The sequence below is a fragment of the Notothenia rossii genome (assembly GCF_949606895.1).
Source record: "Notothenia rossii genome assembly, chromosome: 11".
NCBI lineage: Eukaryota > Metazoa > Chordata > Actinopteri > Perciformes > Nototheniidae > Notothenia > Notothenia rossii.
Window position 1 is genome coordinate 29,586,057 of NC_136910.1, and position 71,889 is coordinate 29,657,945.

Sequence of the window (71,889 nt, forward strand, 5' to 3'; positions counted from 1 at the left end):
GTCCCTCCCCTTCCGGGGGACCTCCATGGGACCTTATTTCGGAAAAAGTATGTATTGAAGTCAATGGAGAGAGAAAGATTATCTTTCGACCCCGTTTGAATTGTGCAACGAATTACAAATATGATGTTTGTCCATTTAAAAGATAATTTTGCAAGTCAAAAAAATAAAAAATGTGCCGTAAAACTGTGAAGTAACACATTTTTTTGTGTGAAGCGCTCAATGAACTACAACTCTGGTCTTGCATACGTCACCAACACCAAGATGGCCGTCACGTTCTCACATTTCACCTCTTTCTTTCAGAATGAAGCGAAAATTATTAAAAGAGGTGAAAATCACTACAAGTCTGGCCATGTTGAGAACTGTACATACACAAAAGGGGAGTTAGTTGGTTCCAGCATGCGGGACCGGCTTTACAAGGTTTCGGTGAGTAACACAAGTGTAATGTGTAACGTTAATGTCAGCTAGCTAAATTTACTTACGCAACTCTGGGATTTGTAGTCTTTCTAGTCGCGTATTTTTCATAGTCTTATATTTCAACAGTTTTAAGACAAACTGTGACTTTTTTGACATGGAAATGATTTTTTAAGATCGACAAACATCCTATGTGTAATTCGTGGCACAATTCAAACGGGATCGAAAGATAATCTTTCTCTCCTCATTCACTTCAATACATCATTTTTCAGAAATAAGGTCCCACGGGGCGGAAGTAGATGGGCGTGACTTCGCCACTATATATGTGCATATTTTTAGCACACCACGCGACGCATCTGAACGAATCACGTTGTCAGAAATTGATACCAACCAATGAGATTTCGTTTTTTGGTTTAAGACCCCTTTGTACTTTCACGATTGGTTGCTGATACAAAGGAAATGACCATATTTGGATCTGATGAGATTGTGCAGGAGAGACAGAGCTTTCGAACGATACATGGTGCAAACAGCGGTCTCGGTACTTTATGTTACGTTAGAATGCTAACTTTTGGTGAATTTACGAGAAATCTACAGACGCAAATAGACAAACTATAGTAAAATAAAACCTAAATGTGTATTTTGTACATTTTCCTTCCAAAAGCCTGAAATAAAACATGTTATGGAATCAAAATAGCACAAAATCTCGAAATTGACCAGTGCATGAAAAACTATGTTTTTGCCTGCCGTGTCTCGCCTTAATGAGTGAGACACACTGGAGTTGAGGATCTGTGGGGTTTGTATGTCGATGTATGGGAAACACTGTTATTTGTATTACTATTATTAATAATAACGTGTGCGTAGACATTGTTCAGGGGCAGACTGGCCATCTGTAGAATGTCTTCCCACCGTTGACAATTCACTAACAACCGCCCCCCCCCCGTTGACAATTCACGTGGCGGGGGTTGCCAGTGTCTGGCACAGTTATTTTGGGGGTCGCGGGCTGAAAAGGCAACAATATCCCCTCAGGGATAGCATTCTTATTTGGTAAAGAGCTCCTTTAAGTTAGATATCAGATCTGTCCACATTAAAATTGTATCAGGTTTTGCATTGTACCCAGCAACACATTCTGACTGAAATATGATTGGATAAAAGCTCCAACATAAACAACCATTACTGGACGCTGCACAACCGAGCACAACGCAGATAATACAATGAAGAGAATAGATTTTTATTTATTTTTTTATTTAGTACAGGCCGGAGACACAACATGGACATAACAATAACATATAACATTCCCGTCTCAATACAATAAGTGTGATAGACAAAAATAGAAGAACAAAAAAGAAAGAACCGTCAACAGGATTGCTCATAAACTAAGTTGACAGCCCAATACAACCAAAAACACACACATAACATGTCTAGCATAGTTATTGTTCCTTATAATCCCACTCTTCGTTTGAGCTGATCTTCTATAGTGTTTGAAAAATGTGATCCATGGAAACATGACACAAGCACACACACATGCACGCACACACACTAACAGTTTTTTTTCTGTCTGCCCAATTAACCAATACTGCTACAGAATGAGTTTAGGACCTCTAACCTAATCGACACAGATAAACAGAATACATCAATAAACATAGTTGTACAAAAAAAAGAAATTAATCACATTTAAATAAAGATGTTTTTTTACAAATACAAATTATGATCTATGCATTTTGTTTCAATCGGATGAAGGACCCAAAAGCAGCACTCGAAAAACCAAGGAGTATTGGTAATAGACTTTATTTGCAATACTAGAGCAGAGGGAGATACCCAGCAGAGCAGTAACAGCCGGATGATGGTCCAGTCAAACGAACAAGAGGACAGCAGGCAGAAGGTGAGTCGGCGCCGGGCAGAGGGTCAGGGAGCAGGCGAAGCAGGCAACGCAGGTACAGGCAAGGCAGAATAGTCCAAGGACAGGCATGATCAGGGAGCAGGCAGGGAAAGACTTGCATGAAGGCAAAGTACGATCTGGCAACGGGTGTGTGTCTGGTGAGGGTTTAAATACTGGCAGTGAGTGAGCAAATAAGTGTGTGTGATTAACAAGTGAGTCAGGGGAATCAATCAATGTTTATTTATATAGCCCAATATCACAAATGTTACATTTGTCTCAGTGGACTTCACAGTTTGTACAGAATATCAGTATGACAATACGACACCCTCTGTCCTTAGACCCTCACATCGTAAGGAAAAACTTCCAGAGAAAACTACTGGTGAATGACAGGTGTGTAAAGGAGCAGACTGTGACATATTTGAGTGTTTTCAAGTGCATATTGGTATGCAGGGTTGGGTTGTAACGGAATACATGTAACGGCGTTACGTAATCAGAATACAAAAATCAAGCAACTGTATTCAGCTCGTGTTACATTTGAAAAACGAGTAATCTGATTATAGTTACTTTCGAAAACCTGAAGTGTACATACATTTTGGATTACTTATTGGAATTATTGGTGGAAAGATTTCCTCACAACATTTAATATTCATTACTAAAGGTACAGCCGAATCATCACAGCGCACAAAAGCTATTACCGCCGCAGATGGACCAAAAAAGGGAGCGTTTGAAAAAAATGTGAGGGTCGCTCAGTGAAACAATAACAACGAAACATGGAGGAACAAAAGTCTGCGTTTAAATCGTGTGTATGTGTGTGTAGAGGTGTGTGTGGTTAAAATACATCAGCCACACCACCCTTTAGCCTTTCTAATGATTCTGAAGGTAAACACCGTGAAGGCTGAAAGGCGGTGCATGAAAGGCACTGCGCGCTCCTATTCTCAGAGGCTGAGTTTACCCTCCCGCTGCCTCCTGGTGCTGCAGAGATTTCATGAAGTGAAGGAGGTTTTCCTTCTATTAAACAGCTGTGGGCTGCAGATACTGTGAGAGTCACAGACAGGAATTCATAGATTATGGCAGACTGGTGCACACACTCTCCTGTTTTGCCAATCCGGTGCTTAAACAAATATAGCTCTACACCCCTGGCCGAAATGTCCTTAAAATGAAGTCCGAGTTCGACATTTTAATTCATGTCCTGCCAACACTGGCAGGACAGAAGGCGACACTGTCGTTCTAAGCCGTGTCCCTCGCTCCTCACATCCCAAGCTGCATCCCCAACAAGTTTATTATGTTGTTACATCGTTTCAGATGTTATGTTTCAGTTGTGCTCTTGATAAGCCATTAAAACAGTAAAAACACGTTCAATCTCCTTTTGCTTTTTGTGTCTCCTGTACACCAAAACATACCCATCTGTGATGGAAAAAGAAAGTAATACAAAAGTAATCTAAAAGTAATCTGAATACGTTACTTTTTTAAGACACGTAACTGTAACTGTATTTGGATTACTTTCAGAGCATGTATTCAGTAATCAGTAACTGATTACATTTACAAAGTAACCCTCCCAACAATTAAGGAGGTAGGGAGGAGTGAGGCTCAACATACCAATGTTGAGCCTCACTCCTCCCTACCTCCTGAATATCTGCACCAGCCTGTCTGAAGTGCTCCAGATGTCACAGAACTCCCCTAAAAATATTAACAAACACAACCATGTATTACTTGTTTATTATAGTGACTATAACATATAAATATAGGGTTCATGTTGAAATTGTGCAGCCATTTATCATTATGAACAATAAAAAATGATCAAAATAAACACACATAGACATTTCCCTCTGCCTCAGCACCACAGGACACACTTCAGACAGAAGTGTGTCTGTAACTCCAAACTGACTCATCTGAAGTACCTAAGTACATTTGTGTTCTGTATTATTCTCCATATACGTTATTGCTGTTAAGACAGCCGCTGGTTAATTTCTAAGGCTGAATACGAGTTTGGTTCATCCACCTTTCCCCAACACTTTTTTGTTTTGTTAGGTTAGGTCCCAGACAAAGTTAATGAATCCGTCTTCTCATCTCAATCTGAGTAGATGACAAGGAAGGATTTCAAAAAATGTGTCATTGTTCCTTTACAGTAACTGTGCAGACTGGGGTTGTATCTGATCGAGACTAATGATTCCACTTGCTGACTGTGGTGTGTGTGTGTGTGTGTGTGTGTGTGTGTGTGTGTGTGTGTGTGTGTGTGTGTGTGTGTGTGTGTGTGTGTGTGTGTGTGTGTGTGTGTGTGTGTGTGTGTGTGTGTGTGTGTGTGTGAGAGAGATTATTAGCTGTTTATCTTGTAATTTGCAGAGGAGCTGATTCAGACTCCTGCAGCATTTGCTGGTAAGTAGTGGATGTTGAGACACAGAATTATCTGCTTCAAAGTCATTCGTAAGGCTGATAAGGTGGTGTGTGTGTGTGTGTGTGTGTGTGTGTGTGTGTGTGTGTGTGTGTGTCAGTCAGCTCGATTGCCACGATTAAGCTGCCGATTATCAGGGTTTTCTCATTATTACGAAGTAATTAAGACTACTGAGGATTAATCAGACTGAAACATAAAATACTGAAACGCTGAAATAATTATTCAGAAACATTCATATAAACAGTGAAACAATGAAATATCAGACACAAAGCTAATCATATTAAATCGTGTGTAATGAAGTCTGTCTGGTTGTTTTAACAACAGCTGAATTCTCCTTGTTGAAGACGGAGGAGTTAACAACACAATGATGGGTGAAGAATGTAATGGTTTGATGATATCAAAGTGTAAATATCAGCCTGTCCTCCTACAAAAAACGACCAAATAGGTCGATTGTTTAAGCAGTGTTGATCACGATATTACGACCCATAGCCACGTAGCTTTCCCATTATTCATTTCTAGCAGCAGTTTATTACAACCTTTTGTCACGTTTTGTCACGATCGTAATCCCGTGAACTTTAACCTTGCGCATCAATAAAAGTGGGACGAGCCAAGAAGATGAAGATGAAGAAGAAGATGAAGAAGAAGAAGAATTGTTAAAGAGCGTCAGAGCTTTACAAGTGGTAAATCTGATTTCTGTATTTCATTTGATTTGTTTACGCTTTTAATTAATCCTGTCGTTTTTCTACTAATCATGTTTAACCACGATATTTCAGTTTTACGTTTTAGTGCTGGCCCGTGGCATAGGCAGTATAGGCGAATGCATGTTGTTAGCAATAGCATGGCTGTAAAGGTTAGCGCTTAGCGCTTAGCTTATATGCGCTAACGGATATGTATTGCAATATAAGAAGGTTCGTCTACAACAAGTTGGAGGGAGAGTTTTCTCCTTCGCACAAAAGGAGCTAAAATCTTGCCTAAAAACAAAACCCTTGGTAGCACGTGACATAACACATAACAATGGCAAAAGTATGTATATTCAGCTAACCAGACCAGGACATGATATGAACGTAAACAATGCGAAAGGAAATGGCACTTTAATAATAATAATAATAATAGTTGACATTTACATGGCGCTTTTTATAATGCACACACTTTTTCTTTCTTCGAAATGTCACCTAACATGTTGCATTAATGATAGTTAGGGTAAGTTCAACACTTGAATATCATCAGTTCATAGTTGTTTTACTACTTTAAACATTCGCTAATTCAACTTAAGTTTTGTGAAAGCATCACATCTAGTTAAAAAGAGAAATATATTTCCCTGTAATTACTGATTTACCTGGGACTTGATTGATTTTGGTGCCTGTAGTTTTATTTTGGCAAATGCTTATTTATGAAGCAACAATTAAATTACATGGTAGCACAGCTAATCTGAGTTCATCTGTTTGGTTTTTTTCAGGTCATCTATCAATTCAATTATATGAAGTAGCCTATTATCATAAAAAAATCAACGGTTCTTTTCAGAGCCATATTCCTCTTCCTACTCTCTTTCACCCCTCTCGTTTTCTTGTCTTTTGTTTTGTTTTTCTCCCTCCCTGTATGTCAGTTCATCTTTTGTTTGTTGTTGCCCTTTTTATCCTCACTTAAAAATGGCATCCAAGCAACTGAATGAATGGCTAGAGATAGGGAATGCCCTCGCAGATGAGTTGGCAAATAAGGCAAGTACAACATTATCCAAAAATGTATTATAACATTTACTCAAATGATAACAGACACACACATTACAAAGATGTGTGTGCAACAATTAAGGGAAATATATAATCTCTTTTATATATTTATATATTAAGATACCAAAGAAACCAAAGAAACCGAAGATACAGAAGATACCAAAGAAAATAACGCAAGGATCAAATGTTTCCTGGAGGAAGAGGGACCTGGATGGGAACATTATAGCCCAACATTGGAATAAGAATCAATCTGGTCTCTAAAATATAATCTAGTTCTAGTGTTTCATTAAGTTTTAATGTCGTTGGTCGGTCCTCAATAATGTTTCCCATATCATCGTACTTTGTTTTATGCAGTTAAACCTTCCAGCTCTCAGAAGTCCCCAGAGGTCGAGGAGACACATGAGATTCCTCTACAGGTCCCAAGTCTTGGTATGCACAATGAATTCTTAAATTATCCTTCAACTTGAAATGTAGGTAATTGTTTGTAGTATGTAATAGCTTTGTTCATGATACATTGTAAAGTGAAAAGCCATGTATGGAATATCTTTTTTTAATTAAACTAAATTCCATGATTTGTTTTATATTTTGTTATTTTAGATCAACATCTTCAGACACTGAGAAACCTGTTGGGTTCTCTCACTGTCCCTGCATCATCAGAAGAAACACCCACTGCATCAACATGGACCCAAAGACAGTTGAAACGTGAACAAAAATTCAGAGCTGCAATGCCAGAGCTCCTTAATTTGAAATTGGCTGCAGAGATTGTCACTACACGTTCCTGTCTCCAATGCAAAACTGCTGATGCTGTGGTCCGGTGCTTGGACTGTGTTCCACCAGGAACTCCCTTTCTTTGTCCGGCATGTGACCCTATTATCCATGGTAAACATGTCTTCCATGACAGGGAAGCCATGTTTGATGGGTTTTACAGACCTATTCCTCCCACATCCTTAGTGGTTGTGGATGAAAGTGGCCAATATGGACTCTGTGAACAAGGTGGGTTCAAATAATGTATTACATATTCCCTTAGCATGGTTTCCTAATGTGCACTACATATACAGCGGCATCATTTTCACCATGTCGGAAGTTTGACAGTTAAACAGTTAAAATGTCTCAATTTGTATTGACTACATGTCCTAATATGTCCTAACATGCATATGAATCTCTGAAATTGTCTTTGCTGCAGTGTGTCTGCTTCCAATTCCTCCGCCATCCCAAATCTGCTTCTGTGGTCCAAGCCAAGATTTCACCATCATCCCAGGAAAGCAGACCGTGTTGGTGACTATCAATGGTTTGTTGCCACCAGAAGACGATCAAGCAGAAATACAGGATTACTATTATACTTTTGTCCTACATTGCATAGATAGCTGTCAAATTGCACATTTATATTTTTTCTCAGGTCCATACAACGTTCGTCTGCCTTCTGTGTGCTGTCCAATTTGTTCCGCCAAATGGTCCCCGAGCATAGGTGACTTGCTGGGATACAAATACTGGCCAGCAACCGACAGCTGCAAAATTATTTTTAAGTTTGATGTGTTCACATCATTCGAGCAAATGAAATTGGCCAGCCCAGCATTATCCCAGCAAGTATTTATAAAAATGCTTGAACATCGATCGTTTTCCACAGGAAGGGTAAGAATAAAATGTGGTTTTCAAGATTTTTGTATACCAAACTTTTAATTAACCAAATGAATACCATTCTTGTTTCCAGACAGCCAGAATCTGTAGCGATATCTTCCACAGAGTCTTTCGGGAGTTTGCCTTCTGTAATTACAGACAAGAAGATCTATGCCTGGTGGAGCCCTTTAAATGCCCAGCATGCACACCTGACATGCTGGCTATTGCTGTAGATGGCAATAGAAAGCATTATCGCTTCAAGAAGTCCAGAGGGTCAGTGAAATCATATTCTCATTTTAGTTGTTGTTTTATTGACTAAGCTGAATGTCTTTGCTGAAATGTCTAACTTTCCCCAACTCTGCAATTTCTTTTTCCAAAGTTTGTAGACCATCAGAAAACAATAGTTGGTTTGAAATTAAACATAATTATATAAATCCAATTCATAAACATTATTGTATATGACGCCTGTAAAGTTAACTCAACTTTAAAATGTTAAATGGTTGACGTTAGTTGGATATGTTGGAGCTAAGAACCAGTTTTGGATATAATCGCTTCATGAAAAATGTATTAAATTGCCCAGGAACCTTTTTCTATGCCTTCCTCTGCCCTATTCCATGCCCATCAATATAAAGGATGTACTTTTATTTTTACCTTTTTACAAGAAGTCAGTAAACTTTTCACTAATGTTAAATAATGGTGGCAAAAGACTTTACACAGAATTACAGATCAAATTCACAAAGACCTTTTCCACATTTATGAAAATGTTATGGCAAAAGCAAATTGGCCACATTAAATAGAGGACACAATCAAACTTATGTATGTATGATAAGGTTGCTTACAATGTCTTTCTCGAAATTCGCAGGACAGATGAACCGTCTCTATTTGATGGACTGTTCATTGCCCAGGACAGTAAAGTGTCTGCCTTTGTCGACAAAATCAGGAGCCAGATGACGATTGTAAGAATCTATTCAATCCCCTAACCCTTTATTTATTTTTCTTAGCACAGGGTTAAATGTAACAGATTGTGTCTATTTCAGAAAAGTGGTCGTGATGTTTGTGGACCGGCAACATTCACAGCTTGCAGAGAAACCTCACACAAGTCCAGGGCCAAGGTGGATGAGGAAGGACTGCAAATAGCTGTGTGCAGACATGGCATCTTACTACAAGGCCTAAATCACTACCGTGGTGAAATATATGCCTACCCAATGTTCCTGCAGAAGGAGCTGGCTGAAGTTGCGAATGCAACATTCTTTTGTATGGATGTTGCCTGCAGGTAGTTATAACTATTGCAAAATTGGAAGTGTTTGTGGGAAACGTGTTATCTATTTAATTCTTGCACATCCAGTAGATGTAAAGCAAAAAAAGCATTCATTTGGATAAATGCTGATGTTGGTTACAAGGATTGTACTGGTAATTTTAAGGACCTGGTTTATCTTTTTACTATTATGCCATCATGCAACTGGAAAAGCTAATTGATTTTGTCATTACAGGTACTGGCCTTATTTGGAGAAGATGGCAGCAAAGTTGCCTGAGCTCCAACCACTTACAGAGATGAAACCTTTTCTCTCTGTAATGCACGCCAAGGCCCACACAGGCAAATGCGAGGTACAGTATGCAAGTTAAACATTTGTGTCACTAGATTCAAAGGTTTTAGAAATTGTAGTGCACATAAGAATATCATGTAGTATATTCTATTCAAGCCTGTGGAATAATTGTAATAGTTACAAATGTTGACAAAATTGTTACAAAACAGACTGTCACAAGGATAGGCTTCCAAAACCCATTATGTTTATTTTAGTAAATATATCCGCACTGTAGAAATAATGAATGAATAGAGCTTCAAATAACTGCAGTTGTGACATTGTAGTTCAAAGCATAATTCAATATCAGAACATTTTAACTTTCTGAAATTGCTCCTGACACTGATGATAACTAAAGATGTACAGTACAAGAAATTATAATATTGAACTAAATAGCTAGATCTCATTGTTTATGATTCTGAGCAGGTGAAGTGGGGTGGCAGAAGCCAGGAAGGTGCTGGAAATACTGTCGGCGAGGAAGTGGAACAGGTTAACAGCTTCCTCTCAAGGGCAGCTCTGACAACAAAATACATGACCAAATCAGGTTGGTAGAGGAAAACAAATAGTTTTAAGTAGTGCCACATTGTAAAGCTCATATGAATTTTCATGTTTTTGTGTTTACAGCTAGAGCAGATATGATAACCGTGCTGGCTATGCAATGGAACCACAGGAAGGTGGAGAATCTCCACAAGACACTCTCAAAGAGATTTGTCAAAGTAAGACGTCCATGCTGCATTTCAAAATGTATATTAAGACTATCTGAGTTTGTTGTTGTAGTAATTTAACACCATCCTTAGCTACATGTTGTTGAATTGAATGTATTCTGCAATCATTTCATTATGATGGTGCTGCCATGGCACACTGTTCTGCCAAGAGAGTCTCTGTTCTGTTTGTTTTTAATAAAGCACTATAGGTTGATTCATCTGAATTTCTGGATAATAATAATAATAATAATAATAATAATGTTAATCCTGCTTGATCTTGAAAAAAAAGGGACACTAAGGTGATACTTGCCAACCTTGAAGAGAAGGTGTTTAGCATTTCATGTTGTTGTCTGGTCAGTTAATGTGCATAAAGGAATTCAGTAAAAAGCAACCTTCTCAACCAACTGGAACGCATATTCACTTTTTCCTTTTAAACATTCTAACCAGACTACACAGAGAGCACAAACTGAAGTGGACAATCTTGAGAGTCTCAAGCAAGAGCTGAACATCTCCCTGGAGGACACGGAGCAGTGGGTGTTGGAGGTCAAGCAATGGGCAGCCACTGGTATGTTATATGATCACTGTGGTATAGATTTGGTTCCATATTTCCAAACATTTGGCTTCATGTTTTATGATTACACCTTGTTGTTTCTGTTTTCAAGAGAAACATGGAGCCCAGAGTAGCCAAGAGGAGCTCCAGAGAGAAATAGATGAAATTATTTATTCCCTCCGAAGAAAGAAACACGACCTCTATCGACAAAATGGTATTTATTATTACGTTATCTAGAAACAATATTTGTTTCTTGTTGTTGTTGTTTGTATTATTAATATTAGTTTATTTGTATTTTGTTTTACTTTACAGACAGCAACCAAACAAGGCAACGCAAACGGAGAAGACTGACAGAGCTCAAGAAGAAACTCAGAGAGAGGATACTGCAGTACAACACCATTGATGCCTGTTCAGAGAAAATTGACACAGAAGCAGCATGCGGTCTGTCTGAGGATGTCATTCTGCCCTGGGAGGCGCAAGGAGATGGTAAGAAACAACTTGTTTTTGTTTGCCCTAGATATTCCATAAATTCAGTTGAAGTACTAGAATACAATCACCAATGTAACACAGAGCTATCAACATAGGTGTCACAAATCATCATGATCACAACAAATCATTTTAAAATAATTATATTGAAAGGTCTGTATGATGTTGCCCTATCAAGTCTTAATAGTCTAGTCTCACTGGAACAGGCATATCTATGGAAACAGTAAAACCCTTCCTGACCACCCTGAACTGCATACTAATGTTGAATCTCAAGACATACTGAATGTAATTCTGCCAACATAGACAGAATTGAAAAAATTCAGCAAGCGGCGAGGTTGAATTTTTTTTTACCAGATTTTAAGGTTTTGGTCAATTTAATTAAAAAAGATTGAATACAAACTGATATTATTTGTTTTATTAGCCTTACCATTGTGGTTGTTATATTTTGTGTTTTTTCCATTATAGTGGTGAACCTGCGCACAAAGAGGCGACTTTTTGACCAGGTTACGCTGGTCAGGCGTATGGAAGAGGAGAAAGTCATCATTGTGAAGGAGATGACCCAGCATTGTCAAAATCTGAGGCAGGCACTGGACAAACTGGACCACCTCCTTCATCAGACAAAAGACGACATCAGGAACCAAAGTATGTTCCACAAATACCGATTTATAACATTTGCCACTGTCCCCCTCCCAGTGTCAAATGTCTATCACTGAATAGCATCTGTAATGATTGCATTTTTTCTGAATCACAAATCTTTTTAGCTAATATACAGCCTCGGAGTTAAACATTCAAATTGCTTATATGGAACCAACATCAATGCTAACTAAAAGTTGCCTTACATAGACCGTCATTTTGTCTTTTTATTTTAGTTTCTCCAAGCGATATAACAGAAGAGGGATACAGGGGACTGCACTGCTGTATTTTACACCATCAATATCTTCTGGAGCAGAAACTGAGCAGAGTCACCAGCACCTACAGCTGTATTGGCTCGGACTCGTCTTTTCTCATGATGGAGGAAGACATTGAAGACGGTAATGAGGACGACGAACAGGACGGTGATGAGGACGGTGATGAGGACAACGAACAAGACGGTGATGAGGACGGTGATGAGGACAACGAACAAGACGGTGATGAGGACGGTGATGAAGAAAACTAACAGGACGGTGATGAGGACAACAAACAGGACAACGAACAGGACTTAACAAGTCTATTGTGTTGTATGCATGTCAACGTATTAAAACGAGTATTACGATTGAATGGCTTGTTTATTACCTTTTTTTTTTATATGATCCTGCTTTGCATTTACTATGTCTGGTATTCAACTAAATGCCATTAGCAGTTATCAGTCACCTTCAGATCCGAGTTACCTCGAGGGCCAGAGGTTCCCCACCCCTGGTATAAGGTTTTGGTGATCACCCTTATTATCATCATGTCATTTAATCATGACCTGTTTAATTAGCCAATGCTTACATCCAAAGAATGTGTCTAGACTTTACTCCTACAGACACACACTAACAATACAAATTGAGCTAAGTAATACACTCACGAGCCACTTAATTAGGTACACCTTGCTAGGATGGGTTGGACCCCCATCTGCTTTCAGAACTGCATTAATTCTTCATGGCATAGATTAAACAAGGTACTGGAAGCATTCCTCAGAGATTTTGCTCAATATTGACCTGATCGCATCACGCAGTTGCTGCAGATTTGTCGGCTGCACATCCATGACGCAAATCTCTGGTTCACCACATCCCAATGGTGCACTGTAGGATTTGGATCTGATGACTGTGGACTGTGACATTTGAGTAAAATTCATTGTCATGTTCAAGAAACCAGTTGGAGAATATTTGAGCTTTGTGACACGGTGAGTTATCCTGCTGGAAGTAGCCATCAGAAGATTGGTACACTGTTGTCATAAAGGCATGACATGGTCAGCACAACCCGGTATCACGGCAAGACGTGAACATGTGACGATTTACCATGATGGGAGACGTGAAGCTGTCACGATTTCGTCCCTTCAAACGTGACAATTACACAGTATTGTTAACGTGGCCCAACCAGTGGAGATATAACCGGAAATGCCAAGCAAATGCTACCCCGACGGTCGGTTGTTATTATTATCAATATTAATATAATAATGATTTCATTTGTAATAGTCACACTCAATTTCGCCAATTTTCTGTTGCCCCAGCTGGTCGGCACCTCTTTTAGCAGATACAAAGGCTACATTCATTTATTAAATCGATGTGTGTGGATGTGGAATTAACGGACGTGACGTTGCACGATTGCGTTACCAGGCAACAGCTTCGGTTCATGTTAATTTATAAACTCTTCAACTCGAACCGTAGTTATATTTTAAAACATTTTAGAAAGCCTCACGAAATATTTTAATGTACATTTTAATTTAAATGTGAAGGAATGTGTGTATAACAAAATACATCCGTCAAAAACAATACCGGAAACAGACGTAGGCAAGATCCTCGGTTAAGGCTAGAAAGGATCCTTCTATTGTAAATATGACGTCACGTTCTCGTTGTAACTCTCGTTGTAATCGGAGCGGCTCGGAAACACATCTACAGCAGTAACATGATGCAACATACACATTAATGCAGCAGCAATATTAATAGAGAAACATCAGACATAATAGTAAAACACTGCAAGGGAACATTTTATTGCACCAGGAGCTATCTTGGGACTTTTACTGCGACAACGTTGACTTGCCTGTGAATAAAAAATAAACCATAGTGTTGGTGATCTACAGTGTTGTCATTCTTCTTTGAACACCAGCAAGACCGCTTTTCAACAATCACACTCCCTGTCATTGACATAATTAATAGATAGTTTAGCTTCTCACCATCATTTGCTGTGGCCAACTGATGTTAACGATCCTAACTGAAAGGCTGCCTGCCAAACGTAAACATTCAGCCACGTGACATTCAGCCGAACTCTCGCGAGAGTTTTACACAAGACGGATCCTTTCTAGCCATAACCAAGATCCTCAGCTCGGTGATTCATGGTTTAGCCGCAATGCACGTTGGGAAATGGTGTTTATGCGATGTGAAATCCGAAAACATTTTAAAAAAATAAAATAATACTTTATTCCGAGTTTGCTTGCTTTTCTCTTTGGAGCTAATCACATAACGGCATTGTAATACATGGTTCGGCTGCATTACATATTACATATCTGCCGTAGTTATCTATTTATAGAGCCCTGATGAGAAGACTTCTATACAAACAAGAAGAACTGCCGCCAAAACTGAAAATGTGACGTGGATCACAAATATATCAGCCATTTAACAACATCTTAGATTTATTTTCACACAATATGTCTCCTTGCAATATCAACAGTAATTCGGCTGACTTTTATATTTGATCCAATTGGTAGATAGGCAGTATTTACACCATAACGGTGCACAGCTGATAGACGGGCACCTAGTGGTTAAAGCACGTTATTGAATTTTATTATTATTATTAACTAACAGAATAAGAGACCTGACAGGTGATGGTCAGACGTTGACCTGGCTGCACAGTCACAGAGGCTGGCTGTGTCAACTGTTCACACTTCACACCTGTATAAATACAAAAAAAAGTTATATGACAGATTATCCTGTTAAACAGCAGTATAATAAGTGTTGACTCACTTCCAGCTGCCAGCAGCAGCAGCAGCAGCAGCAGCAGCAGCAGAGAGAACATGATGATGATGACTCTCATTTAATTTAATTTCAAATCTTTATTTATACAGGTGTATCCCATTGAGATCATTGATCTCTTTTTCAAGGGAGACCTGCTCAAGTAGGTTCCACATGAAACATAAAAACATAAACAGAACAACAAAAGGACATCATACAGCACCATTTACATAACTATCCACATAAACAGGTACCAATAGCTTCCGATTGAGTAGCATCCAACCGAGCTTTAAAAACATTTAGTGGCACCAGATTGCTCAGTTTCCATTTAATTTGCAGACTATTCCAAGACAGAGGAGCTGCGCATCTAAAAGCTGTCTTCCCTAAGACAGTCCTAGCAGTTGGCACATTTAATAAAACCACAGCATTCGATCTCAGGCAGTAGCCACTTACAATTTTCCGTGAGATCAGGGAGCAGATATAAGATGGAAGTTTCCCTAACATGGCTTTGTATATAAAAATGTACCAGTGACTGAGCCTCCGTACAGTTAGTGAAAGCAAACCAGCCCTTGCATACAGGGTACAGTGATGGGTTAATGCTTTACAGTTTGTCACAAATCTCAGTGCACTGTGATACGCAGCATCTAACTTGACCAGGCAATTGGCAGGTGCATTCATATAGATCAAATCACCATAGTCCAGCACAGGTCAAAAGGTCACAGTGACTAGCCTTTTCCTGGCCTCAAGCAGAGAAACAGGACTTGTTCCTGTAGAAGAAACCTAGCCTAACCCTCAGCTTTTTAAGCAGGTTATTGACATGAAGTTTAGAAATGTGAGACAATCATCAAGCCAGATACCAAGGACTCTGAGAAGACGTGAGCTCCTGATCCCCTTTAATCTCCACTGACAGTCTCTTGTGAAGGCCTTATAACTGTATCACAATGGATATTACTGAGTTTGCATAGAACCAAACGTGTTCACGTGTGAATGTGAACATTAATAGAATATCACCTCCCATCTTCAGAGCAATCCGACTATTATAACATTAGCGTTAAGAAAGCTTAATTAAATATCTGCCACAACATAAGTAACTGGATCAAAGTAGCAGTACAGTCCGCGGCATCACATCATAATGTATCATATATCTCCTTATCTGAGTCAGCTGAGCCGTATCTGGCCGTGCAACACTTACAGTGTCACATACTGTATGCAAAAGTATTATTTTAAGCAACACATTACGAAACACTCGAGTCAAATGTAATTAAAGTCAGATCGTGTCTTAGACGGGGCATATCATAAACCTGTTAATGTACGCATTCAAACACTTTTTCTTTTACCAGCTGTGTTCACCTTGCAGGTGCAGCTATGTGGCTTTTATCCTGGATAAAGTGTTTGAGTCATGGATGTTTAAAGTCTTCATATTTGTCTAATTATATAGTTGACTTTTCATTCAGGAAGTATACGCGCTGCGCTGTCAGTACGCTTCTCCATGTTTGTGATTGGTCGAATGCTCCAAATACTACCCCTTTTATGTGAACGCGTACCTAACTAGATAGGACACGGCTGGCTTGAGCGATCCACTTGATAACCCGTGTCGTAGTGCCGTTTAGCGAGAGGGCGTATGTTTTGGATTAGGCCAACCGGCTAACTCAAACATATCCAGGTTAGGTTGAACCAGTTTCGTGGTATACCCCCCAGGTCTTGTCCTGACTGAGCACAGGCACCTGTAGCCTTGGCTACTGTGCTCTCAGTGTTTTGTCTCCCTTTTCCTGCCTATTGGCGTCAGCTGATAGAGGTGTTGGTTTTATCTTGTTATGCACAATGTTGATTCTTCTCTCAGAACTAGCTAAATATGGGTCTGGGGTAGAGATCTTCAGAATTGGTTTGGCATCTTTTGTGTCAATTCGTGGCACACAACATGTCTTGTGAATAAACCATCAGTTTGCCATCAAAGTTCCTGCTCTCCTCGTGTCTCTCTGACTCCTGTTTCCATTGCTTCAGAAGTTTCCATCGCATATGAAAGATTTTTACATGTTTGTAAATTATTTTGGTTTCAGTGTGTGTGTTTCACATGGGTGAACAGTATATTTATATGTTATGGCATGAAATACAATGTCAGATTAGGGGAAAGTTAGGGGAGTGCATGTTAATGTGTCTGGAGGTGGCGTGTTCCAAAAGTGTTTGGGTTTGTCTGCCGTGTGTGGGCTGCGTTCCATTTCAAATTGCCGCCTGTACAATGTATGCACCAGTCTGTGATATGCCGATGTGCAGGCCCGCCCCTCCATACACGCCGATCACACAGACTGCGTCTGCCTCTCGCCCTCATCTTGTGGAGGGAGCCTCATCTGATGCGCAAATGCGGCGCAATTGAGCGCGCCACAGTTTCTGCTGCGAGGCTCCACTAGCTGTAATCGGCTTGGTGTGTCCAGGGTTTACACACCACCCCCCCGTCGATGCTCGCGAGGGCCTCATCACATCACAGCCCTGCCGATGTGATATAATGTATAAGACCTTTTTCCTCATGGGTGTCATTCACAACAGACCAATCATGACAGTTTTAGAGAATGAGTTTGTATGGATACACTTAAAACATATTTGTATTTGTCTTGGCTTCAGCTCACTGATAACATAAGAACACAAATAGGCACAACACTTACATAGATGTTTTTTTTATATGTATTTTATTACTCCAAAGTAGAAAAAAAAAAGTCAGCCATATTTAACTGGAAAAGTTTTCCTTTGGCTCCCAGGAATTTTTCCACTTCGCCCCACTGTAAAACAGAAACAGTCAATCAATCAATCAATCAATGTTTATTTATATAGCCCAATATCACAAATGTTACATTTGTCTCAGTGGACTTCACAGTTTGTACAGAATATCAGTATGACAATACTGACACAGCAAAAAGTATAACTTTTTGGAATATGTAGTTCTACAGTATGTTGACAATGCTATTTCAAATGAGAAGATATACTAAGTCACTCAAAAATATCATGATGAAAGTGCAGTATAATGTATATATTTATATATAACACGTACATCATATATAATACAAGGTACATTTTTTATTTCAAAGTCAATGTTTCATTTGACCAATTCTTTGAATTTGCTGTCTTATCAATGCCCAAACATACAGCACTAAACTTAGACAACTGCCTGCAAGACTGCACACAGAAATAATACTACTTATTACTACTAACTATACTTATAGTATAATTGTTAAGAACAAATGTAACAAGTCAGTAATTACAAAAGAGATCAAATACCATCCAGCCTCACATATCAATCATTTAACCTTTAGTGATATTGATCAATGATAAACTCTATTGTATATTTTAATTTCTATTTCAATGTAGGCTACTTCCCTGCTTATGTGTTACAATCAGACAGTGTTTCTAGGGCGCGATGTCTGAATGACGAAGGGCAGAGAACTTGGATGTCTTACTTTATGGCGCAAACGTCTGATAGAGCCATTGATGACATGGCTCCCCACCCCCATGTGATCAACTAAATTCAATTTACTGCTGAGGAACCCAAAATGTTTAAGTTAGTGATCTCAGGGTTGATGAAGTTGGTTGGTAAGACTACTTTGTGGCCCCTGTTCTGCCAGACCCATCAGCTACACTGAAGGAAACTTCAGATTAGATACATACCATCCAGAGCAAGACTGCCACTGCACCAACACCTCGGTATGGCCCTGAGTAAAGAAACACAGATTTTAGGTAAACTTCATTTTTTTCAAATGTCATACATGTAAATACAAAAGTCCAGTGAAATCAAATGATAATTTGAAATAATAGTAGGTACGATTAACTCAAACATATGAAGGACTGTAACATAGTCAATAGCATTTTCCCCATCAGTTTAATATTTTGGAATACTATTATTATTTTAAAAAATATTTGTACTGCCAAGAATAGGAATTCACCTACAAAGGATTACAAGAAAAAATGTAATATACAAATAAATGGCTGGACATGATGCATTAATGCGACATGAAGCATTACACAAGTACCTCAACCTTAAATTAATAATAAATTATTGTTACTGTAATTTCAATATTTACATTAGCAGTCATGCTTAAGACTGAAACAGTCCTTTTAAACAAAGTATACGAAAATCCAATAAGATAAGACTTGGTTCCACGGAAACATTATTGTCATTGTTTATTTATTTAAAAATATTTTCTAAACAAACCTCCCTGATTCGTTCCCTCAGTAGTTTTTTGTAGGGGAAAGTGTCTGACCCTTGATGAATGGGACATTCTGCAAGGAATTAAAAGATGGTAATAAGTTGAAGTTCAGCAATAACCTCCTAAACATTGCCTAAGATCACATTGTGCTCAATTAAACTGTTCAAAATGGCACTGAGACTTTTGATACTGCAAAGTCTTAAACAAAACAAAAGGTGGTGTATTCTAATTGTACCGATGATTGTTTTCTCTCTCTTTAACTAATTCAATGTGCAAAATCAAACACAGTTTCAGTCGATGTAAATAAGATAATTACTAATTAACACGCACATACCATTAATTGCCACTTTATTCCTCGTTGGTCTTCTTTTCTGTGAGGAAGACACTGAGGAGAGAGCAGGAGTCAGCCCGGAGGAGAGAGCAGGAGTCAGCCCGGAGGAGAGAGCAGGAGTCAGCCCGGAGGAGAGAGCAGGAGTCAGCCCGGAGGAGAGAGCAGGAGTCAGGCCGGAGGAGAGAGCAGGAGTCAGCCCGGAGGAGAGAGCAGGAGTCAGCCCGGAGGAGAGAGCAGGAGTCAGCCCGGAGGAGAGAGCAGGAGTCAGGCCGGAGGACACAGGAGTGAGGAAGAGAGTGAACTCAGTGTCAGTCTCGGTGGTAAGAGGTACAGACAAGTCTGATCCTGGGTCTGCGGCCATTTCTGCCTGTGTGGTACAAGGGCCCTCAGGTTCAACTGCCAAAGTCACTATTGAGAAGAAAAAAAAGTAGACGCATGGTGAATAAATGACCAAGTATAATCCGCCATATACATTTATAATCTGAGTAATTACAGCTAAAAATGAAACAGCGGAACATCAGTGATTCTGTGTTACAATGGCGTTTGTTAGCAACCAGGAAATGACACCAGTAAGGACAAACAGATGAGAATGCTGCGTGGGGTCTGGGTGCCGTGTTGGCGGGACGTTGGGGGGCTCGCTGCTCCGCCCTTTGAGGCTCGAGGAGCAGACAGTGTGAGCTGGATTACTGGTGTTGTTTCCTGGTTGCTGCGTGGGGTCTGCGAGACAGCGAGGAACTCAGCCTGAGCGCACACACACACACACACTCACATCCAGGCTGTGAGTGTGAGTGCGTGTGTGCGTGAGGAGATCCACGGAGCCTCGGCTGAGAAAAGATAAGGCTGAGTGAGTGTGTGTGAGCCGGTACGTCACTATGCCCGTTACGTCACTATACTCAGGAAGATTTTTTTTTGAAAAAGAGCAGCATAGACAGGTATTTTCTGTGTTAGAGTTTTACTCGCTACAGGGTGTACTTTGAGGGTTTGTGACTCTGCAGACCGTTTACATGCAGGAAAAGCTTCATAACACACAAGGGGACGGGTAATAACCAGAAAAGCATGACATGGGCCCTTTAACTGACAAAACAAGACATAACGACATATTTTTACTACTTGGTAAATAGTGATTCACATTTTTTTACATTTAAAACCAGATAACTGAGCAACTAATTTACAAAAAATGTTAACAGATACATTGCTGAAATATAGCATGCAGATTTGTATACTTTACCATTAATAAGGCTTTCGTAAATCCTCTTTATGGTAACAAGTGCATTGTTACCATCTTCTGTCTCGATTTGCCATGGACAGATGCAATCGGCCGCAAAACCATTTGTGCCTCTCTTGGCAAGAAGGAGGATGGGACGCCGATCTAACATTTTCCATTTGTGGAGCTGGAACACAATGGACACAAAAAAACAAGAAATATTATGTACACAACAGCTCTAAACATCATCACACACCTAAAGCCATTATAACTCCATTTATTTTGCATAAGTGAAAAATGCACTGATGTGATACGTGTGCACATTGAGGAAGGCACCCCACAATTAACCAGGTGTGATTTTAGACCCCTTTTAGGTGAGCCCCTAAAAAAGAACTGTAAAAAAAAAAGAAGTTTATCGAGCTCGGGTTCACTTTGAGTTTTTTTTACATGGGCATAGTTCTTTTTATATGGGTTAGGGATGCCAGCGATTATTCTATTTTTCGAATATTCTTTATAGTCTCCATAATCGAAAATTATTTTTAAAATTCGATTTTATTTATATATATTTGTATTATTATTTATGTTTTTATTTTTTTTCCTGGCTTAGTTTCAATTCGGCGGCGAATAATCGATTAATATTCGCCAGGGCTGTCCGATTTTGATCATGGTCAGTTTCTGGCATCCCTAATATGGGTCCATTTAACTCTCACATTCAGATATCTGAATAAGCTACATTTAGCTTTGAAACATGTCAGCAAGCTATAACCTATATCATTTCAGGTTCAAAGTTCTGCATTAACAGCACTTCAGATGTAAAGCTGGTGTTACAGGGGAATTTTGAAATGACTGTTCGAACACGGCTCAAAGTCAGAGACTCTGGTAAGCTTAATGAAAGTGCTTTTAAGGGCCTCTTTATTAATACTAACTCTTTCCAGGTCTTGATTGTCTTTCAAGCACTATATTAATATGGGCTGGTTTTGATTCTGTGACATTCTTGGTTTTACCATTTATTCAAAAATGTATATGATATTTCATTTATTTTACTTTTGGAAACCATAGTCATATAATTATGTGTTTTCCATACTATGAAGTTCCAAAATAAAATATAAAACACCAAAATGCAGGTTTTTTTGTAAGATATAATTAGAAAAACATGTACATTGAAGCTCTGATTCTAGGAATTACCACTGGCCTGAACTATGTTACTTCTGGTTAAGAAATAATGTTTTACTAAAACTGGGTGCTTGCAAGTACAAACACTATCTAACATCAGTTCGAAAAAATGTGTTATGCCTTTACAGTTTTAAATACAACGGTGACAACAATTTTGCTTAACACATTACATGAAGTGCATTAAGCATGGGCGGTATAATTTTTTTCATACCGTCATACCTTGCTGAGATCATACCGTGGTATACGGTATATGACGGTATCAGTCCCAATTTAAGGGGTAATTTCTCCCCAAAACATTTTTTTACTCACTATATCAACAACCAGCCCCACCAAAAATATTTTCCACCAGCCGCCACTGACGGTATGACTTGGGTCGACTTGAGTGAGGTGGCGTTCGGCGGCAAATAGATGTTTCGAACGGTATATTATATGTTCGGTGTAAAATGCAGCCCGAGCCGGTAGACGCTCGCAAAGTGCCGCGACGTGCGCGCAAGTGCAAAACAAGGGCTGCATACATGACACATTGTGCAAATGGCACATTTTGAGATCGAATACAGGACGCGTTTGTAGATGTCCGACGTTGTTTCCATAGTGAGCTAAGTTAACAATATATCATCATACATAAACATTTTCCGGGAGTAAATACTTGACTTATTGAATAAAGTTTGCTATATTCACTAACTAGTTTGGCAATATTATTCCGTGCATGTGTTAAAAACCTTATTTCCATTTGATTCATTGGATTACTCGCGTGAATGTTTAGCACGTAAATGCTTTCGTTTTTAAAACCGTCCGACCTCGACTACAAAACCATCAACCAGTTGCATAGGATTAAAAAATGTCAACACTCACTCACCCCGTCTTAAACATTCCCAAAGAAGTGCCTCTGTCTCTCGTTGTGCTGGATGAAGTCACTGGCGACGAGTAAACCCAAAATAGTCCCAAACAGGCGCAGAGGCAGTTTTCTTTTTTACTAGTTGTCCGAGTTCGGGGCCGGCAAATGCTGCCGCCATCTTGCTCAGCTCAGCTCTGTGCTGAGCTCTGAGAGCGGGAAAGACAGACTGCCCTCCCCTGCCCTCTGCTGGCGCGTGCTGTGCATTACAATCAATGTCGTCCCTGTCAAAACTCTGTGTCAGTGTAATAGAATGAAACGCATCTGTGATTTGGCGCACAGTCTGTGAAGTCACGGTATTGAAAATCATACCGACGGTATTTCGAAATATCCTGGTATACCGTAATACCGCCCAAGCCTAAAGTGCAGTAATCGTGCACTAGTCTGTACTTCTCACATAAACTTAATTAAGAAATTAGGATTATTTTTAAAAAGTAAATGAGGGCGACTGTTGGAAAGTATAAATCAATTAAGTAATTTAACTATTTGTATAAAAAGATTAAGATCAGGGATTATTTACACACTTTTTTATGATAACTGACATCTGCAAGAGAAAAAAGCTTACCAGTAAATGTGTCGAGTCATACACTTTGTTGACACTGTGGTTTTTCTTTTGCGTGGCCTTCCACTCCTGTGCAACCTTTTCTTTTTGCTTGGAGAGTTTCTCTTTGTAGGGTTGGATGGCACCACATTGTTTGCATTTTTTACTTGCTACTCCTATGCTTTCCCTGCATGTCTGGCACACTTTTTGAGTAGGCATCTGTAACAGAAACACATATAATGTCAGGGAATACCAAAAATAAGAATACTATACTACAAATGTTTACAGGATTCATGTATTTTATTATATCGTGAAAAATCTTGTTAAAACAATGAACTCATGTTTTTTTTATCTTTTAGATAGGATGAACAAAAATCACAAGAGTAAGGAAAACAATGTTATACAGAGTCAGTCACATGTTTAAAGTGACTGTTATGGACAACCCTAATCTGTCAATATCTGGTTGATCCAAACGTTGATGCTCCATCATCACAGAAAATAATACTAAAATCATCATTACCAGGGGTGTATTGCTAATTCTATAAGTTCTGCATGTGTGCAGGCGCAGTTGTGGCTCGTTTTGAAGCTTATGTAACTACTGTCAATTAACACTCCAGCCAGAATCAGCAAAGAATGGTCATTTATTAAGTCTGCATTATTGAATAAATGTGTGATTCTTACATTAAATGCTGCACACAGCTGCGTGATAGTTAAGTGATCAGTGAAGGACCTTTATAAACTAACTCCCTCCTGCTGGCTGAGGTACAAAGGTTACTATATAAAAAGTGTGCACATTTATTTAGTATCCTATCCATGTGAATATGTTTTAAGTGGGGGTGGACCTCATGTCCTCTAGGGGGGTCCGGAGGCCCCCGGGAAGTTAAATGCATCAATCTTGTGCACTTTGAGGGCAAAATTAACTAAATCTATGGATACATCTGTCAACACCCATATGAAACTTAACTGTATACATTTCAATAATAAAAAAAAAGATAAGAATAATACTTTTTTTAAATGTATCTTTGTGCATATTTAACTATTTACTGTTTTTTTTTTTTATGCATTTGTTGTATGTCCAATAGTATGAATTGTAAACATTTCATCGATGTTTTAGATTCATTCGATTTTTTTTAGGGTGCTGTGTGACGTTGAACCTGCGACCTGCAACCTGTGACCTATGAACCTGTATTTGTATACTACCAAAGGAGCTATTGAACCGAAGAACTTGAATTTCCGACTCCTATTGTGGAACATTACAATAATATAAAAGTGTGCCTTGGAAATATGTGTTTCCATATATGGTGACCAAACTGTTTCAGACCCACTGAGATAACTTAGACTAAAGTTAACTGTGTAAACATTACATTAGGTACATTAGCCTCTTAGCCTATCCGTTATCATAGCTAGCTAGCACCAGATGCTAACAACCATCCCCGTTTTAGGTGCCGGAGCGGTGTTCCGGCAGTATTACACCCCTGGTCACTCTTCACTTAATAGATAAATAGTATTTAATATAGTTATAAAGAATGTGACGTGTGATAACATTTGGATCAACCGCATGAACCGATGGATCACATAACTTCCATGCTCACGTTAACGTTAGCTGATTCTACTTTTGGCTAATTTAGCTTTGCTATCATTATTCCTAGGTAAACATAGTAATCTTTGTCACTATGCTAGACGACAAAATAAAACAACATAATACATATCCCAAAATGAATATATTTTTGATATCTGACTACTCACGTTTATTAGCTTGTCTGGGAAATAAATGGATGTTGTCAGTGATGCAGTAACGACTCCAAAACCCCGGTGAGTTAGCATTTTACCACTTCCGGTTCCCTCGCCTCAGAACCAATGAGATTTCTCCATAGGATTTGGGAAAATAGCTTGAAATAAGGTCTGTGGTCGACACAAATTTAAGAGACGGATCACGTTTTGTTCTACGACAGACAGCCGTGATTTTTGAAGAGTGTACGTGTCTGAAAAACGATGGTTTTTAACAGAAGTTGTCGAGGACGTTGTACGTCATTACGCCGCCTCCCGTTGATTTAAAACGCGTTGATTGAAAACGCTGCTCTGGGTCGTATTAATGGGTCGGAAAACAAGGAAAACCATCGACCTATTTGGTCGTAGTAGTTGGAGGACTTGTTGCAACATATGGAAGTGCACAGCAACACTATCAGAGCACTGTGCAAAGTATTTATGTGCGCTGTAGTAGTCCTCTGTACAGAAAACTGTAGTTTCCCCAGAGCAGACACACATTAAGAACATCCGCTGGCGCGTCATAAATACATCGGATAGTGTCAGTGCAGTCGGATTCTCCTGAAGCCTGGTCATATCTTCTTAAGTCCTTTTGAATTCTCCTAACCACTATTCCTTAATCCTGTGACGTTTCACACAAAGGACTAGTGCATAGGAAAAGACAATATGACCTGATTTTTGGACAATTCGGCCGAAACCAAAGCGACGGGTGTCAGAGAAATCACCATAAAGGGAGACAGGAAGTAAACACTAACAGGCACATCAGAAGAAGACAGACAGGAAATAAACACTAACATGAACAGCAGAAGAAGAAAGAGGGTGGGTGTTTCTCAATATCGAAGACGCTTCCTTGGTAGGACATGTCTTCAGAGTCTCTTCCTTCAGAAGCGAGGCAAGAATCCTTCCTAGCCTCGGAAAACGAAGAATGGTGGAACAGGCTATCAGGTGTGCGTCATATGCGAGGCCCCGCCTTGAATGGAGCGCGATTTCCGCCAAAGATTTGGGAAATTGGTCCGTGCGCAATGCAATGTGGGGATTTTAAGACCGCGGAGGATAAACATGTGTCGAAATGTGTCGAAATTTCCCGCAACGAATGACGCCGGCCTCGGTAGAATTACAAGGAGCCTGGACATTGGAACAGTCCTTTGGCGGAACTCGATGACGTAGCATTCTTGAAATAGTGGCTCTGGAGGAGCCCTCCTCGGAATTGAGAAACACCCAGACAGAAAGAAAACACTAACATGAACAGCAGAAGAAGACATACAGGAAGTAAACACTAACAGGAACACAGTATGGGCTATGCAGTGTTTAAGGACATGTTAGTGGAACAGAAACTATGAACAGACTTGGACAGTCACAGAATACCTCGAACAGTGCTGTCGTCATTTTAAGTTACGCTTTGTGGCGAACATAGGTATAGAGGCCTTGGTGAATTTTCGAAAAAGGTCAAAAACAGTTGTATTTGGATGGAATTCATACTGTTGGAGATTAGGAGGATGTTTAAAACCAACCTCGTCTCCGCGTGTCTTTTGGTAAGCTGGGTAAATTCGTAAAAAAGGAAGGGATTAAGGCGAGACACGGCAGGCAAAAACATCGTTTTTCATGCCCATGTCAATTTTGAGATTTTGTGCTATTTTGATTCAATAAGATGTTTTCTTTCAGGCTTTTGGAAGGAAAACGTACAAAATACACATTTAGGTGTTTATTTTACTATAGTTTGTCTATTTCCGTCGGTAGATTTCTCCTAAATTCACCAAAAGTTAGCAATCTAACGTAACATAAAGTGCCGTGACCGCTGTTTGCTCCATGTCATGAGAGGTACCGTTGGAAAGCTCAGGTTCTCCTGCACAATCTCATCGGATCCAAATATGGTCATTTCCTTTGTATCAGCAACCAATCGTGAAAGTACAAAGGGGTCATCTGACCAAAGAACGGAATCTTATTGGCTGGTGTCAATTTCTGACAACGTGATTCGTTCAGATGCGTCACGTGGTGCGCCATGACACTTCCTTGTTTATATTTGCGCTGAAAATTTAAATCTCAAAATGCCGAAACATCCGCGAAAAAATCGTTCAAAGAGAAGAGGACAACAATTGTCACTTGCACATAGCAAGGTAGAAGACAAAACAAATGACCCCGAACCTGAAAAACCTTCACTTAGTGCGTCAATGCGCAAGCTGTCACCCAAAGAGCAGGAGGGTTTAGATAGCGCCACACAGCAGTGGCTGATAATACATGTAGCGCGGCTGAATGAACTGCTCAGTGGGTTGATTTGCCCAAATTGCGCAGGGACAGGGCTCAAAGTTAACATCGATCCGCAAAACCATGGTTTCTGTAGCAGCTTAATTTTAGAGTGCAGTCTGTGTGATGGTGGGTACCGCAAAAGTGTGTACACATCTACACGTCTTCAAGACGAAACCAGGAAGGATGTTGCTTTTGATGTGAATGTGAGAATGGTGCTCTTAGCGCACGAGTTAGGCTTGGGCTATGCAGCTCTGAAGAAAATAAGCAAAGTGTTGGGGATTCCTGCACTTCATCTCAAAACCTATCAGAGACATGACAAGAGAGTGACAGGTATAGAAACAGGATTGAGACCAAGAAAACTTGAACTATTGAATTTAGAGTATAACTTATCAGGACATTCAGTTGACTTATTTTTTTCTCTTATTAGTGGCAGAAATAGAGAGAGGCCTGGAGTCACTTCACAGGACAAGGGAGCAGGTCAGGCAGGCTTATGCAGATGTGGACCCAGATGTTGCAGAGTTGCTGAGGGAGGATGCAGAGGCAGTTATAAACATCAGCGTGTCATTTGATGGCACATGGCAAAAGCGAGGCTTCACATCCCATTATGGGATCGGTGTGTGCATTGACATCCTTACTGGATTGGTGATAGACTTTGAAATCCTATCATCCTATTGCCATGCTTGTGCTCTAAAGGGAAATGCCAAGCAAGAGCAAAAGATTACAGAAGAGGAGTATGACAGTTGGCGACAGACACATAGTGATTGTGCAAGAAACTTTGCAGGGTCAAGCAAGGCAATGGAGCAGGAGTCAGCCAAGAGGATGTGGGCCAGGTCTGTGAATCGCCACCAGGTGCGGTACACAGAGATGTTGTCAGATGGGGATAGCGCAGCATTTAGGGAGGTGGTTGCACTGAACCCATACCCTGGGCATGAAGTGGTGAAATTAGAGTGCATTAATCATGCCCACAAGCGAATGGGTACAGCACTCAGAAAAATGAGTTCACAGAAAAAGTTAGGAGGGAAGGGTGTAGGGAAGCTGACTGCAAAGAAATGCAAAACTTTGCAAAATTATTACAGGGGGGCAATTCTCAACAACCAGGGTTCAATCGATAAAATGAAGGGAGAAATATGGGCAGGTCTCCTCCACGGCATGTCTACTGATGACAGCCCCTTACACACCAGGTGCAATCCCTCCTGGTGTTGGTATAGGAAAGCAGAGGATAATGGGGAAACACCTGGTAGCCACAAAGAACATGCTGGAAACTTTTTAAAGCGAGAGGTGGGGGAGAAGCTTATCCCTGTGTACCACCGCATGTCAAGTGACAGCCTGCTCCAGAGAATGCAGCATGGAGGTACTCAAAATGCCAATGAGTGCCTCAACTCTGTGATATGGGCGCGGTGTCCAAAAACTGTCTTTGTGGGGAAAAGCAGGGTTGAGGCAGCTGCAAGTATGGCCATCTCAACCTTTAATGAAGGTGCCTCTGCCATGCTGGCTGTTATGGAGAAGTTGTGGCTCCAGAGCACAGCTGTTACTGTCAGCGCAATGAGACAAAGTGATTTGCTGAGAATTTCAAAAGCTGAGGCCATTACATCTACTAGTTTGAAATATAGGCGCAAGAGTCTAAGCACAGCAAAAAAGGTGAAAAGACATCAGCAGGAGATGCAGGAGGGGCCTACTTATGGAGCAGGCATGGACTAGGGTGGCAGTTCTGCAGTGCGTGTGTTACTGTGGTCGTAGTGTGTGTGTGTTACTGTGGTTTTGTTCATCAGGTACATACTGTGTTACTCAGTTTTCAGTTGTATTGTGTTTTATATGTTCTATATTGTTGTTGTTGTAAGTATTAGATTAGATATTGTGTCTGAAAATAGTGTCTTCCAATAAAAAAAATATGGAATTTGACAATACATATCTTTAAAGGTCGTTTTCTCAAAATGAGTTTTTTCTCCTACTCTGAGCACAAAATTTCCACTTCAGTAGCACGTAGACACACCAAACCTTCCAGTTATATTCCTATCCATATTCTGAAGGCTTTTACAGAAGGGTTTGTTCATTTATCATTCATAGTCTGAATTATATAACATTTTATACCTAAAAACATGGCGAAAATTGATATTTTAGGGCTGTTGACAGTATTTTCTGATTTATTTAGTGATAAAAAGAGATATAAAAAATCCCTTCTGTAAAAGCCTTCAATTCTAATATGACAACAAAATGAAACAAGAATTTTGAACCTGGCTTTATCCAATAAAAAAAAATCGTTTCCTGAAATGTGTTAAAATATGCGCATATTTAATGAGAGTATGGCTAATTTGCATATTTAAACATGCTATTTCTGAAAACTTGTAATACAAAAAACAATTGCCTTATTGTAAGTCATTAACTGGACAAATTTCTAGCTGATATCTTTAAGTTAAAAAAAGTACCCTATTCACCTGTAGTGTCTCGCCTTAAGAAACACCAGAATGCAAGTTAAACAATAATCTTGTTTTAATGATACAAAGTAACAATACAAATACAAAGGAAGTACTTCCTGCTCTTTCTCCTGTCTTACTCTCTGGTCAGCCTGAAGAAAAAGAGATCGAACCAAAGGAAAACACAGGCTTTCATACTAAAAACACAGGAGGAGGTGTGTGCGTGCTTTCCCCCAGAGGTCATCTTATTGGGAGAGACCAACACATGGCCTGTCGCACCCAATCAGTGCGACACAGCAGAAGACACCCGGAAACAAAAAGTCTCTTTCAGTTTGACGAAAACCAGACACCTTTTGGTGTCTGGAACGAACCTGCTCTAAACAACAAGTTTCCTTATCTTATTTCACATCTTGTAGCCAGCACACACAAATCCCCTTTATGGCCCTTGGTCCCTGAGTCCATCTCCCCCCCTCAGGTTACCACACACAAGTTAAAAGTATGTTTTAAGATATAGTTGTTATAGTTGGCTAAATATACATAATACATGTAAATTACTTTTATATCAATAATAACGAGGAACACATTACCTATGCTCTTAAGTAGTATTAGAGATGCTTTTCAAATAGTCAAACTTCACACAGGCCCAATATAGAGAACACACTCATTTGTCCTGCAGCCTTTCCACCCATTTGAGCTATTGTTCACATCCTTACTTCAAATAAAAGGTTTCACATTGCATATTTCCAGCTTCCTTTACACATACTGTTATTATTAATACAAAGTAATTAACCACACACATCTATTTAAAACAAGTAGATTTCCCAGATAATTGACATGCTGAAAATCTTAAGAAGAATGTCCCTTCCCCCAGCTCTCTTGTCCCTGTCATAAAAGCTGCTTCCATTTCCTATAGAGTAATAAAACATGTTTAAGCTAATTTCTCCACAATGTTTGTAGCCATTTAGTACCCACACATGAAAGAATAAAAACCGAGATAGTTGAACAGTAATCACGCAGCACATATATTTACTGCAATGAAAACACACACATTTGCCCTAAGCATGTGTAACGCACCCTCTTCTTTTATGAGGGAAACATTCCAGAGTTTTGGAGCTATCCCCAAACAAGGATGTCCCCTGCTCACATCCCTCTCTGAACACAAAGACTTCACCTCAATATATTGGGGAGGGAAAATATAATTTGTCCCTTCAAATTTAACACACATGAATATATATAAGGTGACTTTAAAATGAATATACTAGTTTTAACTTTCCTGCCATAACACGTTACTTTAATACTTCAAATAATTCAAATAATCCTTCAATACCTATAGTGATATTTCAATTAAATAAAATGTAGTACCTGAGAAAGGTCAAATGGCACTGATGGTAACCAAATGTATCCAAAGGTGAGTCCGGCTGGACCTACCTGTGCCAACATATTCTAAAAATTGTCAAGTTTCACAAAATTTGCTTCTATCCTGACACAGGGTACTTATGATATATGTGGTTTGGATCCCTATAGTTTCTACTATTCCATCATTCAAGGCTGGTTTTCACTATAAATAATGTGTTTTTTTTAGGCGGAGATTAGAATTGTCTATGTTTAATCTGAATTGACTCGGACAAAGCAACATCTATATTTTTGATTCTGACATTTCTACAGCCAACTCACAGGTGTATCATTGCTTTGATAACAAGATTATTCATATACCCCTTTTTAGTTGTAAAGATATACTCATTAATTCTGGGCATGCCATTTTCGAGCCTGAGCACTGAAAAATAGGCCCAGTGCTTAAGAGGTTAGAGCAGGGGTTCCCAAACTTTTCAGCCCGCGACCCCCAAAATAACAGTGCCAGAGACTCGCAACCCACTGTCAACGGGGGGGGGGGTTCATTTAAGTTTTCCGCACTCTCGCGGGAATATCTCCACAACAGAGCGAGCTTAAGTTTCACTTTCGATTGCATGTAGCCCAGCGCAACACCTTCTTCAAACATGTTACCACTTGTTTGTACCATTTTCAGGCGATTTGTAATCTGTTCTAGAAAAACGATGTGTTTTTTTGGATTTCAAGAAGCTTATAGAACAAACAATGGATCTATTTCATGAACATTTATCCATGTTGAAAGTAGATTTAGATGTTTTAGGAGTGAGATAGAGATTATTATCTAATATATGCATCCAATGAAGCATTGCATGAAGTCTGTTGAAGATCAGAGGCTGTTGTTGGGGCTGCATAAACGTTTTTATTTTTGTTTTGTAGGCAGACCATGCAGGCCTCAGAGAGTTAAACCACCACCTGCCCTTTATATAGACCGACCTCGGAAGCCAGCCTCTTCGACGTAGGACCAGAGATGCGGGCATGGCTACACGACACCGAGTTGGACCTCTGACGTTACACGAAAGAAGAAGAAGAGAGTTAAACTTGGGACTGCGACCATAGTTTTACTGTATTTTGTTTTGAAAATCCACAGCGGAGGTTTGTGTCGTACTACATGCGGTGTGTTTGCATATCTCTCAGTAGCCAACGATCTGTGAGTCTGATGGACATTAACTCCGTAATAAATGTAGTCTACATTATATAAGAGGTGTAAAACCTGAGAGCATTTTAAATCGCATTTGAACTAAATGCTTATATGATCTGTAGTTGTATTTTATTTATTGTGTGAACGAGGCGATGTAGAGAAGGTTAAGCTTTCATTATTAGGCTGTAATTTGTTATACTGTGGGAGTGGTAAGCAGGCCTATTGTTTTTGGATATTTGTGGAGTGAGGTGGTCCGTGAGTGTTTTTTTATTGGTTAATTGTCCTTGGTATGAAAAAGTTTGAGTGGATTGTCAAAGGGGAAGCCTCGTTGCAGGGAAATTAAACAGATGGCTAGTCCGTTTTTTTTATTTTTTATTTTGTTATCATCTCGCGACCCCCACTCAGGGTCTCTCGCGACCCCCACTTTGGGAACCCCTGGGTTAACTGACACTGACACTGAGGATATCACAATCCTCGCTTAAAGGTTGGCACAATTGGTCTAGAGGAAATACATTTTATCATGGCGGCAATGAATATGGGAGTGACAGTAGCTTTACAGCTAAGCGAGGCAGACATGCTGATCTCTGATATCACTCATGCTCTCCTGCTGTGTGCGCTCTCCATGCTGCTGTTTCATGTATAATTAAAATGTGTGTGCAGGCAAAAGGCATCCGCAGACAAGTGGTCCTAATTGTAGCCCCACCCCACTCATTAATGCAGCAGCAGGGAGGAGGTTTCAAGGGGTTAATGGAGAAGCTAATGATGAGCATGGAGGCTCTCCACATTAATTGGACTCTTTGTGTCCACAGGCTTACGTTTACTGTGCTGCAGGAGAGAAGAAAGGAGACAGAGAGACAGTTAGTTCTGTACATGGTTTTATCAAGACAAGGCAATATGGGATTAATAGAGAGAGGGACAGAGTTTTGTTCTCCTAATTATATTCACACTTAATCTTTTTGTAGAAAAACATCAGGATAGACAAATGCTCACACACACTCTTGTGTTGGTACTTCTAATACTTGTGAGGGCCCTCTCTCACATAATTCATCCCCTACCCTTTCATTGTACAACATAGGGTCCCTTAATGCTACAGTAACAGTAACATTTTTATGTTGAATTGTGAATGATGAAAATCTATCAAGTCAATCCATTTAAAAAAGATCTCCTTAAATGGAAGTTAGTTTCCATGTTTTAATGTTATTTACATAGTCTGTGGTCAGAAATGTTATGAATGAAAAACAGCAAACAAACAGAGCCTAACATTCACTGTATTATAGTGTGTATAAAGTAGTTCCTTAAACCGAATGACGTTGTTCCTTTATACACTATTTGGGTAAGGTCTAATTTGTGTTACAGGTCACCTACTATGCGAAATGCACTTTTTGACGTTTTTTATACATAAATATGTGTCCCCAGTGGCAACTGGTGGAATTTTTCTAGGTAGGGCTGTGCCACATGTAATCAATTTCAGCAAACATCCCAGTATGACTTAATGCAAAATAAACTGGAGTTTTCATTGTTCATTTACCAGTCTTACATTGTAATGCCTCCATAAACAATTTAAGCATTTGAGACTTAGGACTATGTACAACAACTTTAAAACAATGGCATTAGCAATATTTGCATACATATAAGTATGTTTATATATGATGTATATAATATATGTATATATACATGTATGTATATGTATTAGGGTACATTTCACATCAACAAAACTGTAAAAAAAAAGTGTCCTTTCTCAATAGAACAATCAGTGGTTCAAGTTAGTATATTCCTCAGTGTAACATATCCACTAGTTGCAAAGCTTAAACTTCCTTTTTTTTTATTATTTGAAGGGAAACAATGTTTTCACGACTCAGTTTGTCAACTATGTCACGGACAAACTTGATGTCATTTTAAATTTGAAAAAATGAGGTGCAACATAGTTGACAATAAAGACACACATTGGACGCAAATCACATACACTCTAAGAAATGAAATATGCATGTTGTTTGCATTAATTGCTTTTTCTATGTTGAAACTACTAAGTAAATGCATTTTTAACAATTAAATCAAGAGACTTTAATTGCATTTATGTAAAAGTTCAACGTTTTGGGATTACATTACCATGTTGTGTTGTATTTAAATGGTAAAGTTATTTAAAACGCGTGGATTGTCCCAAAGTGCATGCCGTACTTTCTCAGCAAATGCGCTGTACGACCGGGGACATGCGCCATTTGGATTCTCTGACTCTGAGATCTGGATGACAGAGCCGCATGTTATCACTCTCCTGTGCCATCCTGCTATTTTATGGTAAGTTTCTTAACATATATTAAACACAAACGGTCCCTGAAATACAAAAGTTGATGTGTATTTTTGATTTCCCTGCTACCAACTGTATACTTTGATGATATATTTTAAAAGCGGTACAGCCTAGCTAACAGCTAGTTTAACGGTCACTTTTTAATCATGTTCCCTTGCACTTAAAAGTGTGAATATGTCACAAAAGAGGTGACATTTCAAGCTTTGTCTGTAGAAGTCTCAATCGTTATGTTTTTTAATGATTTTAGCTTGATGTGGTTATAATTAGTAATGTTAGCTTAACTTTTACCTAAAGACACGTTTTTTCCCTCCTTTTTTTTTTTTTTTTTTTTTTAAATGTGCTTTATTTAAAGATTTGAGAGCCTGGTTTTTGATTATAGTTATTTTTTTCATTTTGAGATACTATATGAACATTTTGGACACAAAATCACATAAAAACGGATTTTGAAAATGATATTATTTTTTATATAGGTAACACAAACATGCACAACGAAACAATTTGAAAGCTGGAAATATATTGTAGCGTTCGCGGCTCCGCCGCACGGGTGGCTAACTACTTAAATGAGGAGGACACGATGGCTGTAATTTATCCGGGTTTTATTACCCTACAAACAGACTAAACCCCGGGGTTGGAAGACTGCCCAAAACAACAAAGATAGGTAGCGGTATTGTCTCTTAGCTCTCCCAGGATCCCTCACTAGCTCTCCCGCCGTAGCTTGACCCTCTTCCGGTCACTTGTAAACCCCACCCCCTTTTTCTCCCCGCCCTATCCGGCTAACTAGGGCAACGTCTTCCCCCCAACAATCCCCTTGTGAGTCTCTCCCAGTTCAGCACTGCAGGGTCGCTACATTGCCCCCCCCGGTAATTCCTCGTCCCCGAGGTAGAGCAACACTTTGAAAGCGAACCGGCATCCGTCGCTCCCTCTGCGACCTCCTTACTCCATGATTCACTTGTGGAGTAGTATTCCGTGGCACTATTGCTCCCAGCGGGGTCACCACCTCCCCTTGAAGGACATCCAGTGGCTGCATCGGTGGGTCTCTCCTTCGGTGGGGGGGCCCGCGCCGTGCTCTAGTAGGGGTCACAGGAAAGGCTGGCTGTTGGTCCCCTTTGTAAGGTGCCATCCTATCCCGGTGCAGTACCACTGTGCGCCCTCTGGGAACCAGTTTGACCCTATAAACCACCTCCCCCACTCTCTCGACCACGTAGCAAGGGCCAACCCATGTGCTATCCAGCTTGGGGCAACGGCCCTTCACTCTCTTTGGTCCATACACCCAGGCAAGGTCCCCAGCCTGGAAATCCTGACCTTTGACGTGCACGTCATAGACCCGCTTTTGGCGGACACCTGCCTGTTGAGACTGGTTTCTGGCGAAGCTGTGGGCCTTTTCTAGACGATCCTGCAGCCGCCTGGCATACTCCGGACCAGCCAAGGCATCAGGTGCATCCGGAGGCCGTCCATACATCAACTCCGGTGGCGTTCTGAGCTCCCGGCCCAACATCAACAACGCCGGAGTACAGCCGGTTGAGTCTTGGACTGCACTGCGGTAAGCCATGAGGATGAGGGGTATCTGCAGGTCCCAGTCACTTTGATCCGGGGCAGTGGTGAGGGCCAGCTGAGCACCCAAGGTCCTCATGAACCGTTCCACTAAACCGTCGCTTTGTGGGTGAAGTGGGGTGGTCCTAGTTTTCTTAATGCCAAGCTGGCTACACATTGCTGCGAAAACCTGTGACTCAAAGTTCCGTCCTTGGTCGGAATGAAGCTCAGAGGGGGTGCCAAAGCGGCTGAACATCCCTTGCACCAAGGCCTCTGCTACGGTGGTTGCCTCTTGGTCAGGCAGGGGATACGCTTCCGGCCATTTTGTGAAGTAGTCAATGGCGACTAGCACATACCGATTCCCTCCAGTAGTACGGGGGAGTGGCCCCAGTATATCGACGGCTACTCGGTCCATCGGTGCCCCCACACAATGTTGCTGCAAGGGTGCACGGGACTGGCCCTGGGGTCCTTTACGAGCCGTACAGGCATCACAGCGGCGGCAGTAGTCCTCAACATCCCTCCGGCTCAGGCCCCAATAGAATGTCTGTCTTAGTCGCCGCAACGTCTTTGTTACTCCGAAGTGTCCAACTCCAGGGGATCCATGATGCACCTGGAGCACTTATTTGCGGAGGTCTTTAGGTACAACGACTTGCCAGCGTTCCTCTCCGGTGGCGGGTTCCCGCCAGCACCTCTTCAGGACTCCTTCCTGGAGTTCCACTCCCGGCCATTGAGACCAGAGTCCTCGGACGGTGGCAGAGAGGGCAACCACCTCATCCCAAGGCGGCCGCACGTCGGACTCCAGCCATCCCATGACCATTTTAAGGTCAGGGTCTTCAAGCTGCATCTCTCTCCACCTATTCACATTGTTGGGTAAGAGGGCCCGACAGACCACCATCCCCGGGTTCAGGTTCACCGCTTCCCGCTCATCAGCACGGTCACAGTGGGAACAACCTGGGGCGCACGGCCGGCGAGAGAGACTGTCTGCGTTTGTGTGAATTTCTCCAGCCCTATGTTGTATGGTGAACTGAAAAGCCTGGAGCTGTTCGATCCACCTTGCTACTTGTCCTTCCGGTTCCTTAAAGGACATAAGCCACTTCAACGCAGCATGGTCGGTTCTGATGATGAATGGGAGGCCACAGAGGACATGCTTGAAATGCCCCACAGCATCAATCACCGCCAGCAGTTCTTTGCGAGTTACACAGTAGTTCTTCTCCGGTTTATCAAGGGTGCGACTGTGATACGCAACAACCCGCTCTCCTTCTGGGGTTAACTGCGAGAGTACAGCGCCAATGCCCGTGTTGCTGGCATCCGTGTCAAGGAGGAATGGCAGCTCTGGGTTAGGGGCAACCAGCACCGGGTCTTCGCATAATACGCGCTTCAGCTGTTGGAACGCTGCATCCTGGTCAGGTCCCCACTTAAAGGGTGTGTCCTTGCGCATCAAGCTGAACATAGGCGCAGCGACCGTCGAGAATCCCGCCACAAAACGCCGGTAGTAGGACGCTAATCCTAAAAAGGACCTCAGCTGGTGGATATCTGTGGGGGTGGGCCAGTCCCGGACGGCTCCAACCTTGTCCGGTTCCGTCCTGATGCCGGCTCCACTGACTCTGTGCCCCAGGAAGGAGACCTCACGTCGCAGCAACATGCACTTCCCAGGATGAAGCTTTAGGCCTGCACCCTTGATCCGCTCTAAAACCTCCCTCAGGTTCTCGAGCGCGGAGTCAAAGCTGGGTCCATGTGCGAGGAGATCATCCAAGTAGATGAGACAACGCTCCGGGGGCACACCAGCGAGGACCTTCTCCATTAGCCTTTCGAATGTTGCTGGGGCATTACACAACCCGAATGGCATGGTTGTAAACTGCCACAGGCCACGTCCTGTGGTGAAGGCAGTCTTGGCTTTGTCCTCTGGGGCCATGGCCACCTGCCAATAACCGCTCCGGAGGTCCAAAGAGGAAAACCATGCAGAGCCAGCCACATAGTCAAGAGACTCATCTATCCGAGGCAGTGGATAGGAGTCTTTTACAGTCTTGTCGTTCAACGGCCGATAGTCGACACAAAACCTCCAGCCTCCGGCCTTTCTTGGGGCCATTACGACCGAGGAAGCCCAGGGGCTTTCTGAAGGTTCGATAATGCCAGCCTCTTTCATCTCTTGTATCATTTGGTTAGCAGCTGCTTGGCGGGCGTAGGGGACTCGCCTAGGCCGTTGCCGGATTGGCTGTGCGTCCCCTGTGTTGATAGAGTGCTGGACCAAGTGTGTGCAGCCTACATCGTTGGGGTGGGTGGAAAAACTGTGTCGATACTTATACAAAAGGTCCCAGAGCTTATCCTGTTGATCTGAGGTCAGGCCCTCCCGATTCTCCTCCCAAAGGTCTGCGACCGTTGAATTCGCTGCGGCTTCCATTTCAGCCTCGGGGGTTACAGTTGCGGTCTGTACAATGGCCGGTACCGGTGGCTGGCCGTGTACCACCGAGTCTGATGGTGGGTGGTTTTCATCCAGTGGGGGAATAGGGCTCTCTGCGAAAGGGGGCCCCCACTGTGGAGGATCCAGCCAACCTGGTGGGTCTCCCTGCACTACAACGTCCCCGGCGCCCTCCTTGAGGAAGGGGATAGACTCCCCGCCTGGAAAGGTAATAGCTTGTGCGTTAAAATCCAATGTTGCTCTTGCCCTAAACAGAAAGTCTTGTCCAATCACACAGTTCTCTCTGAGTTTTGCAACCCAGACCGGTTGCCGCACTGAATATGCTCCTACTTGGATGTGTGCTTCACACCTCCCCAGCATGGGAGCCTCTCCCCCGGTGATGGTAATAAGAGGGACCTCGGTGGCTTGGGGTTGAGTTCCGGCTGGCAGGAGATCCGGGTGTAGAACAGTTGCAGTGGAGCCTGAGTCCAGCAGGGCATGGGTCCCTTGACCATTGACCAGTACAGGTATTCTGCAGCAGTCTGTGGGGAAGGTGTCAAGGGAGCAAAGGGCGTGAGCAGAGGGGAGGTGGAGTATTCTAATCACCGGTTGAGTGTCACAGTCTCTGGGGGGCAAGGGTTGGCTCGGTCGACTCCCCTCTACACCGAGCCCCGCCCGTTTCCCGGCGCTGAACCCTCCGGAGCGGTGACAGGAGCTGGACAAAAGCGCCATGTATGGCCTTTTTGGTGGCAATTATAGCAGGCTTGACTCTGTCGACCCTCTGGGGGCAACGGTGGGCTCTCTGTGCCGAGCGGAGGAGGGTTGGGTCTAGGAGGCTTATACGTTTGAGCCTTAGGTCGTGTCAATGTCTGCGTGGAGCCATTTTCAAAACCCTCCAGGAAGATGTTCTCCACCACCAGTGCTTTCTCTAGAGCTGCTCCCAAGGTCTGTGGGTCTGCGAGCCGGACTTGCTGCCGTAATGGGATGGGCTGCAGGCCACGGATGAATGCCTCCTTCGTTAGCACCAAGCGGGTTGCATCATCGAAATCGGGGAATCCTCTTTGAGCCAGGTAGCGCAGTTCCGCTGCAAAAACTCCTAGCTTCTCTCCAGGACCCCGCATCCGCTCATTAAACCTCTGCCGCATCACAACTGCAGGGGCAGTGTTTCCAAAACGTCTCTCCAGTGCTCTGGAAATAGCTAGTGGGTTCTCAAGATCAGCAGCAGTCACATCAAGTAGTACTTTTCTAGCTTCACCCTCCAGGGCGGATATTAAATGGACTGCTCTCTTTGCAGGGGACCAGCCATTCGCAGTCGCTAGGAGGTTGAACTGGGCCCAGTATGTTTCCCATGAAGTGAGCCCATCATAGCGTCCGACCTTTAGCTGGCCTTCCCTGGGGAAAGGTGTCGGTCCCTGCACATTCATCAATGCCGTGGTGAGGGCGGTGGTCAGAGCAGCTACCACATCGCTGGTTTGGCTATTGGTAGTAGAGGGACTAGCCGAGCCCGCAGTCAGGGAGCTACCTTGGCCGAGTCCATTGGCGGTGTAGGTATTTGCTTTGGGGCATGTACTTGGGTGGGGGGTTGTTGTTGGACATGGGACATCAACAGTGATATGAGCATCCTTAACGTTAGCAGGTTCGGAGCTCACACTGGCATTGTCAGTAGCATGGTTAGAATTTACATTGCAATAGGGCTCATGAGGTTTAGCCCCAACATCTTGTGCTTCCCCTCCCCTCATGGATTTAATGTCACTTTTTGAGTTATTGAGAACATTTCCCAAAGCACGCTCCATTGCAATGCTCATTTTCTGCATAAAACGTTCCTCTCTAGACTTTCTGTAATGTCTTTCTCCAACTCAGGGATAGATTTTGGTTGGCCACCCCATTTCCCTGCCGTTATGTCTCTCTCCAACTCCGGGATAGATTTTTGTTGGCCACCCCATTTACTTGCCGTTATGTCTCTCTCCAACTCCGGGATAGATTTTGGTTGGGCATCCACCGGAGCCGGTCCACACGTGTCTTTGTTTACATCTGCTCTTTCAGTCAGCAATCCGGTGGCTGCAGCAAACTTAACCGGACTTCCTTTTATTTCCTCCGGAAGGTCCGTCAGCAGTGTAGCAAGGGGTGAGTAGGTTGTTTTTTTTTCCTTTCTCCTTACCACCTGTGCATCGCTGGTTGGCTTCCTCCGTGGTGTTTCTGGGGGGGTGTATGGGGCATATAAGTCCGTGTTCTCACCGTGTTCAGCCATTTCGGTCCTCCGGCGGTGGCTAGCGATGCTAGCGTAGTTAGCCAACTGTAGTGCGGGGAGTCGGGACTGGGGGCTGGGGAGATCCCACTTCTGACACCAATGTAGCGTTCGCGGCTCCGCCGCACGGGTGGCTAACTACTTAAATGAGGAGGAAACGATGGCTGTAATTTATCCGGGTTTTATTACCCTACAAACAGACTAAACCCCGGGGTTGGAAGACTGCCCAAAACAACAAAGATAGGTAGCGGTATTGTCTCTTAGCTCTCCCAGGATCCCTCACTAGCTCTCCCGCCGTAGCTTGACCCTCTTCCGGTCACTTGTAAACCCCACCCCCTTTTTCTCCCCGCCCTATCCGGCTAACTAGGGCAACGTCTTCCCCCCAACAATCCCCTTGTGAGTCTCTCCCAGTTCAGCACTGCAGGGTCGCTACATTATACATGGGATGTCACTATGATAATGTGAACGTTTGATTGAGGTAGCATGAACCTATATACACATTTTATGAACAAATAACAGGTGTATCCATAGGCGTTTTTTCCTCCTTTCTCAAGTTCTGTCTGTTTGTCTGTGTTACGTGCCAGGCAGGCTGTACTTGTGGGGTTTTCTTTCCCTCCTGTGTTTCTCTCTTCTCCCTGTCTTCTGCACAGCTAATCAGCAGCTGATCGGAATCTACCTGTGCACCTGAATCTGATGGCTGATTGGATCCCATCACCCTCAGCTGGCCGATCAGCAGCCAGGGCCGACCATAAAGGAGGCACCCAGGTATGGAATGCCATTTAAGCCAAAATTAAATAAATAAATAAATACATCAATAATTAAATGAATACATATATATATAAATATGCCTATGAAATAAATTATGAAATAAATAAATGAGGCAATAAATATGTATACATGTACATTGAAATACACATTTATTTATTTCATGGGACTTTTATTTCATAATGAGACATTTATTTCAAGAGACTTTAATTTCATAATGACACATTTATTTATTTCAAGAGACTTGTATATCATAATGACACATTTATTTATTTCAAGAGAATCGTATTTCATAATGACATATTTATTTATTTCAGATGACTTGTATTTCATAATGACGCATTTATTTATTTCAGGTGACTTGTATTTCATGATGAGACATTTCATGATGAGACATTTCCATTCCTTTTATGCAAATGAACGGGGCGTGGTTAGCTCACAGATCCAGAGACCCAGACCAAAGCAACAGCACCACAACATTGACACTAACTGGTTCTTAAACTGGTTCTTAATATACTAATATTATTGTTGTTACCATCATTACTATTATTAATAAGGTCTTCTTTGTTTTCTTTATTTATCGCTGCAGAAAGGATCATGCCAGCCCACATCAAACACCTGATCAAGAGCTTGTGAACCTCACTGCTGCGGACACCTGTGTGATATTCGACTCTGACTGGAACCCTGAAAATGACCTGCAGGTACGATATATATATATCTGCTCTGTCTGTCCTAAAGATAGTTCAATAGGGCTACAACAACAACAGTCTTTCCGTTTATTCCCTCGGTTCTTTAAGTGTATATTTTCCCATTTAATGCTTAAAAACTTTGCTCTTTTGACCCCTCTTTTAATTTTTTATTTCAGGCTCAAGCTCGGTGTCATCGTTTTGGCCAGTCTAAGGCGGTGAAGGTGTACCGTCTGATCACTAGAAACTATGAGAGGGAAAAGCTGGATAAAGCTAGTCTGAAGCTCGGGCTGGACCGTGCTGTCCTGCAGAGCACGAGTGGGAACAAAGAAGGCAACAACAACGGGGTGAGAAAAAGAAAATCTGTCATATTTCTAGATGCCAAGTCTTTTTTGGGTCAGTCGCTGTTGCAGTACGCTTAGTTTAATTTCAAAAAGAGTTTTCTAAATCCACTTGTGTAAATGTCTCTCTGCGTCGCCTTTAGCCGGTCCAGCAGTTCTCCAAGAAGGAGATCGAGGACCTCCTGAGGAAAGGAGCCTACGCCGCCATCATGGACGAGAACGACGAAGGCAATCGCTTCTGTTAGGAGGACATCGACCAGATCCTGCAGCAAAGAGCCACCATCACCACCATCACCAGGTATGTTCTTAGCAACACTAGCCACTTGCGCTTTGTGAGATACCAAGTACTTGGTTATTTGAAATGTAATATTGATGATGTAATAATTAAAACTAGGGATGGGTACCGAGCCCCAGTATTAACGGGGCCCGGGGCTGAATTATTAAACACCGTGGTACCGTTAACGTCCAACGTTATTGATCTTTTTATCGGTACTAGAGACATTTAAAAAATAGATGTCATATGTATTATATCTACACAAACATTATATCTCAGTCTTACTGTCGCCAACTCCGTTTCTAATATGCAAAAAGACTACAAAGTGCGTCTATGATTTATTTTCGATCTTTCCAATCCGGACGAGAGATCTCTCTCCCCTGTCGGTGTGCGAGGGGGTGGGGCAGTTTACACACAGAACCTGCTACATGCATGCAACACACACACACACACACACACACACACACACACACACACACACACACACACACACACACACACACACACACACACACACACACACACACACACACACACACACACACACACACACACACACACACACACACACACACACACACACACACACATACACACACACACACATACACGTGTGCGCACTCAAACACATGGCGGAGAGAACTAAGCGCCCCGAGGGTAGTTATGTTACCCGTCTTGAGCATGGATGTATAATAAGAACTGGATACAGCGTGGGAGGCGGGGTCTCATTCTTTCCTATGAGAGCTGCCCATTGGCGCATGAAGTCAAAATGGCCCAACTTTTGAGAGAGCGAAACGTCACAGATTACCCAGCATGCCTGGCTGTCAGAGCAGAAGAACCCGTTTGTGCGCTCACAGAGCATGCGCCCCTTAAGCCCCGCCCCCCCGAGCACACACTCTCGGCTCACTAGAATGAATGGAGAGAGAGAATAAATCTAGATTCGGCTTTTAGTGCATTTTACAATTTTAAGGACTTAATGATTCTAGGGCTATACAATAGTTCATACTGGGTAGTTTATTTAGTTTCAAAAAAATTATCCACCGATTTACAGACGTCTCTTTCCCAATGTTAGTCAAGGGGAAAAAGTATTTCTGGGCCGGTGGACGTCACAGACTGATAAGGAAATTGTAGTACCGCCGTTTGGACACAACGAATATTTTCCTCAGAGTCCGGCGCACTTCCTGGGGGCTTGGTCTTGAGGTGGAAAATGCTCATTGCCAAAAGTGCAATAAGAGTTTAGCATGTATGTATGTATGTATGTATGTTAACTCAATGATACAAACATGGGTTAATGATTAGAGGTAACTGAGTTATTTATTTAGTTAAAGTTACAGCTATTCTGTTTGCAGTTCTATCATCACATAATTTAATACGATTTGTTAAAACATTGTTGTTTCTTATTTTCAGTTTGCTTCAAGCAGTGGCTGTACGAGAAAGACGTGGAGGACCAAGAAATGCTGTCCAGATTGGCAAAGACCGGAAGATACATAACAGAGAAGATAATGGATATTAACAAGAAAAATAATGTTTATAATTTCTTTGTTGCTGTTTACATTTTGAATTATATTTGTTATTTTTAAATCAAATGCATCTATTTTAGATGATATATTTATTTAGATGTAAGTTTTTTTTGTAATATTATTGTATTAGGTATAATTTATTAAATAAAAATACTGTTATGAACACTATACAATGTCTTTATTTTGATAGTTACCAGAGTACATTGTATATTTAATACTGACATAAGCTGGTGATAGATAAATGCTGGTCTGCTGGTCTGCCAGCAGACACATATTTATAAAGAAAGAAACAGAAGGGAGGAAATGATGATAGCTCGACTCAGAATAAATCACACAGCATTGAATGGTACGCTGCATGTCATGGGGAAAAGTAACAGTGACAAGTGTAGGAACTGTGGAGTTAAAGAAAATGTGGAACATCTATAAAGCTGAAAGAGAAAAACTAAAGGATAACGTTTTAGAGGCAGAGAGGGAATGGAGTGTGGTTGGTATTTTGGGAACAAAAGGTTTGCTGCTAAAGATCTGTACAACAAAAGATCTGTAGGACTGAAGGATTAATGGTCATCCACCTTTATGATTTCCCTTCAACGTCACCACACAACCATCTCTCTGTTCCCTGCTCTCGGCTTCCTTCCATCGTGTCGCTCTTCAATCCTTCATTTTCATATCCTTCAGTATGTGCATGCAAGTGTGCTTTTGCATGTAAAAGAAGGAGTAGAGAGGAATACACAGCTAAAGGAATGAGAGCAGCTCCAACAGTAACATGCTGCATCAGAATTTATTATTATTTTATTGCACAACATGTACTTTTACTGCTGATACTTAAAGTACATTTTTGTTGATCGTATGTCTGTACTTTGACTTGTAATTTACATTGTTGTATTGGTACTTTTGCGTAAGTAATGGTTTTAAGTACTTCTTCCACCACTGCTGAAATCGTGCGAAGAAAATGTTGCCTGACCTAAGGTTCTGGGTTCAACATAACTCTGAGGGTTTGAACAGTTTCAAGATAAACTGCCAATGCCTGACTGAAAGGAACATGGGGGTTTGGTAGGGCCACAAGATCTTGTTCACTCAATGGGCGCAGGAGCTTGATCTCAGGAACAAAGACATTAGATGCACAGGGGGTATGTGGTCCTTCCCAGTCCACACCATAATCCTCACCAACCTGACATACGAAAGGAATAAAGCCGTTCAGAATGTGTAATCAATTACAATGTGGGTCATTTTGCATGTATTTTAAATAAATAATTGAGCCAGGGAATAAGATGGCATACATTACATCATCTAAAAAACGTTGTTTACCTGTGAGAAATCTTGTCCCTCTCTGTTGTTTAGTAACCACAACTGTAAAGGTGAACGGTGGCTTGCAGTCCTCAGCCCATGGTGATTCCATGCCTCCTTGAAACACTGAAGATGATGCTGAATATGTGGCATGAAGCACCTGTGTAGTGCATACAGGTCAATCTCTTGGTCAGGATTGAGTAATCCTTGGGCCTCCAGCTGGATGAATATTGTGTAGAACAGATCAAGAACATTTTCATACACATCTCTCCAAAGGCGCTCAATTCTGTAAAAGAAAGAATGAAATACAGCCTTTATATTGTATTTTTGGCAGGTCAAATTATTCAACAGTTAGCAGGATGGAAAAGTTGTACAAGGTTCTACTAGTAATGGCTGATTAACACTTATGTTCAGACTGGAGTGTGAACAAAATGATGAGCGAAGTGAGAGCTGGATTTTAGGTAGTGACCAATGAACTTGTTATGAACTGCCAGTAAAACGCCCCGCTATCACCCCCTGCCCCGCCTGAATGTAAGTATTGTTTTGTGAGGGTGGACAGACGTGCTTTTTCTCTCGGTTTCATTGTACTTTAATAATTTATATTTTTTAAATCCTCCATACCTTTGGTTATGAACACTCCGTCCAGTAATATGAGAGCTCCTGTTCTCCCCTTGTGTTTGGACCATGAAATGAGCAACCCTAACATTCTCACCCCCCTTGTCAGATCTGTAAGGGGAAAAAAGTACATTTATCTGAAGATGACTATCCAACATAATTGTACCTTCAAAAGAAAGGTCTTCTCTCGGAAAGCCTTCTACAGGGTCTAAGCATACCCTGAAGAAGGCTGTTTGTGCCGTTCTGCGTGGGTTGTAACCCAGCTCTGTTTTAAGATTACCGAAGAGCACCTTCATTACACTTGTTTGAAATTCCGAACACTCATTTTCTTTTTGATAATTGTACCTGTGTTACAAATGCTATTAAAATACATTTTAGTCAAATAAGTCTCATTGTACTTCATTTATTAGACATTTGTAGGACATTACATACCGAATTCGAGATGGCACGCCATATTGGCCAACAGCAGACAAGAAGCCTTCAAGAACAGTTGTAGCTCTGTTGTTGGTGGCACTACTTAAGTACACAATTAGCCTGGAGAATCCATCAATGCCACCATGAACAACAATCCTCCATCTGTGTGAAATATAACAGGATTAATTGGTTATTGAATTGGGGCCTCATGTCCAAATCACAGTTGATAAAGGCACATCTTGTTCATTAAGCTATGTTAAGAATAGGGTTGGAGGGGTATGGTTGTGGCAGGTTGGGTGATAACGTTGGATATTGCAATAGCAACATGTCCTGCAATATCACAAAACATTATTGCCATTGCAATATGCAACATTATCGTACATTGCATGTTAACCTTCTTTAAGTTAAAAAAAGTTGTACATAAATAAGCAAATTCAATGGTTTAATTTACTTTACCAAGGCAAGCAGATTTGTCAGCTGGGTGAACAACATTTATATTTTAAAGTACCTTTTTCCAACATCTAACCTCTCATCTCTACTGAAGATGGAATCACACAAGGTGCTAAAATGTTGGTTTCCGGTAGGCTAATCTCCGTAAAAGGACTTTACCAATGGGTCCTGAGATTGTTAGTAGGCTAAAACTGATTTGACCACCTCAGGTGCTAATACAGTGCCCTAACAGAGTAAATATGAAGAGGAAACATGTGATTTCATGTGAACATGTGAACATATGATTTCATGGTACTGTTTGGAATTGAGACATATTCTGGATCATGTTCATACCTTTGAAAATGCTTATAAATAATTTTGTATGTCAAAGCTTACACACATTTGTTAAAATACATCATGGATGTCCCAACTAAGGGTCAGTGTGGGTGCATTTCAACCAAGCAGAGAAACACCCGATTCCAGTGCACCAACTAGTTGTGAGTTCATGTGTCACTGCTTTGTTGGAACACATTCACACCAACCCTTTGCGGATAAAATTGGACACCACTGACATTATGGTACTATCAGAAGAGCTCATATTTAGCTAGGATGTATGTGGTAGAGGGCTTGCCCCCATGCAAGGACTGTACCTTTAGTAGCATCTAATTGTGTTTTTGTTTGAAATTCAAACTCAATTATTATCTAATGAGTAGACAAGGAGTTCAATTCATATCCTCAACTAACTAACATACAGAACCCTCATTGTTATATTTTGTATTAAAAAAGGATAAAGGCATCTTTAAGTATTAATGACCTGGCCGTATATCTTTTAATGTTACTTTTTCCTCAGCCTTCAAATTGGTCTCACACTCAATACTTCCAAGGGTGCAATGTCTGTAGATAGGCCTACTTATTTCAGCAATCACACCTTCACCTCTGTTTTCTCACATGATGTTACTATTTAGTGATTTCAGGTGGTGTGGTACAGGCTTGGAACAAAGAACTGCAGCACTGCAGCACTTGAGTACAGGAGTTCAAGAGCAGTGGCCTACTAGATTATGATGGACACAGCTCAAAAAGCAGCAGGAAAAACTGACCTGATCAGCTTGTGATTACCGTCTATGTGCCATAGACTATTTGGTGCAGGAACATTGTACTGACGACGCCTTGTAGTCTGGAGGGTTAACCTTCGCATCAAGATTGCTCCTGGATCCACTCTCTCCACTCCTTACTCGATGCCCTGATTGAAAAAGGAGATTTATTTGTTTATTCAAATTGGCGACTGGCTAAACCCACGTCATTTGGAATTGGGTTGAACATTGAGGTTAAACAAAAACTGTTTATTTTTACTTTGAATGTGTATACCTCTGGACCGTAGATGTCCCAGCATCATTTTATATCCAGCATTCGGATTAGTGCGCTGAATCTCCATCACCAAGGCATCTACATCGTCATCGTTAATTGAAGAGTATAGGTCTGATTTTCTACAGTAGAAAAACATAAAACATATATATGTGTAATGTCACTTCAATTATTTATTTATTACATAAGCAACAGCAACGTTAGTTAGGTGTAACAGTTAGCATGAACACAACTCCAGTTATCTTAACATTAATTTATACAGTGGCTGCAACTTCACGTGTATCAAGATTCTAACATCTCTGACTTTAGTCATTTTTGATGAATAAACAAAAACCGCAATTTCACGATACAAACAGATTTCGGTGTAACAATAGTCATATCTGACAGAGCAGCTATTAATAATAACTGACCTAACTTGTGTGCAACGTCAACATAAACGTTTTGGCTAACGTTGACGAACATCCACCAGTCTAACATATATACTCCATTTCAACCATTTCTTCGTATCATATTGCTACACAATACTAAATAATTGTTTGTCAATCATGTTTTAATTTTGTTAACTGTATTATACAAGTTTTTGCCCACCAGTGTCGTCCATAGAAATAAAATAGGAGTAGAACGGACATTCCCATTCAAATCAACGTAGCAGGATAATGGATGTATTATATTTTAAGATAATGCAGGATGGTCAGAGCGGCGGCCATTTGTATGTGTACCGTTGCCATAGTGACAGTTGTAGCGGGCTGACCATATAAATAGAATATGAGTATAGTAGTATACTCGTATTCTATTTCTATGGGCTCGTTATTTGTATGACGTTAGCTCGATAGAGCAATAATTTGATTTTACGTTAGCTCAAGTAATTCACCTTAGGCCTTCTTCGACCGATCTCCTCTGAATTGTGCGGGATGACACACCAAACAGATCCGCGATTTCTCGGGTTTATAGACCGGACAGCACATAGGTAGCGAGCATATCGCATGGAATATCCAGAGGAGGGCGTCCTGCACCTGTGCTTGAACCAACTTCTTGGACATCTTCCACACGAACACGGTGCTCAATCAGTGTCAAAGTATTTACAACTTCGTCATCCGTGTCGATATCTCGAAGAGCGCTTATCCGCCCGAGTACTTCGATAAAGTCTTCAATATGGGCCAATACAGTATCTGTTGGTAAACCGTGTTGATCAATTTGATCTGCTAAGGATAGCATAGCATCTTGGAGCCCACCGACATCTTCCATGTTGTCTGCCCCGCCTTATTTTCATTTAGTAGTTATTATATAGTTTATAAAAAAATGTTTAAGTCCTTCTCCTCCATTTTCTTCCTCTTCTCGAGTAGTCAGTGTTGTGGTGCTGTTGCTTTGGTCTGGGTCTCTGGATCTGTGAGCTAACCACGCCCCGTTCATTTGCATATAAGGAATGGAAATGTCTCATCATGAAATGTCTCATCATGAAATACAAGTCACCTGAAATAAATAAATGTGTCATTATGAAATACAAGTCATCTGAAATAAATAAATATGTCATTATGAAATACGATTCTCTTGAAATAAATAAATGTGTCATTATGATATACAAGTCTCTTGAAATAAATAAATGTGTCATTATGAAATAAAAGTCTCTTGAAATAAATGTCTCATTATGAAATAAAAGTCCCATGAAATAAATAAATGTGTATTTAAATGTACATGTATACATATTTATTGCCTCATTTATTTATTTCATAATTTATTTCATAGGCATATTTATATATATATATGTATTTATTTAATTATTGATGTATTTATTTATTTATTTAATTTTGGCTTAAATGGCATTCCATACCCAGGAAGTCTGACCTTTGTGAAAGTGTGTGTGTTGAGAGGTGGAGGAATTAGGTAAGTCTGGGGTACCCTGTACATTTCTCACCACGTAGCTAACTAATGTTCAGACACACTAGGTTAGCGGATTGTTGCCACCCCTGTATATTGTTTTGTCAAATTCTTTGTAGTTTAGTTAGTGAGGGTTTTTTTGTTTGAGTTTTGGTTTCAAAGGATAGATGTAGAGATAGGCCTGGTTTTGTTCTGCTTGTTTCTTTTGCTTGGCACAATCCTTTGACTCCTCCTCCTCCTCCTCACCAACCGAGTGTTTCAAGTATATGTCTGTTCGATTCTGGGTTTACAACAAATAAACCTTTTGTCAACTGTTACACTGACTCCCTCATTTTTATTGGTTGTATGTTATTGTCTCCGGGTCCCCTAGACCTTAGTGGGGACGTAACAAATGGGGGCTCGTCCGGAATATCTATTTTCCTGAGCTAAAAACAACCAATAATTGAGAAGTCATTGTAGGTGTTGTACATTGGCTGAAAAATGGGTTTTGACTTACAGGACTTTATTGAAAGTCCAAGTGTTGATAAGTTGTATTCCTGTTGCAAAGATGACATGTTATGTATTGCAGCTCACTTTAACATTTCAGTAGACAAGTATAAAGTAAAAAAAGAGATAAGAGGGAAAATCATGCAAAAACTAGAGGAGTTAAAGATTCTTTTAATCCCAAGCATGTCAACTCAGCCTAGGGCTGATGTATCTATTGATGATGATGATAGGGAACGTGTTGTTGGTGCTTCCTTTATAGAACATAAGAGTCTGGCTGTATTAGCTACACCTAGAATTGACAAGGTAAATCCTGAGGCTCCTCCTGCAACGCTTCCTAGGTTTGAGGCTTTCTCTCCGGGTAGCGTTGGTGCAAGTAGTGATGCCAAACTGAAGGTTCGTCTTGCCCTTCTTCAGCTGGAGGCCCAGGAGAAGGAAATGGTGCGTAGAGCGGAATATGATTACAAACTGCAGATTCGTAAGTTTGAGATAGAAGCTGAGAAAGAAATAACATTAAAGCGGCTTGAAGTTGATGCCCTGAGAATCTCTTCAGAGCAGACATTTGGGAGGTCAATACCTTCGCATACAGTCTCTCATACAAAAAGTTTTGATATTAGTAAAAATATTGCTTTGATGCCAACTTTTAGAGAATCAGAAGTTGACTCATATTTTTGTGCTTTTGAGAGGATTGCTACCCCACTAGTCTGGCCTAAAGACATGTGGCCAATCCTACTACAGTGCAAATTAGTAGGTAAAGCTCAGGAAGTGGTATCTTCACTTTCTTTGGAAGAAAGCTTGCAGTACGAAGTGCTTAAAGAGTTGATCTTGCGTGCTTATGAGCTTGTGCCGGAGGCCTACAGACAAAATTTCAGACACCATAAAAAGTCTGCTACTCAGACATTTGTTGAGTTTGCGCGAGAGAAGGGCATTCTCTTTGATAAATGGTGTGCTGCTAATGAAGTGAAGGATCATTTTGAGAGTCTTCGTCAGTTACTTCTCTTGGAAGATTTTAAGAATTCTTTGCCTGAAAGGATGGTGATATTCTTAAATGAACAGAAGGTCACTTCACTGGCCAAGGCAGCTGTTTTAGCGGAGGAATTTATGCTCACTCACAAGACTGTTTTCTTCACCCTTGCGCCCAGATAAAACTACAGAGTCGCAAACCGGAAGGACTGATCTTGGCCCAACAACTTTTGAAAGGTCTAGAGGACCACCATCACCTCCACGGGGGCCCCGTGAGTGTAACTACTGCCATAAAACAGGACACCTTATTTCAGGGTGTCATTTCTTAAAGCGTAAACAACAATTTTCGCAACGCTTTCAAACGCCAAAAGGCATGGGACTCATTAAAGGAGTTTCCCTATCAGACATAGAAATGTCCCAGGAAGATGATGTACCTGATCCCTGCTTCAAACCCTTTATTTCAAAGGGCTTTGTTTCTTTAACTGGGGGTCCTAAAGACCAGCTGCCTGTACAGGTACTTAAGGATACCGGAGGTTCTCAGTCTATTATTAGGGAAGGCATCTTACCTTTAACCTCCAGGTCATCATGTGGATCAAGTGCTGTTGTTCAAGGGGTAGGCATGACACTAGTTGCGGCTCCTTTGCACAATGTTTATATTCACTCGTCCCTTGTCAAAGGATTCTTTAAAGTAGCTGTCCTCCCTGCCTTGCCCATCAAAGGTGTTGATTTCATCCTCAGTAATGACTTGGCTGGAGGCAAAGTTAAGCCAGTACCTGAGGTCATTGATTCTCCTGATCTAAGTTTAGACGCAGATAAATCAGCTGAAGTACCTCCCGAAATCTTTCCTGCTTGTGTTGTTACAAGGGCCCAGTCAAAGAAATATGGAGAGGACTTGTCTGATTCTTTTCTTGCTACAGGGCAGTTTCTTAAAGACATGACTGCGACGGACCGACTGCCAGAGGAGGCCCGGTCTGCTGATGCTGGATCACCCAGTAACAGCTCAGAGCTTGAACAACTGCCTGCCACTCGGGAAGAATTCATGGCAGCCCAGTTAAGTGATGAAACACTTTCTAAATGTCTCTCTTCTGTTATCAGTCAGAAAGAGGCCTGTGATGCCTGTGAGGAGTCAGACTCCTTTGCAATTTATCAGGTTGTCGTGCCAACAGCCTATCGTTCTCAGGTGATGTCCTTGGCTCATGATCATCCGTGGTCAGGTCACATGGGGGTAACAAAAACATATGAAAGAGTTTTAAAACACTTCTTTTGGCCAGGACTTAAGTCTGACATAGTTCTTTATTGTCGAACATGTCATGTGTGCCAAGTTGCTGGTAAACCAAATCAGGTGATTCACCCTGCTCCTCTCATTCCCATTCCAGTAATGGGAGAGCCATTTGAAAGGGTGATTGTGGATTGTGTGGGACCCTTGCCAAAAACTAAAACTGGAAACTAGTTTCTCTTAACTGTCATGTGTGCCTCCACTAGGTTCCCAGAAGCCATCCCACTACGGAAAATCACTGCCCCGGTCATCACCAAGGCACTTCTGAAGTTTTTCTCCACGTTTGGTCTACCAAAGGTAGTTCAAACAGACCAAGGTACTAACTTCATGTCTAAAGTGTTTGCCCGGGTACTTGACACCTTAGGGATCAAGCATGTGACATCCAGCCCATATCATCCTGAAAGTCAGGGGGCATTAGAGAGGTTTCACCAGACTATGAAGTGCATGTTAAGAAAACATTGCCACGAGTCTCATAAAGATTGGGATGACGGTGTTCCTTTAGTGTTATTTGCTGCCCGTGAAGCTGTTCAGGAGTCTCTAGGTTTTAGTCCTGCTTAGCTAGTGTTTGGACATGAAGTCAGAGGTCCTTTAAAAGTTCTTAAAGAGCATTTGATCATGCCAATGAAAAAAGTTTGCAGTATCCCAGAGTATGTCGCCAAACTTAAGGAACGTCTACATCGTGCTTGCTCCTTGGCTAGGGAAGCTCTGACCTCTACCCAGGGGAAAATGAAGAAACGCTACGACCAGAAGGCCGTAGCACGCTTGTTTCAGCCAGGTGACAAGGTGTTGGTTCTATTGCCTGTACCTGGTTCTGCTCTGTCTACTAAAGGGGGCCGATAATGTTCTTGCCGATGCACTATCTCGTGCTATGTAAATAGAAAATGTATATTGTCGGGTCCAAACATACTATTTGGATTTATATGTGTGGGGGTGTTATGTGCCAGGCAGGCTGTACTTGTGGGGTTTTCTTTCCCTCCTGTGTTTCTCTCTTCTCCCTGTCTTCTGCACAGCTAATCAGCAGCTGATCGGAATCTGCCTGTGCACCTGAATCTGATGGCTGATTGGATCCCCTCACCCTCAGCTGGCCTATCAGCAGCCAGGGCTGACCATAAAGGAGGCACCCAGGAAGTCTTCTCTCTCTCACTCTGGGCCTGTTGCTGATGAACGCCCTTCGGATCATAACTGGTTGCCTGAAGCCCACCCCCGTGTCCTACCTGCCAGTCCTAGCGGGAATTGCCCCGGCCGGCCTCCGACGAGAGGCCGCTACCCTTGCACTTGCAAGGAAAGCCCAAGAACATGACTGGCATATCCTGCATGAAACCACAACTAAGGCAGCGACCCCAAGCAGACTCAAGTCCCGTCACCCCTACAACAGGAGAGCACAAGAGATGCTTGGTTCCATCCCTGAGGACCTGTCTACAAGGGCATGGTTAGCAACTTCCTGGAAGCAGGAATGGGAGTCGGCTGAGCTCACACGTCTGCACCATCACATCCAAGACCCGGGAGATGGAGTCGAAGGAGAACATCTACCACGCCGGCACTGGACCCTACTGAACCGCCTCCGTACTAGGGTTGGTCGTTTCAAATCATCAATGAAGGAGTGGGGCCTGGCAGACAGCGCAGTATGCGAGTGTGGCGAGCCTGAGCAGACTGCCGACCACATAATCACCACCTGTCCTCTGTACAGACCTCCTTCAGAGGCTGGCCTCTTCCAAGTGGGACCAGAGACGAGAGCGTGGCTTTGTGACACTGAGCTGGACATATGACGACGATACACGAAAGAGAGAGCCTGCAGTGTTTAGCAACTCATGATCTTTGAATTGTCTGACCTTTGTGAAAGTGTGTGTGTTGAGAGGTGGAGGAGTTAGGTAAGTCTGGGGTACCCTGTACATTTCTCACCACGTAGCTAACTAATGTTCAGACACACTAGGTTAGCGGATTGTTGCCACCCCTGTATATTGTTTTGTCAAATTCTTTGTAGTTTAGTTAGTGAGGGTTTTTTTGTTTGAGTTTTGGTTTCAAAGGATAGATGTAGAGATAGGCCTGGTTTTGTTCTGCTTGTTTCTTTTGTTTGGCACAATCCTTTGACTCCTCCTCCTCACCAACCGAGTGTTTCAAGTATATGTCTGTTCGATTCTGGGTTTACAACAAATAAACCTTTTGTCAACTGTTACACTGACTCCCTCATTTTTATTGATTGTATGTTATTGTCTCCAGGTCCCCTAGACCTTAGTGGGGACGTAACAGTCTGTCACTTTACTTCAGTCACCGTCTCCCGCCGTCTGTCTTCGTATATCTTCGCGTCTCTTCGGTTCCCGCCGTCCCTCTTCGTCTCGCTTCGTATCACTCCGTTTACCAGATTACCTCACCCCCTCCCTGGTAAATACATCCTGTTGAGCGGGATCTACAGTTTCTAGTATTTTCCGTTTCGTAAAATGATAAAATACGGCGAAGATATTAAAATATGTGCTTCCATTTTTCATACTTTTGAGTGTGCGACATTTTTTATTTGTATTAACTTTATATAATCTTATCTCCGTGTTTACTGGGTCTTTTTGCATGAAACAAAGACTGGCAAATAGTTTAAAGCCAGCAGTTTCGACGGAAACACACGGCATTGTTGTCCGGACTATTGTTTTTAAGTACTTTTTATATTTGGCTAATAACACTTTGGTGCTTTACCTTAAGTATTATTTTTGAACTTGGGACTCTAGCAAGTAATGGAGTATTTATACTTTTACTTTAGCACAGGAGCTGAGTACTTTTTCCACCACTGCTTAAGATCCACTAATGGGTTGCTATATCCTACACCTCACACCCTGAATTATGTTAATGGTTGCAACAATAGTTGTTATTTACAATCAATTTTGATCATTAACACATTTCTCTTTTTCTCTAGGTTTTGAATGTGGAGATGCAAACAGTGTACTGAGACTCAAACTACAAGGTACCAATTACTGAAGCACTACAAGTTAAAACACGGCCATTTTGGTCAGAGAAACCCATATCCATGCACATACTATGAATGCCCATGCTCTTTCAAAACATGGAATGCTCTTAAAACACATTTAAGTAGATGTCATGTTGAAGTTTTACTTGTGTTAAGTGCAGAGCTAGTAACATTCACTTGCTATTTATGTCCAGGAAGTGTCTACTCATCTAGTAGAGAGTACTTTTCCCATATCAACACCCACTTGAAGCGCTATGAAACGGTTACTTGTATGTTTGAGAACTGTTCTTTTCAAACTAACATATACACTACTTTTAAATCTCATAAGAGCAGGAAGCATGGCACTTGTACAGTGAAAGACTTTAAAGTTGGCGTAGTGAAAAGTAGTGATATACATGAGGATACCTCGTCTGAAGAAATTTGCACTGATCATGCAGAACTTGGCTCTGGTATAGTTGCTCACAATTCATTTGAAACTGGCATAGACAATGAGAACCTGAAAGACACAATTGTAAAAAAATTGGCTTCTCTTCTTTTAAAAATAGAGATTAACTCGCATGTACCAAGCTCAGCACTTGATGAGTTCCTAGAAGAATTGCACTTTATTTTCACCCCTGCAGTAGTCCCCATATCGAACAGTACAGCAGCTGAAGTTTTCAAAAAGTATGACCTTCATGTTGATCAGTTAATAATTGATAAGTTGATCAATGCCATTTCTACCAACAATCCTTTGGTAACCGTAATAGCTAAGGATGGTCCACTAGCTTCAGCTTACAAAAGTAAACAATTATACAAAGAGCACTTTAAGTTTGTGGAACCTGTTGAATATGTACTTGATGCAAGGTCCAAAAAAACATTCCAATATGTTCCCTTACTTCAGTCTCTACAACAACTGCTCAGTCGTAATGATATAGTTGATAAGATTGTTGATAATCACAGAGCCTGCTCTTTAAATCAACAGCAGTATTTGTCTTTTCGGGATGGTGAACATTACAAAAACAATCAGTTTCTTTCAGGTGAAGATTTAAGAATCTCCCTGTGCCTTTATGTAGATGACTTTGAAGTCTGTAATCCTTTGGGAACGTCACGGAAGAAACACAAACTTTGTGCAGTTTACTGGGTTTTAGGTAACTTACATCCAGGCAATAGCTCATCCTTGTCCTCAATTTACCTCGCATTGCTGTGCAAAAGTGACTATGTGAAAATATTTGAGCCTCTTTTGCATGATCTAGTGATCTTGGAACAGCAAGGGTTGTTTATACCACAACTGGGGTCTTTCATAAAAGGCACAGTTCAGTGTGTTCTTGCTGATAATGTTGGGGCTCACGGGCTAGCTGGGTTTAGAGAGTTTTTCAGGTAACTATTTCTGTCGATTTTGTACAGCTCAGCGTTCAGACACTCAGGCTCTAGAAGTAAGAACAGGAGTATTTCAGCGCAGAAACAAAGAAACACATCAGCTTCACGTCACAACAGCTCAGGAAAAAGGAGTAAACTGCTGTGGTGTTAAAAGGGCTTGTGTTTTGACTGACAGTCTTTCTCATTTCAATGTCATTAGTGGTTATCCCCCAGACATTATGCACGACCTTTTTGAGGAAATAGTTCCGGTTGAACTAGCAAGGTGCATTGCTGTGCTTCTTTCTAAGAAGTTTTTCACTCTTGAGCATGTCAATAATCTTACTAGATTGTTTCCCTACAAGTTTGGTGACAAGACAAACCGCCCTCATTTGTTACCAAAAACCTTCCAGCAGAAACAAACAATAGGAGGCAATGCCCACGAAAACTGGTGTCTCCTTAGATTACTTCCTTTGATGGTTGGAAAACTTGTTCCTAATGATGAACCTGCATGGCAGGTGATTTTGGATTTGAAGGATATTGTGGAACTAGTTGTTGCTCCCAGTCATACTGCAGAGTCTATTGCGTATTTGGAGTGCAAAATCTCAGAACACCGACAACGTTATCAAGAAGTCTTTCCTGGTGCAAGGTTGCTGCCAAAACATCATTTTCTGGAACATTATCCAGAAATGATCAAATGTTTTGGCCCACTTGTAGCATTGTGGACCATGCGATTTGAAGCGAAACATAGCTTTTTTTTAAGCAGATTGTTAGGCACACAAAGAACTTCAGAAACATACCTTTTTCATTGGCCAGTAAACATCAGTTTATGGTGGGCTACAATATGCTCAAACCTGACAATGAAAAGTCTTCCTTGGAGGTTTCAGAAGTCTCAAAGGTCCCCATTGATGTCCAACATGAGGATGTTGTGCATGTTCTTACTCAGAAGTACCCTGAAGTCACAGCTTTAAATCTTTCTCATAGTGTCACCATTAATGGGATTAACTACAAAAAGGGCATGATAGTTGTGCATGGATCACGTGGTGGTCTGCCAGAGTTCTCCGAAATTATTCAGCTATGTATCTTAAAAGATGATTTGAGTCTCATCATCAGAAAATTGGGCTCCTGGTATAGAGATCACTTCCGAGCCTACGAGTTCATTCCAACAAGTGACCTGGCATTGGTTAATTTGAAGGAGCTTGCTGACCAGTACCCTTTGGCTGACTACAAAATTGGCTCCATAAGAATGGTGACCTTGAAAAGATTTGTACACGTGACAGGTAATCTTTTATTTTCAATTTAGAAATTATAATGTTCTCATTTATCAATAATCAAGAAAGTATTCTGCAAATGTTGATTACCTAATCTGAAACTCTGCATATACATTATTCTGTACAGTGAAGATCCAACTTTTAACTGTAGTAACAAGAAGAAAAATACATGTTTGCAGGGCAACTTAACGTGTTTGGGGACTAATTAATTGTATGAATACATTGATGTATTGCTAGTGATTGCATGAGCAATTAGTGTGCACAAGACTCCTAATATATAACCTCAATTCTAAGACAGTTGTTCATCTTTTTGTATTTTCAGATTGAATACAAGATGGCGGCAACTATTAGAGTCATTCTTGGACAAGACAACGCATCCAAATTGACTCTTCCCACTGGAATACCAGCTTCGTTAGAGGAATTACAAGGAGAGATACAAAGACATTTTGGCTTGACAGAACAAGTGAGATTGCAGTACAGAGACATTGAATTTGACAATGAGTTCATGAACTTGACGTGTACTTCTGAAATCAGAGACAAAAGCACAGTTAAGGTAATTTACCTACCAAATAGCGCTGGCACTGACACTGGCCCACACCATACTGCTTCACTTCGAGCATTAGAGGACAATTCTTCATTTTCATCAGCAGCAGACACATAAATATTGTCCTCCCCTGAATCTGCAGCCTCAGGGTCATCCCTTAGATCACAGCCATGGCCCAACATCTTTCCGATACCTCAGTTCAATTATGAGTTAGAGGTTCAGCTACAGATGATCAGTCATGCTTTTCAGAACTCTGGCACTCTGCTGTCTCCAAGCACCAAACTAAAGTCTGATATTCTAGATGGTTTGGCATCAGAAATGATCAAGTTCAAAGTGTATCCATCAAGTGCAGACTTTGATGATGTGGCCCTGGCTCTGATAAAAAAAGCATCCTTGTTTAAAGGAGCAAGGATCTGTGTCTGGTTACTACGGGTGGAAAATTAGCCTAAAATACAAAATGGCCAACTACCGGACCAGACTGCGGAATATTGACTGCACAGAGTTGAGCATAAATGCTGTGAAAGAAAATCGTGGTACAACCCAAGGTCCAAACCAGGTGAAGAAGCCACGGAAAGCTGAGGTCAATTACTTTCCTGATTATCCTGTAGGCGAAACCAAAGACAGCCTTGAAGAAGAAAGACAAGAACTTTTAATCGAGGTGAAAAAGAAGAACAGTCAGCTGATCAAAACTAAAATGGAAAAAACCTTTTCCTATAGACGACAGGATATCCTTCAGGATATGCCATTCATCACAGAGTTCGGAGAGAGATGGCCAGCTCTGTTTTCAGAGAGCGAGGTGATTTTTTAAATATTTTAATTTTTGTATAAGAGAAGAACCTCAGCTGAACTTCTTTGTTTGGTTTACACCAGTAGATGAACTCCTGTCCTTTCTGCTATGACACTTGATGGATATTATTATAGATGCAACAGCTTTAAACAACACATTTTAACCTGTATCACAATGTGTTGCAGGTAAACGCAGAATTCACCCGCTGCTGTCTACCTTCATGTCGCAACTGGATCGCCATTCAGCTCAGCTGATGAAGGTTTTTAAAAAGAAGGGGGGAACAGCAGGACGCAATTTGGGCCTGATCATGGCAGCCATGGACAAGGTATTTAGTTGTATTAAATGGTGTAGTTTGGGCACTGCAACACCACATTCTCTTTATCTCTCTCTCTTGTTGTCCCTCTCATATAAATATATTTTAACCTCTCTGGCCCCCTTTCTTTGACTTTCCAAAAATCAGCACACAAGCATAATCAGTATTCTTGTGTGAAGATTTTGAAAATGTGTTTGTCCCTCAGGATCCCATGGTTGAAACACGACGGGACTGTGTCCTTAAAGCGTGAAGGATTATTTTAATTATTTGAAGGATTAAAGTAACGTGTTATGGCAGGAAAGTTCAATCTGGTATATTCCTTTTAATGTCACCTTATATATATTCATGTGTGTTAAATTAGAAGGGACAAAGTATCTTTTCCCTCCCCCAATATATTGAGGTGAAGTCCTTGTGTTTAGAGAGAGTTGGGGGAGGGGACACATTCCGAAGAGTTTCAGCATGTCAATTATCAGGGAAATCGACTTGTTTTCAATAGATGTGTGTGGTTAGTTACTTTGTATTAATAATAACAGTATGTGTAAAGGAAGCTGGACATATGCAATGTGAAACCTTTTATTTGAAGTAAAGATGTGAACAATAGCTCAAACAAATGGAAAGGCTGTAAGACAAATGAGTGTGTTCTCTATATTGGGCCTGTGTGAAGTTTGACTATTTGAAAAGCATCTCTAATACTGCTTAAGAGCATAGGTAATGTGTTCCTCGTTGTTATTGATATGAAAGTAATTAACATGTATTACGTATATTTAGCCAACTATAACAACTATATCTTAAAACATACTTTTAACTTGTGTGTGGCAGCCTGAGGCGGGAAGATGGACTCAGGGACAAAGGGCCATAAAGGAGATGTGTGTGTGCTGGCTGCAAGATGTGAAATAAGATAAGGAAACTTGTTGTTGAGAGCCGGTTCGTACTTCGTCAAACTGAAAGAGACTTTTTGTTTCCGGGTTTCTTCTGCTGTGTCGCACTGATTGGGTGCGACAGGCCATGTGTTGGTCTCTCCCAATAAGATGACCTCTGGGGGAAAGCACGCACACACCTCCTCCTGTGTTTTTAGTATGAAAGCCTGTGTTTTCCTTTGGTTCGCGCTCTTGTTTTTCACCGGCCGTTCCTGAGACCTGTCTCACACGGTGGTAGAACCTGAGCCCGGAGTACTCTGCAGAGTGCTTCGTGATTTCTTTGTATTTGTATTGTTACCTTGTATCATTAAAACAAGATTATTGTTTAACTTGCATTCTGGTGTTTCTTAATCCCTTCCTTTTTACGAATTTACCCAGCTTATCAAACGACACGCGGAGACGAGGTTGGTTTTAAACATCCTCCAAATCTCCAACAAGCGCTCTGCGTTTACCTGAATGAAAGTTCCGAGAACTTCATAAAGGAATATTTGGTAAGTTCAAACATAGCCAAACACATCATTATTCACTTTTATTTAGGTAAATCATAACACAATAATACATGATAATGTCATTTTCCATGTATAAATCAACTTCATGAAACACCTAGTTTTGAAATCCTTTGCTTATTTAAAATAAGATGTACCTTTTATTTTTAATCACGTGGGAAAATTCAGGAGTTTAAATTATATATAGGTAGTAATTGTCAAAACAAACTGTTAAAACAGAAAATGAAATAAATGAACATATATCAATTTTTGAATCCGGATTGTTAAATATATTTGCATTTTTGTGTGCAGTTACTAATCCCGGTTAAAGCCGTTGTGCAAACAGTACAGGTTTTATGTGCTTTTGCGACATAGTGACCTCCCTTTGTCGTGCAAGTAAAATCTTGCACTTATATTTTCTAGGGCTCAAACACATTTAACATGATTGGCTAAGTGGTGGGACATATCTAAGCTGTTGACCAATTACAACAGAGCCACCAAGCTAACTAATCAGAGCTTTTTGAACATTAAAGCATGGAGACATGTCACAGTAGAGACACTACATACTGATATACACCTGAACATCATCAGCAGGAGAGGACTATTTAAAGTAGAGGCACTCCATACTGATATACACCTGAACATCATCAGCAGGAGAGGACTATTTAAAGTAGAGGCACTCCATACTGATATACACCTGGGGCCGTATTCACAAAGCATTTTATCTTACCGCTAGGAGTGCTCCTAACTCGCGCTAAAACATTTTACGTAGGAGTTTTTTCTTAAAAGTTATTCACAAAGCCGCTGAGACCTACTCATACTAAGGATAAATCACTAAGAGTGAACTAAGAGTGAACTAAGAGTGACGCGCCGTTGCTATGGATTACGTTGATTCGCGTGCATGAGTTTAGAAGCGGTCAGTACGGTGATTGGTTGTTCAGAGCAGGCGGTCTCGGTGAAACTCATCCGCAACATCCCACAAACGAGCCCACTAAATCACCGAAAAACAAGGAAATAGCCTAGGCTAGAAATGTATTCCTATCAAATAGTTATGGACAGTGCAGTTAGCAGAATACACGCATGATGACAAGTTTGTGCAGACCACGATAATGACGTTGTATATGCACGTTAAAGAGAGAGAGCAAACAATAAAAATACGTAAATTGCATTAAATCAAGGAGGCAATTAAAAGCACCCCGCAAACTATTATCCAATGAGCATATTTCCAGCACTTAAATGCTTTCAATAACAGCCCATACCGCCGTTCAAGTCCCCCTATCATGATGAATGAAAACAATCTGCGTGTTGATGGAATGTACTTTCTTTCTATTGACGAACACGTCCTCATCTTTTGATGGCGCAATTATTTTTATGTGCGTCCCGTCAATAGCACCGACCACACCGGGCATGCCTGCAATTGCCATGAAGTTGGCTTTGATCCTGTGTAGTTGATTGTCCAAAGGAAACCGGATAAACTGTTGGATGATATGTGGTCTAGAGAGCGCGTTGATGGTTTGGTTTATGGCACGGCTGACTGATGGTTGCGATATTCCTAAATCGTCGGCATTGCAAAGTTGCATTTTCCCTGTTGCTAAATATCGTAGTGTTGCCAAACATTTTATTTCCGGACTAATCAGGTTATTCCTGTTAGTCGGGGATGTTATTGCATCCCGCACTAATTCCACAACAAGTTTGATACCCTCACGATTTAGCCTATATCTCTTGATCAATTCACAGTCTTCCATTTTCTCCAAAACATTTCGTTTCGCAGCCATTTTCAGATTCTTTGTGAATAGGTCTTACTGAGTTAGGAGTCCTCTCGAGGACTTTTAAGCTCTCCTAAACTTAGGTGCTACTTTTAGGCCTAAAATAGTTTATGAATTGCTCTTAGTGAATACAATTAGGAGTCCTAAATTTAAGACTGACACGCCCATTATGTTTAGGAGTTTCTCCTAAATTCGCCAGTTAGGAGCTACTTCTAGCCCTAAGATCCTTTGTGAATACGGCCCCTGAACATCAGCAGGAGAGGACTCTTTAAAGTAGAGACACTACATAATCATTTGAACCTGAACATTTGCATAATATGTCCTCTTTAAATTAAAAGCAAAAATAACTACTTAAATCATTGAATTTGTTTTTTATTCAAAGTATTTGCTGCTACTTTGGTTATATTGTTCATGTACATTTACAACTACATGAATTTATTTACAATGGATCCAACAAAAGGATTTGTGTGTCAGGGCTAGTTCTCATACTGATAATCATGAATACTATGTTCTATGTACTATGTACCACTTTAGGATGTTGAATTTGCAACGACACCAATGGAGCCAATGGTATTGGGAATCTATCTCGTGAAACACGAAGAAGCAGAGCCCGGGGAACCACTTGCGGATGTTGGCGTCATTATCGAGGGTGTTGGAGTGCTGCGAGATCTGAAGTACTTGGCAAATGGATGGGCAGTTCTGCTTGGACTGATTTACAGCCTCAATTTGAGCTACCCCAAGGAAATGAAACAAACATTTGAATTCATTCAAAGTGTTTTGATGGGGTTGGATGGCAACAGACTGTCAACCAAGGTTCAGGTTCTGAAAAACCGATTACAAGAGTAATCCCAAGGACAGCAATCATACGGGGGGAATAAATAGTTAAAAAAATCAGCAGGGCTTTGTTGAAGTTACTTGTTAATTGTTCATGTGTATAAAAGGCTTCTCATCACTGTTAAATTCAGCAGCTGTTTTTAGGCAAAGAGTTTCAAAGTATTAATATTTATGTACCTACCACCAAAAGGCTGTAGGAGCTAAGTGTTTTTGTTGTTGTGGCAAATGTTGTGTCTAAAATGAAAATGTTAAATAAAGTGAGGAATTCAAAATACTGAGTTGTAGTCATTTGAATTACTTATAAGCAATTTGGATTAAATTATGTTAAATGCAAAAAACACAATCCTACAACATAAATGGAACTAATTTGTCTTAAGTAACTATAACCTAACTGTGTTAGGTAAATCAATGTAAACTTTAAGCAAATACAACATCATTGTGTTAAGTAAAAACAACAATTTAAGTAAATTCAACATAACTGTGTTAAGCAAATACAACAGAACTGTATGATGTAGCATTTAATTAAGATGCTTTGGTAATATTTACTTCAATGCAAGAAGTAATTATTAGTTTACTAATCTGTTTCCTATTTAATTAGCCTTGTTACGTGCAACCGGTTGACATAACTAGATTAAGTCAATCTAATTATTTTTCTTTGAGTGTAGTTGACTGGAGACATTATTAACCATCAGCACTATGTATATTTCAAGGAAGAAGTGCAAAATTCAATTGAAACATTCAATTAATTAAATTATGAAACACCAAATTCATACAAAATACATTACATTTGAAATGTACTAACAAGCAAAACAAAAAATCACAGTGCAAATTAAACATTCCCTCTGATCAGTAACCGGTGAAGGGTTGGAACAAGTTCTTCTAATTCAGACATTCAGAATTCATTTCTAATTAAATACCTACAGAAAAGTCTAGTTTACATTTACATTGCGAAATTTGACGGTTTTATCGAAAGTGACTTGTAAGTCAGACAAAGATCAAACCCACAGAGGAACAGATAAAGAACAGTTTTTAAAGTAATGGTTTTGTAATGGGTTCAAACCAGCACAGGGGTCCAAGTGAAGCCTTACCTAAAAATGAAATATTAAAGAATAGTACAGTAACATTAATATTCAACAGAACAGTACTATTCAATTGCAACATTCAGTTGGACCTTTTAGAAACTAGACCAGATGTCTTTGTCAATTTCCACGTGACATGAGGTCACTGACTTTGGAGGAGGAATCACTCTCAAAATGTCCTCAAAAGGGTACAAAAGCACATCCTCTCTCAGTGGCCAGAAGAACCGGTTGACTCCGGCAACGTGCATGCACTTTACCTGCACATGTGTGTCCGTGACCTCCTGAATGACTCCTGGGTAAATATCTCCATCATATTTAAGGGCACACCACTGGCCAATTGAATCAAGACCCCACAGCCTTTCATTCTCTTTGCTGTTGCTTTTAGGTGCTTGAGGCAGCGAAGGGGTTGTTTGCTGAACCTCAAAACAAAAAGTATGAGTGTCATCACAGCGACACTAATAACTTTGTTTGGCGGTGCAAGGGCAACTTACATCTCGATACAAGATCTCTCCTGGTGCCCCTGTGACCACCTGGTGGATACGCATAGTTGAGGGCACTGCTGGCAGATGACTTGGCATCTTGTTAATTGCTTCATCCACCAGATTCTCTCCGATGTAGAACACCCTAACTGTTCTGCTGTTGACCAAAGCACTGTAGAGATGTTCTGAAGGGATGTCATGACCTTGGCTAACAAGCCTGTCAGCCGTTCGCTTCAGGAGGCCTCCCACTCCATCTGGAGCACCCTTCCCATGGCTTGCTTCAAAAAAGTTCCATGTCCCCCTTTTGAAACCACGGTTCATCAGCTCTGTGCTAAAGAGGAAGAAGTTTCCCTTGTGTCTGTATTGCGTGCATGGGCCGTCGCTGAAGAAATGCATCACCTCGACAGAAGGATACGAGGCCTTCACTTCATCCAGGATGGGGGACAAATGTGCCCAAATGGCAGGTGGGCCTTTCTCCTTTGATGTCGAAATTGTGCCAAAGCACATGTGCTCTGCTGTCCCACCAACATGAAGAATTCCTGTGTGAAGCGTTGCTTGCTTCTGGTTTGGGGCAAAGTGCATTGCCTGGATTTCTGCTGCAAGCTTACATGACTAATTATCCGAAAAATCCACATGAATCAAGCATTCTTTGTTGGTCATGCTTTTTCTTAATTCACGGTAGTGGGTGAACTGGCTTTTAATGTTAAATGTATGCCGTTTGAAATGTCTCAATTGGCCTTGAAACATCTCCAGCAGATCCGCCAACACTATGTCCTTTTTCTTCTTCACAGTGATTTTCATGGGAACCTTGTCCTTCTTACCATCTTTGTTTTTCTTTTCTCTGATGACTGTTTCAGTTGACCACTGAGTGAGTTCGACATTTGCCTGAAGGTTAACTTCTGCTGCTATGGCAAACTCCTATCCTTTGCAGTGGGGACACTCGTTGTACATGCAGTCCTTTGAATTTGGATTGCAGCTTATTGATGTTGTCAGGTCTTCCATGTCAACGCTCCTAATTCACTTAAGAGTGTGAAGCTTTTCAGCCAGAAAGGAAAGATTCTCATGAACCTTGCAAAGACAGGTTTGTCTGTCTGCAAGTGTTGGGTTAACCACCCAGAAGGGACGCATACGACAGAACAAGGAGTACGAGAGATTGTAATTAGGATGTTCAGTGAGAAATGTCCTGTGGAGGTTTCTCAGGGTATCATTTAAAAACTTCTTCTGTTTCTTTATCTTCCGCCTGGTGATTGTTTGTGCTTTGCCTGCTGTCAATCGGCTGCTTTCATCCCTCGTCAGGTAAGCAATGACGCGTTCTTGAATTCGGAAGCATAGGCTTCGGTACTTTATATTACCTTCAGCAGGATTCTTGTTCCTCTTTCTGGAGATGTGTAGTGCTGTACAAACTTCTTTTTGTAATCCATACTGTTTAAGGATCCTCCCAATTAGAATGTGTGACATTGCCTGCCTGTGTGTTCTCCTTTTGGTGGTGGCAAAGGTGTCCTTGATGTTGGCCATGAGGGCATGATGAAAAAGCAATGATCTCCGCACTTCGCCAGAAACAGGGACATTGTGTAGCAGTCGCAGTGCATGACATTAAGGATTTAGATTAGATGGCCCTGTGGGCCATCTAAGCTAATTTACAGATGGCCCTTAGCCCAATAGAGATTGCCCTGAAAAATGCGTGCGGACGAAATGCCACGAAGGGTTTGGGGGGCCTCCCCCTAGAGCATTTCGATTTTTGCAGGTCTTAGATCTATGCTGTCTGGTGCATTCTCTAGACTGAATTATAAGATGAACCAGCACAATATTATATTGTACAATTTCAATTTTATTCTTCATTTCACTTTTTTGTTTGTTCTTGTTTGTGTTTGCTCGCTTGCATGCCCTGCATAGCTATAAGAAATACTTAAGTTGTTGGTCAAGACACTTTCCATCTGATGAAGGCAAATGCCTTCATCAGATGTAAAAAAGTAGAAAACATTGCATTCAGTTGTAACTGCCAAAACAAACATTATTTACACTATTATGGCCCCTGTTAAAAATGTTTGTAATGTTATCTACTGTAAGTTGGTCTAACGAATGCCTCCTCATCCGGAAGCTGACCGAGCAGACCCGAGCAGCAGTCGAGAGGAGCCGAGCGCATCCGCGAAGCATACCAAATGGCGACGTCAGAGTTCCCGGGTTATGGCTAGAAAGGATCCGTCTAGTGTAAATATGACGTCATGTTCTCGTTGTGACTCTCGTTGTAATCGGAGCGGCTCGGAAACACATCTACAGCAGTAACATGATGCAACATACACATTAATGCAGCAGCAATATTAATAGAGAAACATCAGACTTAATAGTAAAACACTGCAAGGGAACATTGTATTGCACCAGGAGCTATCTTGGGACTTTTACTGCGACAACGTTGACTTGCCTGTGAATAAAAAATAAACCATAGTGTTGGTGATCTACAGTGTTGTCATTCTTCTTTGAACACCAACAAGACTGCTAACACCCTATTTCAACAATCACACTCCCTGTCATTGACATAATTAATAGATAGTTTAGCTTCCCACCATCATTTGCTGTGGCCAACTGATGTTAACGATCGTAACTGAAAGGCTGCCTGCCAGACGTAAACATTCAGCCACGTGACATTCAGCCAAACTCTCGCGAGAGTCTTACAAAAGACGGATCCTTTCTAGCCATAACCGAGTTCCCGTTGGCCGGCAAAATCTAAATCTCTTCGGTCACAATAATTTCCCTTTAGCACAATACCGCTTCAGTTGCGCCACTTATGTGACAGACAAGAAGAGTATGTGACAGACAAGAATAGTCAATTCTAATGTCTAACACTTAATGTGGAGAAAGAGATGTCCTGTATGGGTTGATTGTGCGTTGATCTGTTGGTAATGCCTCGGGGTTCCGGTGGGCATGTAAACAAATGCATAATGCTGCGCTATACTTTGTGGCCTCACCCAGTTGCATAGCGACACTTATTGTTTAGGTGTCTTTTAATAAGCAGGTAGTCATATCATTAGCTAAAACTAGCTGGATCTGATCGATATGGACATAAACGCGAGTGAAGTCTAATCTGACGGGAGAGAGAGATCAGCTGCTGCTGATGAGTCGACACGCAGCTCTGCATGATCACATGCAGCGGTGAGCGGACAAAACACACACCTCAGGTTAGAATATCACACGTAGCTATTTTAATTACCTCTCAAACTACCGTAACTAGTTATAGATATGTTTAGTTTTACTGTCGGGTCACTCATTAATGGATCCGCGAGCTGCATGATAATGGCATAATAGATTTCCCGATCGGGCAACCAGCAGGTGAGGCTTCATGGCCCGAGCTAAATACTAGATTCAGGGTATATGCAGGAATCCTGAAGTCAAATTTAATACCTTTTAAGACCTTTTTTAAGACCCTCTCAATACATTTTAAGACCTCATCGCAACTTTGAGTTCTAACCGGTTACATTGGCAACACACTTTACCTCACATTTACTATATTGATTGTAAGATAGCAAAACTAAACAGAGTGCAGACAGACTACTGAAGCCTTCTCTCCACATGAACTTCAACCTCTCTGTGAAGGTCAGGTTTAATGCAGTATGCTGCTTTGTTGCTTCTGTACTCTGTGCTCTTTCATTCCAGTAAAACTCCTCAGAAAACATTAGAAACCAGTATTTGACCAATAAACAAAACAATTGACAAAACTTTGAACTATGAAATATGTTAAACTTTGGTGAGCTTCAGCGGGGTAATGCCATATAGGAGCTCCCTCACAAATACCCAGGGGTTAAATTGGGCTGGGGCTGTCCGGGGCTAAGCCCTGGCACATAAGACGATGCTCTGACTTCATCACCCTCACACATTTGTCATATGTTTACAAAAAAGGATATATATGTTATGATTTTTTTCGTTCTTAATATAGACTATATTTAGGGTCGATATGTGTTGACTTTACTTTAAAATAGCAGATCTCTGTGACCGTATATAGTTTGGCTTAGACCCCGGCCCCACACGGTAAAACGCATACGCAAGCGCAAAAAAGGCTTCCTTTCACACGCATTCGATTCATTAACGTGTCCGTTCACACTAGACCGCTGCAAATGCTGGAAACGATGTAGTACATATGTCATGCCTGTAAGTGGCGCTGCTGCCGCCCGAAATACACCAAAAGCAGCGAAGAAGAACCCGGAGCATGGTTGCCATGGTTGCACTTCTGTTTATTCTCCTCGGTGGACGGCGTGTTCTCCTGCTGTATCTCTCAGGTAGTCCACCAGCAGATGAAAAACACCCACCTCTCCGCCTTTTCCAAGGAACGAGGGGACCGTGCGGCAGTTTCCGTAAAAAAAATGTTCCGCCGGTCAACATGTCCGTTAAAGTTTAAATCTTCCGTACAAAATTAGGAAAGTGCCGGTCAGAGGTCTTCTTTGTTATTTATTGAGCTTTAAAACAAATTGATAACGACTCTGTTCTCTGTATAATAATATAATAATATTTAATAAACGGTGACTGCCTCTCTTTTCCTCCCCCTCTTCTGACAGCCCAGCAGCAGCAGGAGACGTGGGGAGAGGGAGGCGGGCTCTTTCATCGTTATCAGAAAATGATCATATAGGGCTTACACACGGAGCCGTTGGACCCCCAGAGCGTTGCGTATGCCGGTCTTCCCACCTTGGGACCCGTTACCGTAGTCGTTTATTCCCCCCCCCCCCACACACACAGAGCGGAGCAAGGCAACGAAACTTAAAATAATAAGCAGCATTTTACGGCGCGCTATGCATGGGGCCGCCTTGTGGGGTTTCCCGACTTGTCGTTTCAGTAAATTAAAGGGTGTTTCATGTTGTCGTTGCTGTGGGACTTCTTAATACCTTGGAAAATGCCATTTAATACTTTTTAATACTTTTTAAAAGCCTTAATTTTCGCTAAATTGATTTATCAACTTTTAATACTTTTTAAGACCCCGCGGACACCCTGTAGATTGCCCCGGGCCATCGGGCAGCCCTTAATGTCGAGCCCTGAGCAGTCGCCTTGTTTTTGAAGCCGGGGACTCTGAGAACGCACAGCGTCTTTTGAGTCTTTTGCGTAGTTTGTCTGTTGTTGTTTTTTTTTCCCGAGCAAATGTTTCAGTTTTTGTATTTCTCTGTGTAATTTTGAGTGTTCTCTCCTGGCCTTTTTTCTTCCAGCTTTTTTCTGTCTGAAATAAACAAAATAAATTACGTTACAGATAATGTGCTGGGTATACAGCATATTAATGGAAACTTTCAACTTTTTTACACAATTTTCCTGTTGAAAACATAAACCTGTTTCTGTCTTGCTATCATAAATCTCTACCTTGTTTCCTGAGGTTGATGGACAACTTCAACTTGTCTGGACTGTCTGGTGGTGTAGCTAAGTTGTCAAGCCTGTGTTGTCTTTCTCTGCTTCTCTGCTGTGCCTTCTTCCAATAGGCCCTCTTGCTTCTTTTATCTCTGTCACTCATCTCTGCCACTGTTTTCACCTTCCCTTCTGAACTGAACCTGTGCCATGCCTCTCTCTGCTTCTCTAAATATGCTGCCCTTCTTGCAGGATCAGCATCTCGACGAGCCCTGTATATCCGCTGTTTCTCAGCTGCTGACATCTATTTTAAATAATTGGATAAAAAAGTGTGTTGGTACATATGTAGAATGATAATGCTGTGTAATGACGTCTGCATGTCATACAAATTGTCAACTAGGTTACCTGTCAACTGAGTTACCCAGTACTGGGTATTTTCCTATTTCCCAATTTCCCTATTTTGACCCATCATTTCAATGGTAGGCCTTGCCTGGATGACCACATGTCATTTTCTTGAACAGGTTAACATCACATTTGAACATATCATTAAATTAAAATCATTAAACAACTTTAAACCATAACAATGTACTTAACATTGTTGATGGTCAATTAATATACTCATTGACAATGTGCTATTATACATAGAATATTGTAAAAGATTAGAGGACACTCACCACAGTGTGTTCAAAATGTCAGCCAAATAGGAACATGGCATCATGTGATGCTGGTGACATGGTATTGGGACAAACCATTTTTGAGTTAAAGGAGGGAGTTCTGTTAGTAACATAGTTGACAGAACTTTTGCGGACATTCATATATT

General features: G+C 41.2%; 3 protein-coding genes and 1 long non-coding RNA gene across 8 annotated transcripts; 2 read left to right on the top strand and 2 right to left on the bottom strand.

The window, feature by feature from the left end:
• Window positions 1-6,668: 6,668 nt before the first annotated feature.
• On the top strand, window positions 6,669-13,209 carry LOC307025068 (uncharacterized protein). 3 transcript variants are annotated; one of them, XM_079659651.1, is made up of 14 exons: window positions 6,669-6,829; window positions 6,998-7,393; window positions 7,584-8,029; window positions 8,109-8,287; window positions 8,877-8,970; window positions 9,052-9,287; window positions 9,505-9,619; window positions 10,021-10,138; window positions 10,219-10,310; window positions 10,746-10,863; window positions 10,961-11,062; window positions 11,161-11,334; window positions 11,800-11,976; window positions 12,204-13,209. In XM_079659651.1, exons 2-14 carry the CDS (start codon window positions 7,126-7,128, stop codon window positions 12,488-12,490), a joined length of 2,406 nt encoding a protein of 801 aa, XP_079515777.1. In that variant the 5' UTR covers window positions 6,669-6,829; window positions 6,998-7,125; the 3' UTR covers window positions 12,491-13,209. The 3 variants fall into 3 exon arrangements, with proteins under 3 accessions (XP_079515777.1, XP_079515778.1, XP_079515776.1); XM_079659652.1 differs by having other exon boundaries at window positions 6,669-7,393; window positions 7,584-7,688; window positions 7,797-8,029; window positions 12,204-13,208; XM_079659650.1 differs by having other exon boundaries at window positions 6,669-7,393.
• Window positions 13,210-17,137: 3,928 nt separating this feature from the next.
• On the bottom strand, window positions 17,138-25,377 carry LOC307025622 (uncharacterized protein). The gene is made up of 7 exons (XM_079660433.1): window positions 25,044-25,377; window positions 23,322-23,516; window positions 20,716-20,878; window positions 19,491-19,895; window positions 19,162-19,229; window positions 18,618-18,661; window positions 17,138-17,734 (listed from the first exon to the last, which is right to left on the bottom strand). The coding sequence occupies exons 1-7, from the start codon at window positions 25,119-25,121 to the stop codon at window positions 17,683-17,685; spliced, it is 1,005 nt and encodes a 334-aa protein (XP_079516559.1). The 5' UTR covers window positions 25,122-25,377; the 3' UTR covers window positions 17,138-17,682.
• A 16,879-nt stretch (window positions 25,378-42,256) lies between these two features.
• LOC307024745 lies at window positions 42,257-44,819 on the top strand. The gene is made up of 3 exons (XR_013803981.1): window positions 42,257-42,510; window positions 42,648-42,802; window positions 44,186-44,819. It is a non-coding gene; the product is annotated as an uncharacterized lncRNA (long non-coding RNA).
• Window positions 44,820-44,966: 147 nt separating this feature from the next.
• LOC307024744 (uncharacterized protein) lies at window positions 44,967-49,593 on the bottom strand. 3 transcript variants are annotated; one of them, XM_079659121.1, is made up of 8 exons: window positions 49,274-49,592; window positions 48,391-48,524; window positions 48,138-48,280; window positions 46,630-46,773; window positions 46,204-46,308; window positions 45,845-45,868; window positions 45,604-45,742; window positions 44,967-45,466 (listed from the first exon to the last, which is right to left on the bottom strand). In XM_079659121.1, exons 3-8 carry the CDS (start codon window positions 48,233-48,235, stop codon window positions 45,260-45,262), a joined length of 717 nt encoding a protein of 238 aa, XP_079515247.1. In that variant the 5' UTR covers window positions 48,236-48,280; window positions 48,391-48,524; window positions 49,274-49,592; the 3' UTR covers window positions 44,967-45,259. The 3 variants fall into 3 exon arrangements, with proteins under 3 accessions (XP_079515247.1, XP_079515248.1, XP_079515246.1); XM_079659122.1 differs by lacking the exon at window positions 45,845-45,868 and having other exon boundaries at window positions 49,274-49,593; XM_079659120.1 differs by having other exon boundaries at window positions 45,111-45,466; window positions 45,604-45,868; window positions 49,274-49,567.
• Between the last annotated feature and the right edge of the window lie 22,296 nt (window positions 49,594-71,889).

Excerpts from the sequence above, each read along its gene's own strand:
- LOC307025068 (XM_079659650.1), top strand. The coding sequence starts at position 7,126 with ATGCCAGAGCTCCTTAATTTGAAATTGGCTGCAGAGATTGTCACTACA. Across the intron at positions 8,288-8,876 it reads CGCTTCAAGAAGTCCAGAGG|GACAGATGAACCGTCTCTAT; the intron begins GTCAGTGAAATC and ends CGAAATTCGCAG. Across the intron at positions 8,971-9,051 it reads TCAGGAGCCAGATGACGATT|AAAAGTGGTCGTGATGTTTG; the intron begins GTAAGAATCTAT and ends TGTCTATTTCAG.
- LOC307024744 (XM_079659120.1), bottom strand. The coding sequence starts at position 48,235 with ATGCGAAGGTTAACCCTCCAGACTACAAGGCGTCGTCAGTACAATGTT. Across the intron at positions 46,774-48,137 it reads GGTAATCACAAGCTGATCAG|ATGGAGGATTGTTGTTCATG; the intron begins GTCAGTTTTTCC and ends TATTTCACACAG. Across the intron at positions 46,309-46,629 it reads GGCGTGCCATCTCGAATTCG|ATCTGACAAGGGGGGTGAGA; the intron begins GTATGTAATGTC and ends TTCCCCTTACAG.
- LOC307025622 (XM_079660433.1), bottom strand. The coding sequence starts at position 25,121 with ATGCTAACTCACCGGGGTTTTGGAGTCGTTACTGCATCACTGACAACA. Across the intron at positions 19,230-19,490 it reads GAATAAAGTGGCAATTAATG|AATGTCCCATTCATCAAGGG; the intron begins GTATGTGCGTGT and ends AATTCCTTGCAG. Across the intron at positions 18,662-19,161 it reads TGAGGGAACGAATCAGGGAG|GGCCATACCGAGGTGTTGGT; the intron begins GTTTGTTTAGAA and ends TTCTTTACTCAG.